The following is a 72,089-nucleotide window of genomic DNA, read 5'->3' as shown; positions in this document are numbered from 1 at the left end:
GGTAGATAAGAAGGCTGGCAACTTCAACAAAGTATATACGTGTTATTAATGTGTACTTCACTAGTACTCCTGGTAGCACTGGGGTATTGGATACCGGTTCAGTTGCTATTATTGGTGACTTGAAGCAAAAGCTACGGACTAAACGGAGAATGGCTAAGGGCGAGGTGACGATGTGTGTTGGAAGTGTTTCCAAAGTTGATGAGATCACCATCGCACGCTCCATCTGCCTTCCGGATTAGTATTCAACCTAGATAAATGTTATCAGGTGTATACGTTGAGCATGAATATGATTAGATCATGTTCATTGCAATGCGGTTATTCATTTAAGTTAGAGAATACTGGTTATTCTGTTTACATGAATAATACCTTTCATGGTCATGCACCCTATGTGAATGGTTCATTGAATCTCGGTCGTGGTAATACACATGTTCATGCCAAAAGATGTAGAGTTAATAATGATAGTACCACTTTCTCGTGGCACTGCCGCTTAGGTCATATTGGCGTAAGATGCATGAAGAAACTCCATGTCGATGGATGTTTGGAGTCATTTGATTTTGAATCACTTGACACATGCGAGCCATGCCTCATGGGCAGGATGACTAAGACCCCGTTTTCAGGTACAATGAAACGGGCAAGTGACTTGTTGGAAATCATACATGCTGATGCGTGTGATCCAAAGAGAATTGAAGCGCGCGGTGGATATCACTATTTTCTCATCTTCACAAACGATTTGAGTAGATATAGGTATATTTACTTAAACACAAGTCTGAAACATTTGAAAAGTTCAAGCGATTTCAGAGTGAAGTTAAGAATCATCATAACAAGAAGATCAAATTCCTACGATCTGATCAATGAGAATTTCTGAGTTATGAGTTTGGCAAACACTTAAGACATTGTGGAATTGTTTCACAGTTGAAGCCACCTGGAACACCACAAGGTAATGGTGTGTCCGGACGTCGTAATCGAACCCTATGAGATATGGTGCGATCTATGATGTCTCTTACCAATCTACCGTTTTCATTTTGAGGTTATGCGTTAGAGACAGCTGCATTCACTTTAGATAGGACACCATCTAAGTCCGTTGAGACGACGTCATATGAACATTGGTTTGGCAACAAACCAAAGTTGTCATTTCTTAATGTTTGGGGATGCGATGCTTAGGGCTTCAGCTGGAGAAGCTCGAACCCAAAGAGGACAAACACATCTTCATAGGATACCCAAAGGTGACAGTTGGGTACACCTTCTATCTCAGATCCGAGGGCAAATTGTTTGTCGCTAAGAACGGGTCCTTTCTCGAGAAGGAGTTTCTCTCGAAAGAATTGAGTGGGAGGAAGATAGAACTTGATGAGGTTGTCGAACCTTTACTTCAACCAAAGAGTGATGCAACACAGAAATATGTTTTCTGTGGAGCCTACGTCTATTGAATAGGAAGTTAATGATAGTGATCATGAAGCTTCGGATCAAGTTGCTATCGAACCTCGTAGGTCGACAAGGATATGTACTACTCCTGAGTGGTACGGTAATCCTGTCTTAGATATCATGTTGTTAGACAACAATGAACCTATGAGCTATGGAGAAGCGATGGTGGTCCCATATTCCGACAAATGGTTAGAAGCCATGAAATCCGAGATAGGATCCATGTATCAGAACAAAGTATGGACTTTGGTGGACTTGCCTGATGATCAGTGGGCCATTGAGATAAATGGATCTTTAAGAAGAAGACGGACGTGGGCGGTAATGTTACCGTCTATGAAGCTCGACTTGTGGGAAAGAGTCTTTTCACAAGTTCAAGAAGTTGACTACGATGAGAATTTCTCACCCGTAGCGATGCTTAAGTCCGTCGGAATCATGTTAGCATTAGCTGTATTTTTCGATTATGAAATCTGACAGATGGATGTCAAAACAAGTTTTCTTACCAGTTTTCGTAAGAAAAGGTTGTATGTGATACAATAAAAGGTTTTGTCGATCCTAAGGATGCTAAAAGGTATGCTGGCTCCAGCAATCCTTCTATGGACTAGAGCAAGCATCTCGGAGTCGGAATATATGCTTTGATGGAGTGGTCAAAGCTTTTAGGTTTATACAATGTTTGCTAGAAACTTGTATTTACAAGAAAGTGAGTGGGAGCACTACAACATTTCTGATAAGTATATGTGGATGACATATTGTTGATCCGAAATAATGTAGAATTTCTGGAAAGCATAAACGGGTGTTTGAAGAGTGTTTTTTCAAAGGAAGACCTGGATAAAGCTGCTTACATATTGGGCATCAAGATCTATAGAGATAGATCAAGACGCCTGATGGTACTTTCAAAGAACGCACACCTTGACATGTTTTTGAAGGAGTTCAAAATAGATCAGTCAAAGAAGGGGTTCTTACCTGAGTTGTAAGCTGTGAAGTTGAGTAAGACTCAAAGCTTGACCACGGCAGAAGAAAGAGGAAGGACGAAGGTCGTCCCCTATGCTTTTGTCATAGGCTCTATACGGTATGCCATGCTAAAGTACCGCACCTGATGTGTGTCTTGCCACATGTCTGGCAAGAGGGTACAAAGGTGATCTAGGAGTAGATCACCAGATAGCGGTCAAAATTATCCTTAGAGGAATAAGGAAATGTTTCTCGGATATGGAGGTGATGAAGAGTTCGACGTAAAGAGTTACGTCGATGCAAGCTTAACACCTATCCGGATAGCTCTGAGTAGAGATACCGGATACGTGTAATGGAGCAACAATTTGGAATAGCTCCAAGTGGAACGTGGTAGCAGCATCTACGATATAACATAAAGTTTTGCGAAATACATAGGGATCTGAATATGGCAAGACCCGTTGACTACAACCTCTCTCACAAGCATAACATGATCAAACCCAGAACTCATTGAGTGTTAATCAGATAGTGATGTGAACTAGATTATTGAGTCTAGTAAACTCTTTGGATGTTGGTCACATGGCGATGTGACCTGTGAGTGTTAATCACATGGCGACGTGAACTAGATTATTGACTCTAGTGCAAGTGGGAGACTGTTGGAAATATGCCCTAGAGGCAATAATAAATTAGTTATTATTATATCATATTTCATTGTTCATGATAATCGTTTATTATCCATGCTAGAATTGTATTGATAGGAAACTCAGATACATGTGTGGATACATAAACAACACCATGTCCCTAGTAAGCCTCTAGTTGACTAGCTGGTTGATCAATAGATGGTTACGGTTTCCTGACCATGGACATTGGATGTCGTTGATAACGGGATCACATCATTAGGAGAATGATGTGATGGACAAGACCCAATCCTAAGCCTAGCACAAGATCGTGTAGTTCGTATGCTAAAGCTTTTCTAATGTCAAGTATCATTTCCTTAGACCATGAGATTGTGCAACTCCCGGATACCGTAGGAGTGATTTGGGTGTGCCAAACGTCACAACCCGCTATAAAGGTTCACTACAGGTATCTCTGAAAGTGTCTGTTGGGTTGGCATGAATCGAGACTGAGATTTGTCACTCCGTGTAAACGGAGAGGTATCTCTGGGCCCACTCGGTAGGACATCATCATAATGTGCACAATGTGACCAAGGAGTTGATCACGGGATGATGTGTTACGGAACGAGTAAAGAGACTTGCCGGTAACGAGATTGAACAAGGTATCGGGATACCGACGATCGAATCTCGGGCAAGTATCATACCGATGGACAAAGGGAATTGTATACGGGATTGATTTAATCCTTGACATCGTGGTTCATCCGATGATATCATCGTGGAGCATGCACTACTAGGAAAAGGGCTATAGATAGAATTGACACTAATGGCGCACCAGGGAAGTAGTGCGCCACTACTATATACTAATGGCGCACCAGTTGGTGATGCGCCATTAGTGTGGAAGACACTAATGGCGCACCAGAAAATAGGTGAGCCACTAATGATAATTTTTTTACTTTTACATACATACTAATGGCGCATCCTACTGAAGTGCGCCATTACTAGTTCTAACTAGTAATGGCGCACCAGACATGGAGTGCGTCAGTACTGAATTTTTTTTATTCTTTTTTGCAAAACTACTAATGGCGCACCGCCTCACAGTGCGCCATTACTAGTTTAAACTACTAATGGCGCACCCTGTAAAAGTGCGCCATTAGTATATTTTTTTTTACTTTTCTGCAAAACTACTAATGGCGCACCACCTGCAGGTGCGCCATTAGTAACCAGGGTTACTAATGGCGCATTTGCAGGTGGTGCGCCATTAGTAACCTGGGACCCCAACAAGATATTTTGGACAGCCCCACACCTACCCACTCACTTTCCCCACTTCATTCCCTCCACCTCCTTCTACAAGCTTTCGGCTGCCTCCTCCTCCTCACCTCATTTCCACCATAGATTCATCAAAATTAAGTGGTGAAATTACCTTTTTTTGATAGGTAAGTAAGGGGAAATCTATCTTCATGACGTAGATCTACTTTTTTTCTCCCTAGCTCGCTCCAACAACGTGCACATGCACTTTTTGTGGCCTAGCTAGATCTATTTATGTTTGTGGTGTTGCATGTGTTTGTGGTGTTGCATATATGTTTGTGTTTGCAGGTACCGGTATTTGAAATGCGATAGTTGCCAATATTTTGTCGGAATGTTGATTCATTTCCATTTCGGCGAGAATTTTGGCACTATGCATTCTTTTTGGTCCTATTTTTAGGGAAGGTCATGCCAATTTTTTTCTTAGTTCTAAAATATCGTTTTGCTCTACCCCGCAGGCGACCATGGTCCGCACGATGACCGAAGGCATCGTGAATAGGTTTTTGAGCTCCGCGAAGGCCGAGATGCTTCAAAAGAACGAGACGGAGATAAGATGTCCGTGTCGAAGATGCAAGCTGAAGAGCCTTATTGCGGACCCGGATTCCGGGCAGGTGTGGGACCACCTGTTCTTGTGTGGTTTCATGGATGGCTATCGGTGGCAAGGTGATGAAGATGACTATGAAGTCGTCCATGGGGGCCGGGCAAGAAATGAGGAAGGGCAACAAGACAAGTACCACCGCGGCGAGGCCGGGTGAGAAGACGAAGAATCTCCAGGACATTATCACGACGGTGATGCTGTACACAGTCATCATGTAGAAGATGTCATACATGATGACGAGGAAGATCAAGACAAAGGGCATGATCATGAATGTGAAGATGCCGGAGCAGACGGCGATGGAGGCTGGGTGCAGGACCCTCATATTCAAGAGCTGCTTCTCAAGCAGACGGATAACGCAAGAGCTGCCGCCTGAGAGAAAGCCAAGCTGGATCAACTGGAGATAGACGCGGTTACTCCATTGTATGAAGGATGCAGGCCCGAGGATACCCGCCTGAAAGTAATGCTCATGGCTCTGGAGATGAAGGTAAAACACAAAATGACCGACGCATGCTTCGACGAGAACATGTCATTCTGGCACGAACGTCTTCCCAAGGGGAACAAGTGCCCGACCAGTTTCGAGGAGGCAAAGAAAATCATGTGTCCTCTGGATTTACCGCACATGAAATACCATGTGTGCATGAACAATTGCATCATTTATCGGGACGAGCACGCGGAGTCTACCATATGTCCGGTGTGCGGCGTCACTCGATACAAGAAGAGGAAGAAAGCTCCTCGAAAATCGGTGTGGTACTTTCCGATCACTCCTCGTCTGCAGCGGTATTTCGCGGACCCTAAGGTAGCAAAGCTCCTGCGTTGGCATGCGGATAGGGAGGAGAAGAAGCGGGAAGATGACGGAAATGATCCGGAGATAAATAAAAAAGCCAAGATGCTGAGTCACCCTAAGGATGCGAGCCAGTGGCAAGCGTTGAACTTCGAATACCCAGAATTTAGGAAGGATCCAAGGAACATCGTGCTGGGCGCAAGCACCGATGGAGTCAATCCGTTTGGCAGCCAGAGAAGCACACATAGCACGTGGCCTGTGTTTGTGTGGATGTACAACCTTCCCCCTGGTTGTGCATGAAGAGGAAGTACATTCACATGAGTATGCTAATTGAAGGGCCGAAACAACTAGGGAACGACATCAATCTGTATCTGGGGCTGCTGAAAGAGGAGCTAGACATGCTGTGGAAAACGCCAGCCAATACGTGGGACACCGCAGAGAAAGAATATTTCCCTATGAGAGCCGCACTGCTCACGACGGTGCACAACTATCTCGGTTACGGATATCTCGCGAGGCAGGTAGTCCACAGATTTTCTGGATGCGTAAGTGTTGGAAATATGCCCTAGAGGCAATAATAAATTGGTTATTATTATATTTCCTTGTTCATGATAATCGTTTATTATCCATGCTAGAATTGTATTGATAGGAAACTCAGATACATGTGTGGATACATAGACAACACCATCTCCCTACTAAGCCTCTAGTTGACTAGCTCGTTGATCAATAGATGGTTAAGGTTTCCTGACCATGGACATTGGATGTCGTTGATAGCAGGATCACATCATTAGGAGAATGATGTGATGGACAAGACCCAATCCTAAGCCTAGCACAAGATCGTGTAGTTCGTTTGCTGAAGCTTTTCTAATGTCAAGTATCATTTCCTTAGACCATGAGATTGTGCAACTCCCGGATACCATAGGAGTGCTTTGGGTGTGCCAAACATCACAACGTAACTGGGTGGCTATAAAGGTACACTACAGGTATCTCCGAAAGTGTCTGTTGGGTTGGCACGAATTGAGACTGGGATTTGTCACTCCGTGTGACGGAGAGGTATCTCTGGGCCCATTCGGTAGGACATCATCATAATGTGCACAATGTGATCAAGGAGTTGATCACGAGATGATGTGTTACGGAACGAGTAACGAGACTTGCCGGTAACGAGATTGAACAAGGTATCGGGATACCGACGATCGAATCTCGGGCAAGTATCGTACTGCTAGACAAAGGGAATTGTATACGAGATTGATTAAGTCCTTAACATCGTGGTTCATCCAATGAGATCATCGTGGAACATGTGGGAGCCAACATGGGTATCCAGATCCCGCTGTTGGTTATTGACCGGAGAGTTATCTCGGTCATGTCTGCATGGTTCCCGAACCCGTAGGGTCTACACACTTAAGGTTCGATGACGCTAGGGTTATAAAGGAAGTCTGTATGTGGTTACCGAATGTTGTTCGGAGTCCCGGATGATATCCCAGACGTCACAAGGAGTTCCGGAATGGTCCGGAGGTAAAGATTTATATATGGGAAGTCCTGTTTTGGTCACCAGAAAGGTTTCGGGTTTTATCGGTAACGTACCGGGACCACCGGGAGGGTCCCGGGGGTCCACCAAGTGGGGCCACAAGCCCCGGAGGGCTGCATGGGCCAAGTGTGGGAGGGGACCAGCCCCGGGTGGGCCGGTGCACCCCTCCACAAGGGCCCAAGGCGCCTAAGGGGAGGAGGGGGGCAAACCCTAAGGGCAGATGGGCCTTAGGGCCCATGCCTGGTGCGCCTTCCTCTCCCCCTCCCCTAGCCGCCCCACCAGATGGGATCTGGGCTGGCCGCCGCCCCTAGGGTGGAACCCTAGGTGGGGGCGCAGCCCCCTCCCTCTCCCCTATATATAGTTGAGGTCTTTGGGGCTGCCAACACATGAGTTCCTGACCTCTCCCTGGAGCAGACCTACCTCTCTTTCTCCTCATATCTCGCGGTGCTTGGCGAAGCCCTGCTGGATCACCATGCTCCTCCACCACCACCACGCCGTTGTGCTGCTGCTGGATGGAGTCTTCCTCAACCTCTCCCTCTCTCCTTGCTGGATCAAGGCATGGGAGACGTCACCGGGCTGTACGTGTGTTGAACGCGGAGGTGCCGTCCGTTCGGCACTAGGATCTCCGGTGATTTGGATCACGACGAGTATGACTCCTTCAACCCCGTTATCTTGAACGCTTCCGCTTAGCGATCTACAAGGGTATGTAGATGCACTCTCCTTCCCCTCGTTGCTGGTTTCTCCATAGATAGATCTTGGTGACACGTAGGAAAATTTTGAATTTCTGCTACGTTCCCCAACAGTGGCATCATGAGCTAGGTCTATGCGTAGTTTCTATGCACGAGTAGAACACAAAGTAGTTGTGGGCGTTGATTTTGTTCAATATGCTTACCGTTACTAGTCCAATCTTGATTCGGCGGCATCGTGGGATGAAGCGGCCCGGACCGACCTTACACGTACTCTTACGTGAGACTGGTTCCACCGACTGACATGCACTAGTTGCATAAGGTGGCTAGGGGGTGTCTGTCTCTCCCACTTTAGTCGGACCAGATTCGATGAAAAGGGTCCTTATGAAGGGTAAATAGCAATTGGCATATCACGTTGTGGTTTTTGCGTAGGTAAGAAACGTTCTTGCTAGAAACCCATAGCAGCCACGTAAAACATGCAAACAACAATTAGAGGACGTCTAACTTGTTTTTGCAGGGTATGCTATGTGATGTGATATGGCCAAGAAGAATGTGATGAATGATATGTGATGTATGAGATTGATCATGTTCTTGTAATAGGAATCACAACTTGCATGTCGATGAGTATGACAACCGGCAGGAGCCATAGGAGTTGTCTTTATTTATTGTATGACCTGCGTGTCATTGAACAACGCCATGTAATTACTTTACTTTATTGCTAACCGGTAGCCATAGTAGTAGAAGTAATAGTTGGCGAGCAACTTCATGGAGACACGATGATGGAGATCATGGTGTCATGCCGGTGACAAGATGATCATGGAGCCCCAAGATGGAGATCGAAGGAGCTATATGATATTGGCCATATCATGTCACTATTATTTGATTGCATGTGATGTTTATCATGTTTTTGCATCTTATTTGCTTAGAACGACGGTAGTAAATAAGATGATCCCTCATTAAAATTTCAAGAAAGTGTTCCCCCTAACTGTGCACCGTTGCGAAGGTTCGTTGTTTCAAAGCACCACGTGATGATCGGGTGTGATCGATTCTAACGTTCGAATACAACGGGTGTTGACGAGCCTAGCATGTACAGACATGGCCTCGGGACACATGCGAAACACTTAGGTTGACTTGACGAGCCTAGCATGTACAGACATGGCCTCGGAACACGGAGGACCGAAAGGTCGAGCATGAGTCGTATGGTAGATACGATCAACATGAAGATGTTCACCAATGATGACTAGTCCGTCTCACGTGATGATCGGACACGGCCTAGTTGACTCGGATCATGTAATCACTTAGATGAGTAGAGGGAGGTCTATCTGAGTGGGAGTTCATAAGATGAACTTAATTATCCTGAACATAGTCAAAAGGTCTTCGCAAATTATGTCGTAGCTCGCGCTTCAGTTCTACTGTTTAGATATGTTCCTAGAGAAAATATAGTTGAAAGTTGACAGTAGAGATTATGCGGACAGTAGAAAGCTTATGTCCTTAATGCACCGCTCAGTGTGCTGAACCCCAAACGTCGTTTGTGGATGTTGCGAACATCGGACATACACGTTTAGATAACTACGTGATAGTTCAGTTAAACGGTTTAGAGTTGAGGCACCAAAGACGTTTTCGAAACGTCGCGGAACATATGAGATGTTTCGAGGGCTGAAATTGGGATTTCAGGCTCGTGCCCACGTCAGGAAGTATGAGACCTCCGACGATTTTCTTAGCCTGCAAACTAAGGGAGAAAAGCTCAATCGTTGAGCTTGTGCTCAGATTGCCTGAGTGCGACAATCACTCGAATCGAGTGGGAGTTGATCTTCCAGAGATAGTGATGTTTCTCCAAAGACATTGCCACCAAGCTGCTAGAGCTTCGTGATGAACTATAACATATTAGGGATAGATATGATGATCCTTGAGGTACTCGTGATAGTAGAAATCAAGAAGGAGCATCAATTGTTGATGGTTGGTGAAACCACTAGTTTCAAGAAGGGCAAGGGCAAGAAGGGATACTTCATGAAACGGCAAATCAGCTGCTGCTCTAGTGAAGAAACCCAAGGTTGAACCCAAACCCGAGAGTAAGTGCTTCTGTAATAAGGGGAACAGCCACTGGAGCAGAATTACCCTAGATACTTGGTAGATGAGAAGGCTGGCAAGGTCGATAGAAGTATATTGGATATACATTATGTTAATGTGTACTTTACTAGTACCCCTAGCAGCACCAGGGTATTAGATACCGGTTCGGTTGCTAAGTGTTAGTAACTCAAAATAAAAGGCTACGGAATAAACGGAGACTAGCTAAAGGTGAGCTGACGATATGTGTTGGAAGTGTTTCCAATTTGATGCGATCAAACATTGCACGCTCCCTATACCATCAAGATTAGTATTAAACCTGAATAATTGTCTTTTGGTGTTTGCGTTGAGCATAGACATGATTGGATTATGTCTATCGCAATGCGGTTATTCATTTAAGGAGAATAATGGTTACTCTGTTTATTTGAATAATACCTTTAATGGTCTTGCACCTAAAGGAATGGTTTATTGAATCTCGATCGTAGTGATACACATGTTCATGCCAAAAGATATAAGATAGTAATGATAGTACCACCTACTTGTGGCACTGCCACGTAATTCATATCGGTATAAAACGCATGAAGAAGCTCCATGTTGATGGATCTTTGGGCTCACTCGTTTTTGAAAAGTTTGAGACATGTGAACCATGTCTATTGGTGTATATGCATGAAGAAACTCCATGTAAATGGACCGTTTGGACTCACTTGATTTTGAATCACTTGAGACATGCAAATCATACCACATGGGCAAGATGACTGAACGCCTCGTTTTCAGTAAAATGGAACTAGAAAGCAACTTGTTGGAAGTAATACATTTTGATGTGTGCAGTCCAATGAGTGCTGAGGCGGTTAGTGGATATCGTTATGTTCTTACTTCACAAATGATTTGAGTAGATGTTGAGTATATTTACTTGATGAATCACGAGTCTGAATTATTGAAAGGTTCAAGTAATTTCAAGGTGAAGTTGAAAGATTGTCGTGACAAGAGGATAAAATATCTATGATATGATCATAGTGATGAATATCTGAATTACGAGTTTGGCACAAAATTAAGATATTGTGGAAATTGTTTCACAACTAATACAGCCTGGAACACCATAGTGTGATGGTGTGTCCGAACATCATAACTGCACCCTATTGGATATGATGCATACCATGATGTCTCTTATCGAATTACCACGATAGTTTATGGGTTAGGCATTAGAGACAACCACATTCACTTTAAATAGGGCACCACGTAATTCCGATGAGATGACACCATATGAACTATGGTTTAGAGAAACCTAAGCTGTCATTTCTTAAAAATTTGGGGCTGCGACGCTTATGTGAAAAAGTTTCAGGCTGATAAGCTCGAACCCAAAGCGGATAAATGCATCTTCATAGGACACCCAAAACAGTTGGGTATACCTCCTGTCTCAGATCCGAAAGCAATAAGGGATTGTTTCTAGAATCGGGTCCTTTCTCGAGGAAAAGTTTCTCTCGAAGGAATTGAGTGGGAGGATGGTGGAGACTTGATGAGGTTATTGAACCGTCACTTCAACTAGTGTATAGCAGGGCACAAAGAGTTGTTCCTGTGGCACCTACACCAATTGAAGTGGAAGCTTATGATATTGATCATGAGACTTCGGATCAAGTCACTCCCAAACCTCGTAGGATGACAAGGATGCGTACTACTTCAGAGTGGTACGTAATCCTGTCTTGGAAGTCGTGTTGCTAGACAACAATGAACCTACGAGCTATGGAGAAGCGATGGTGGGCCCGGATTCCGATAAATGGCTCGAGGCCATAAAATCCGAGAGAGGATCCATGTATGAAAACAAAGTGTAGACTTTGGCAGAACGGCTCGATGGTTGTAAGGCTGTTGAGTACAGATGGATTTTAAAAGGAAGACGGACAATGATGGTAAATGTCACCATTAAGAAAGCTCGACTTGTCGTTAAGATGTTTCCCGACAAGTTCAAGGAGTTGACTACGGTGAGACTTTCTCACTCGTAGCGATGCTAAGAGTCCGTTGGAATTATATTAGCAGTCACTGCATTATTTATGAAATCTTGCGGATAGGATGTCAAAAACATTGTTTCCTCACGATTTCTTGAGGAAAGGTTGTATGTGATACAACCGGAAGGTTTTGTCAATCCTGAAAGATGCTAATAAGTATGCAAAGCTCCAGCAATCCTTCTAAGGACTGGAGTAAGCATCTCAGAGTTGGAATGTATGCTTTGATGAGATGATCAAAGATTTTGGGTGTATACAAAGTTTATGAGAAACTTGTAATTCCAAAGAAGTGAGTGGGAGCACTATAGAATTTCTGATGAGTATATGTTGTTGACATATTGTGGATCAGAAATGATGTAGAATTTCTGGAAAGCATATAGGGTTATTTGAAAAGTGTTTTTCAATAGAAAACCTGGATTAGGCTACTTGAACATTGAGCATCAAGATCTATGAGGATAGATCAAAAATGCTAAATGGTACTTTCAAATGAGCACATACCTTGACATGATCTTGAAGGTGTTCAAGATGGATCAGTCAAGGAAGGAGTTCTTGCCTGAGTTGTAAGGTATGAAGTTAAGACTTAAAGCTCGACCACGGCAGAAGAAAGAGGAAGGACGAAGGTCGTCCCCTATGCTTTTGTCATAGGCTCTATACGGTATGCCATGCTGAGTACCGCACCTGATGTGTGCCTTGCCACATATCTGGCAAGAGGGTACAAAGGTAATCTAGGAGTAGATCACCAGATAGCGGTCTAAATTATCCTTAGAGGAATAAGGATATGTTTCTCGGTTATGGAGGTGATAAAGAGTTCGACGTAAAGAGTTACGTCGATGCAAGCTTAACACCTATCCGAATAGCTCTGAGTAGAGATACCGGATACGTATAATGGAGCAACAATTTAGAATAGCTCCAAGTAGAACAGTTATTTGAAATGGCTCCAAATGTAGCATAGTAGTTGCATCTACAAGATGACATAGAAATTTGCGAAGTACATACGGATCTGAATGTTGCAGACCCGTTGACTGAAACCTCTCTCACAAGCATAACATGATCAAACCTAGAACTCTTTGGGAGTTATTCACATGGGGATGTGACCTTGAGTGTTAATCACATATCGATGTGAACTGGATTATTGACTCTAGTGCAAGTGGGAGACTGTTGGAAATATGCCCTAGAGGCAATAATAAATTGGTTATTATTATATTTCCTTGTTCATGATAATCGTTTATTATCCATGCTAGAATTGTATTGATAGGAAACTCGGATACATGTGTGGATACATAGACAACACCATGTCCCTAGTAAGCCTCTAGTTAACTAGCTCGTTGATCAATAGATGGTTAAGGTTTCCTGACCATGGACATTGGATGTCGTTGATAACGGGATCACATCATTAGGAGAATGATGTGATGAACAAGACCCAATCCTAAGCCTAGCACAAGATCGTGTAATTCGTTTGCTAAAGCTTTTCTAATGTCAAGTATCATTTCCTTAGACCATGAGATTGTGCAACTCCCGGATACCATAGGAGTGCTTTGGGTGTGCCAAACGTCACAACGTAACTGGGTGGCTATAAAGGTACACTACAGGTATCTCCGAAAGTGTCTGTTGGGTTGGCACGAATCCAGACTGGGATTTGTCACTCCGTGTGACGGAGAGGTATCTCTGGGCCCACTCGGTAGGACATCATCATAATGTGCACAATGTGATCAAGGAGTTGATCACGGGATGATGTGTTACGGAACGAGTAAAGAGACTTGCCAGTAACGAGATTGAACAAGGTATCGGGATACCGACGATCGAATCTCGGGCAAGTATCGTACCGCTAGACAAAGAGAATTGTATACGGGATTGATTAAGTCCTTGACATCGTGGTTCATCCGATGAGATCATCGTGGAACATGTGGGAGCCAACATGGGTATCCAGATCCCGTTGTTGGTTATTGACCGGAGAATTATCTCGGTCATGTCTGCATGGTTCCCGAACCCGTAGGGTCTACACACTTAAGGCTCGACATTCTATGTGCCGCACACCAAGTTTCGCAAAAATTTGACATTTCGTGTCGCCCATGCAAAAAAAAGTCTCATAAAAAAACAATTTTAAGCACCAATTTTTCTCTTTTTATACAAGATACAAAAAATGTGAACACATAGAATGCTAAGATGTGCACATAAAAAAAATATCCGAATTTTGTGACGTTTCAAAATATGTTCAAATCAGATTTTAAAAACCAGGAGCAGCAAAGCGCCACCCTGCTTTAATTTTGAGCACAAACCATATGTTATAGATGCCACAAATTCTAGTGCATCCCTTGGTGGCAGCTCAAGTTATCTGCCTCAACATCACACCAGATATGCTGGAGTTCTGCCTCAAGGAGAAACTAGGGCCTCCTATTTGTCATTCCTCAGAGGAAATGATCCTGTTAGTTTAGTTCCAAAAACAGGCCAAAAACTACCTCATCACCTATCCAGTGTAAGAATGCTTCAGGAAAAAAATTTCCTGAACAGCTAAACTTACTTGGGATGACCTTGATATAAGCGTTTTTCTTTCTTTCTTTTCTGATCCATTTGCACATAGTTGTTTCAGTTTCCCCCTGTTTTTCCTCGGAACAATGGTAACAGCAGGGGTTACTACCATCACCAGCGACCTGCCCAGTACTATTGTGACCAACTTGGAAGAAATGGGCAGCTGCCATTGCCATCCTCCTGCTGGAGCTCCCAGAACAACAGCATGCGGCCGACCTCTTCCTCCGTCCTCTGCAAGCGACCCGCCAACCCAGGCAACCCTGCTTGGACCTCCTTCCAGTTGCCGCCACCACCGCCTCCCTACACGGATGACATGACCCTAGTGTGCAGACCACAGTGCAAGCTCCAGACGGATGACCTGCTTGGCCTTGTTCGGTCTAGGGACGCCTCATTTTCTGGCCACCTCGGAGAAGGTGTTGAGCTCAGGCAGATTGCCGCACAAGGCACAGACCACCCTATTCTTGTTGTGCGGCCAATGAGTCGGACAGCTTCAACACCACGTCTGCATCAAGCTTGCACCTTCTTGGGTTAGGTGCCGTCAATGGCGATGGCAGAGGGAAAGGCAATGAGGCACAGTCATACCAGGACTTAGCTGCAGCGGCCAAGGCGAAGGGGTCCATGAGGAAGCAGAGGCCGGAGACAGCCCAGTTTTGGCTGTGAAAGCGCGGGGCTTTGAAAGGCAAAGAGCTGAAGTCGTGCAGCGAACATGTTAGTCCATGAAACAGATTTGCCCTTTGGGCCGATGAACATCAGCAGATCAAGGAGACAATAATAAACTCCAGATACAGGAGTATTTCATATATTGCCTGTTTTAATTTTCAGAATTGGACAATTGTACTGCCATGGCCGGTTTATGTTACCTCTGGAATAGAGTATGAACTACCTGTAAACAGACATGAACTACATGTAAGCCATTCTGCCCACCTCCAGAGGCAGTCATGAACCAACTCGTAATATCCAACTACTTGTACCAGCACGGGCACAGGGCAAGCAGAATCAATAAAGCATTTCATCATTCAATGAGAATGAAAATCTGGCTGACTTCAGCTTTAAAATTGGTCAGAGGAGATCAAGATAATGTCAATTCTGTTCAATACAAAACTGGGGTGCCAACGCTAAAATATTAAGTACGCCCTCTGTCCCAAAATTCTTAGTCTTTGATTTGTCTAGATACGGATGTATCTAGTCACGTTTTAGTGTTAGATATATCCATATCTAGACCCAAAAAAAATGGAACGGAGGTAATATGAGTTATCTGCCTCAGCCATGATAAGAAGTTGTCACATGTTCGGCTCTAATGATTGGGTACAATAATCAGCGATTAATGACCAATGCGAGCTAGACATCATGCAAATTGCTCTACGGGAGTTGGGGGGATGTCCTCCATGATCCCTTTACCATCAGCTGCGTCGTAATAAAAGAAATTCTTGATCGGATCGCCCTTACAAGATATTGACTTAATCACCTCCTGTTAGATCCAAAAAACAAGTGCAAAGCTGTCATCATTATGCCACAGAAAATATCCAAATATAAGAAGGCTTGAAATGAAAATAGATTCACACTCCTGCAGTTTTTTTTTGCAGCAAAACATAAATGGAAGGTTTGTCTACCTGTTTCAGCAAACATCACAAGTTCTAATGCATCCTTCTTAGATCAATTACGTTTGTGTGCTTGATTTTTTTCTCTTTGAACAATTCATGTGGAAAATTTCAAACCACAGCTAGCTTCCACCAAGTGGTTTGTTAATGCAATTTCTAAACTTACCAAGAGCTATCCATAAACCATAGTTTTGAAAACCAAACCAGTGAGTACCTTGATCGGAACTGCCTTACATATGATTTTTTTCTCATCCGATTCTGTACGAATAGATCGGAACTGGCTTGATTCAATCTGATGTGGCCCACAAGCCCAGATTAGCCTTATCGTACACAACTTCGGATGAATTTTCATCGTACGTGTAGGAACACTCTACCTTGATTCACTGGTTCAGCGCTTGGAATGCCGGTTCATTCGTTTGATCGCTGGCCTAGCAAGTATAAAATTAGTAGTACTACTGTTCTTTGGTTATGGAGCAAGTAACTTTATTTCTGCATCACAATCACCAAAACAGCACAGCCAAGTTCACTAGGTAGGGGGCGCTAGCTCTGCACTGAAGCATTAGGTCATGAGTTTGAGTACTTGAGCCTGCAACTTTTTTCTAGTGCGAGTGATGTGCAGCAGGTTGAACTGCTCTCCGGTGTGCAAACAGGCCTGGTTTGACCATGGTTTTGTTGAAGTGTATATGTGGGTTGCCTAGCCCTTTTCATCGGTTCGGACTTTTGGTTGCGTTGGCTAGTGCATGAAGCTTGACATGATATCAGGGCCTAAGGTCTTGAGTTCAAGTCCACGTATAGGCCTCATGTAAATTTTAAATTGATTTAGGAAACAAACATATCGAACTATGTAACCAGACAAGTAATCATTCTTTAATTATATTTTCAGTTTCTTGTTACAGAGATAGATACATTCACAGCGCAAGAACATTTTACAACGAAAAAAGAAGAGCAAAAGAAGTTAATTTGGAATAGAACTCAAATCCTTTCAACTCTCCTAAGAATCTAATCCCCTCTAACCAATTCAACTGAACCCGTAACTGATGCAATTTTTTATTAAACAAACAGTAGCATTATAAAGGCTGAAACAAATCCTACAACTGGTAAACAGAAAAGCTAGTAACCTTTGCATCCGATCCAACAATCTATGCAGTACTTGTCGCAAAAACATAATTATATATAGACATGGACTCTTTAGGCTTGCACTATGACTATCTCACCCACTATTTGAGGGCTCACAGTCACATGTGGGAAATCACAAGAGAGATGTATTTTATATTATCATATTTCATATTGATACATATTTTGGTTGCCTTCCTTTCCCTGCTAGCACAAGTACAAATGCCCTAGACTGCGAATTAAAACGGAAATAGTCCATATATAAGAATTCAAAGTATCATCTCCGTATGTCGCCTACTTTTTCCTAGTAATAACTTAAATACCATACGTTGCTTGAGATAACTACATTTTCTATTGAGCTACTATGTTCCGCATTTGAAGAAAAAAAAAGACACTGATCTATACCTAAATTATATAGATTACTTTCTTATTTTCCGGCTATCACAAGAATTAAACAATAGAAGAAACAGAAAATAGCGGATGGAAGATTGGACCTACCTGACCAAGAATGCCACCAAGGATTGCACATACAGGAGGATGTTCCTTCTTTCCAGCTGCTAAAAGCCGTTCCAGGAGAGCCGTAGGAATTTGAGACTCACTTAAAGACTGCAGTTTACAGCAACAGGAAAAATATCTTAAGAAACGTGACTCAATTACTCAAAGTACGACAAACAACAAAAGCTGTACCATTCTATCACACATATCCTTCCTCCAAGCCAAAACTGCAGGTAGATCAGAAAGTCCTGTCTCACCAGGATCGCGCCCTTCAGATAATTCATAACTTTCCAAGACTGCAAAACGACATATTTATGCTAGTTACAAAACCAAGACAGCGAAAAATACACAGGTAACAGTCAAAAGGGTTCTGTATGGCAGATCAAGTGAACATACAGACCAGTAATTTTTTTGTTGAAAAATAAATATAGGAGTCCTACAGAAAATCTCAAAAAACTAACTGAATATAAGATGTTATGTTCTCTTTCTGTGAAATATCAGGAGCAAGCTCATTTGCTTTGAGGTACGAAAAAGAAAATAGTTAGTGAAACAACGATTCAATTTGATCTGTTCCACTACTGTACATCACAAATGAATCACATCGATCTTAAATCTTGCAAGGATATGGAACATGCACCCACCCCCTACATCTGATAATGTTTATTTATTCTGAAATTTCAACACCTGAATTTCACGAGTTCTCACCATAATCACATTTTTGCCTGATATTTACCCAGGAAAAAAGAAGGCCAAGAAAGCAAACAAACACCCATTTTCAGTTGTCACTATTAGACAAGATAAACCTTAGGAACAGTAACTTAAGTTATCATATCATCACCTCTCGTGGCGTAGTACAATTTAGTTGTTTTCTTGGGCAGATTCTTCCAGGGCACAGAAATAGCTTCCTGTATAAAAACAAACAAAATGTAAATGCAGCCATTGTACTTCAATTTGCAATACTTGACGCCTGAAGCATGCAGAAGGATAGTGATACAATTGCAATCATCGGAATTGATTGTTATATTTGGCAATTGAAGCATCCTAAAGGGTTTGGTAACATCTCCTGCAATCAAATCATATACAGGTATTCCAGTAATATTTTATAACTGGACTACATGACAGGAGTAATATAGCATCATGAGTACAATAACAGATTGAACCAGTATTTAAGTGGTGACAAACAAAGAAAAAACAAGATAACATTAGCAATCATGCATAAGTATCTAAGAAAGCACAGAGGCAGTGTAAAAAGAACAAAGACCAGACACCAGAGCTACCTCCAAGAAATGTTTTACACAAAAAAGAAAATGCAGGCCTTTCCAAATAAGGGTAGGTGGCATCGTAGAGCCACATCAGAACTAAAGGAAGAAACGAAAGGCAATAAAAGCATTTGCTTTCATCTTTTTCCCTGCTGTCACGAAAAATAAAATGTTTATCGTAGGAGGTATCAGCATGTTTTTCATATTATAATATAAACACATAACTTGAATTGCTTCTGTGCATCATGTAATCATGTAATATGTATAAGTTGCAAATAAAATACTCCTGAGAACAGCACATGGCAGCAAAACAAGGATCACCAACTTGAGGAATACAAAACATGAGCATGCATACTGAAAGAGTTTGTCTCAACGAAGACCAAACTACCAAAAAATCAAATCAAACTTCCATACCTGCAGGCTAGCATATGTCAACTCCTGCTGTTCAGGTTCTCCTCCAGGCTTCTTCTGAAAAAATAAACACAATTTCAGAAATACATTTTAAGAATGAACTGAAGATAGAAAATGTGTTCCACTAACTAACGACCTAACGTTAATTTGCAAAGCATAAGAAACTGAATCACCATGGTAATTGAACCAGAAGCGGTTTTTATAGAACTGAATCCCTGGTACCAGATTCGATATGTAAACTGTGCCCTGTTTAAGCACCATAAGGTGCCCACTTTTGTTTATCATCCATTTAAGAATTGACAGACCAAAATATAGACAGCCAGTGAGATCACCACAGGAATATTGGGTTTTTATATGCTGACAAGTTGAATAGCCCGCCATAATGCGACAATCAATCCAAAATCAAACATGCCAATGCAGAAGGTGCCACCATTATGTATCTTGAAAATAAAGTAGGCACGACCCAAGATTACTTCGCTGGTAGCCTAGAGTCGAACTTCAAAATAATCAGAAAGGCCATTTACTTTTAGTGGAGGGGAGGTAGATGGCAGTCGAACCATCATTGCCAACTCAAGTATTTATAGGAGTATAGGAGTAAAGATAAAGATATGGAAAAGATAACGAGATATTTATGAATTACAAGAGAATAGCACAAACAACAAGAAAGCTTTTCAGTCCCAAACAAGTTGGGGTAGGCTAGAGTTGAAACCCATAAGATACCGAAACCAAGTCATGGTTCTGGCACGTGGATAGCTAATTTTCATGCACTCCTGTCCATGGCTAAATCTTTGGTGATATTCGAGTCCTTCAAATCTCTCTTTACAGACTCTTCCAATGTCAAGTTTGGTCTACCCCGACCTCTCTTGACATTATCAACATGCCTTAACCTCCCACTATGCACTCCTTAACGGATGCACTCCATAACGGCCCACTATTCACTGGCCTTCTGGATGCCCAAACCATCTCAGACGATGTTGGACAAGCTTCTCTTCAAACGGTGCCACCCCAACTCTTATCCCGACACGATCATTCCATCTCAACATGCGCGGCTCTGCAACACCTAGCTGTTGGACATGTCGCCTTTTAGTAGGCCAACATCTAGCGCCATACTCAATGACCCTCTCCCATTGCTTCATTGCATGGCTCATCAGCTTAATTGCATGGTAATTAGTACAACTTTGAACATGCATGCACACAAGCAGGTATATCTTATTAGAGGTGACAACTGAACATAGAACAATCGCAGGCACACTTAGAAGGCATACATGTCCTTCAACTTCTAGTTGTGAAAAACAACGGAAGTAATACAAAGTTAACTGATGTATCAATAGACTAGATGTCACATGTCCTTGAGTAATACATACCTGAAGATAACTATGGTTCTGCAAATCAACAAATATTTCACCACAAGAATCCTTGCACTCTACAGAGTAGAAGGCAATATGCTTGCTTCTCTTCCGACAGTTGTCATTAAGGAACAACTAAAAACATAATACAGATGCAAAAACAGTGAGGATAAGAAACAGAACACGTGACAAAAGAAACTTTAGCTAGTGAAAATATTACTTTAGATAAGGATCTGCACCTTTGTTTTAAGAGATGCACAGCTAACTACAATGATGTCGAACCTGTCAACGAATCCTTCATCAATTAGTGATGGATCACCTGGAGGAAACAACATGATAGTCATAACTTTTCCAATCAATACTGTAAAAAAGAATTATCAGATTTTATGGCCACCAAAGAATGGTTGAAAATTTCTCTTACAGAACTAATATTAGTAAAACAGACATAACAACTGCTTGTTCCTATCACAAAATGATCTTTCTTGTAAGAACTTTTTCAACTATAGCAGCATTATCAGTAGACACAATAAACTGAACGCCAATTCAAGAATACAAGACATGATCACTTTGTATAATATATTTTTCTTAAATCTAATAACCAAACTAATTAAAAAGAAGTGCATCAAACTATACACCACACCTATTGCGACAGCAACTCGGACCATTGGATTGAAATCTTTCAAGGACTCGCAGCAAGCCTCAGCTCGTGAGCTAACACCTTGCATACATACGTCATGAGGAATTAGGAAGTTTGCACTGAGATCATCCTCAGTGACTATGTGATCATCCATCAAGGATAAGCTGCCAACTCCTGCTAGAACAATATTCTTGCAGAACTGCGGAGCAGGAGAGAAATCAACTTAGTGTATGTGGGTACTTTCAGTAAATTAACTAAATTGTAAATGACATATGAGAAGTTAAATTATTGAAATTCGACTAAAGTTCAGAAGAATTGGGGACCTCTGTTTGAAAAATAAGTGCGCATTGGCAAGATGGAACATGAGATGACAGAGGGCGAAAAGCTAAGTTAAGAATATGCCATCAGAAATGAAAGGAACGATGAGTTCAAATTTAATTCCCTTTATCTAGCAAAGAAAAAGATTAAGCGCTTACAAAGAAAAGTAGCAGTCTAGCACACAGACAGTTTAAAGAAACTAAAAATGGCTGAATTGTAACTTATTCATTTGAGCGATGCAAACACAGAACATTACCGCAAATACTAGTTATAACACCTTGAACCCTAATTTTTCAATGCTATCTTTCCATAAACAATATGAGACCATCAAAGCTCCTTTTAAAGGCAAATTAACTGCGAAGCATAATAATAGAAGACAATTTTAGTTACACACCTCAATAGTAGTACCGTTCACGCCGCACACAAGCACGTGCGCTTTACTTAGCCTGTTCCAAGCAACACATATATAACAGTCAGTTAAAACGATGAATGCACCCAAACAGTGTTACAGAAGGTAGCAAAAACCAGTAAAAGACAGATGTTATAAATAAACGAAATAGAGCACAGAACATTGGCAGAAAAAAAAACAAGTCTGAGAGTTTCTACCGAAAGGATAAAACCAGGTCCACATAATCAGGGGAAAAACACTAGTCGTAGCAGAAGGTTAAGTTTCATATGATCCAAAAAGTTGAATCTTGGTTTGAAAAATCGCATAAGACCAAACAAGGTTTTCTCGACACAAAAACCTAACATAAGTGCAAAAATGATGCAGTAAAAGAAAGAAAAGAAAAAGGAAATAGCAGCAACAGAGCTGGGTTCTTGGGAGGGGAGGGACACACCTCTTCTGAGCATCAACGCCCCAGACGCGGATCTGGCGGTCATAGAGCGCTGTCTCCTGTGCCGTCAGCTCCTCCTCCGTGCCGCCGTCTCCTCCCATCGCACGGAACGCCCGGATCCTGAGCCTGAGACGCAAATCCAGTTAGCAGCCAAGGAAGGGAGAAAGACGCAACGGCTTTGGAGTTGTCAGAGAAAATGAGTTTCTTTTCTGTCTTCCCCAGAAGGATATCCTACAGGTTCAAGGACATCCGTCCATCCGTCCTGGATGAAGGGTCAAAATTTCAACTCATGCAATTTAGTAGCCAAACTACTAGCAGAAGATGATCCAAGCCATGCTTTGGTCTGGGACCATCAAATCAAACTAATAGTAGGTTCGTCATCATCATCATCATCATCATCTAAAAAGGGAATCGGGCATATACTTGGACAGTACATAGGAGATTACTGTTTAATTGTTTGGCACGAAGACTTAATTCGTCCACATACCTACGGAAGAAGGATATCAGATAGGTCACATACTTGGACAGATCCATCATGCAACAACAAGCGAAACGAGAGAGAGAGAACGGTGCCTCCGGCCTCTATCTATATATGCTGCTCCCGTTGGTGTGAACAAATATGCGTGTGTACCGGTATATCACACCAAGAGACATACTAGCAGCTAGTAATCAAAGTGCGCCCCTTGATGTTCCACTGGGAGATTTGTGAGCAGTTAATTTTGTTGCGAGTGCTCGCGGAAATCAAAAGACAGACGGACATCAGGCTTCTCAGATTTCCCTCTGCACTAAAGCCTAGAGGCGGGCTTGGCAACCCAAGCAGCAGCCGGCATTAGTATTGCAAAAAATGGTAGTACTACTCCCCTCTGCCCTCCGGGAGCAGAGTAGAGGAGGGCCCCTCCCCGTCGGCCCTCTGTAAGCCGGCCGCAGCAGCCATGGCCTGCCTATCTATGCTGGTGACAGGACGCTAGCTAGCGTGCGGGCCGCGGTGCCAGCGCCGGACGGAATCAGGGAGGAGATGCAGAACCGAACCTGTTCGCCGGCTCCGCTGCTTGGCGCTGCCCCGCCTCTTGCCTGCCGCCGGTTCGCCGCCGCGCTAGGCAGGAAGGAGGAGATTGGGGAACCAAACGAGGAGCGAGGTTTGGTCGGGGTACTCCGGGGGGACGGAAAGGAACGAAACGAGTGTGCCTGTGGGCTTTGGGCTCAGTTGTGGCCTTGTGGTCCGCTGAATTAATCAAAGGCCTGTATATATCTGCCATAGAACAGGAAGCATCTTCCTCCTTGAAAGTTGAAACACCCCTCAAAAAAAATAAAAATTCTTCCTTCTTCAACTGATTCGGCAGATGAACAGCAGCAGATCAAGGGGGCAAAAGGGAGCTCCAGATACATTTCACGTATTGCTTATTTCAAATTTCAGATTTGGGCGATTTTTTTTAGCATCAGTACAGACACAAGCGCTCATATACACGCGTATACACTCACCCCTATGAACGCACGCACGCACACCCTACCCCTATAAGCACATCCGAGAGACTGAGCCGGCATATCATCTTGAGATTTACGAAGTCACCGTAGGCGCCTCGTCGTCGACGGGAACGTCTCCTCCCACTGAAAGCGCATCGTCGGAAATCCTGAAATAAATCCAGGAATACTGCGAGCACCGGGATTTGAACCCTGGTGGGTTGGGATACCACTGTCCACCTAACCAACTCAACCACAGGTTGATTCACAGATTTGGGCGATTTTAGTGCCATGGCAGATTTATTTAGGTTACTTTTTTCTCAAAATGGCAGTTATCCTGCATTCATTAAGAAGAAAAGAGTTGCTCGGTTAATTAAGAAAAACCGAGCGAAAACCAGATTGCCCAGTTAATTATGGAGAACCGGGAAAAAACCATCACAACCGATGAGCGGCACACATAAAAAACCCCACACACGCCACTCCAAAGAGGGCCTGGCGAGACAGCACGCAGGGGTCATCGTCATCACTCCTTCCCTAGAGGCGTGAAGATGTTGGGTCAACTGACAAACTGCTTTTGCCTGGAAAAAATCATTATGATTATTTTGTCCGGTAATAAACTTGCTGGTATATATTTCCAGAAGATCTTTCAAGTCAAGGAGAAATGTATAACCGCAGTGGCTACACACAAGGAAGATAATACAACGCCATATTTGGTAAAACTGTTTTCATCTATGCTGACAGGTTACAAATGTTGCATCTTTGGTATGGCAAGATGTCCCTCTAAGAAACTTGGACTCACATCAAGAGTGTAACCATACTAAAAGACTAAAAGTACAGTGTGTCAAAGTACATAGTTTCAGATTTAGAGAAGACCTCTCTGATGTCTGTATCAGGGTTCTTGTAATACTGCTACATCAGAAGATCGCAATATCCTGCAGGGAAGCTTCACATTGCCTTGCCCGATTCTTTACTGTCCGCCTTTTCCTTTTTATCGACATGGGGGTACTCGGCAGGCGAACTCCATAGGCCGAACAAGATGAAGAGGTGCGCGAACAACAGAAGTAGTGACGAATAGGCGGTAGAAGGATAAACGTTCCAGCAGAGCTCGACGGCAACAAATAAAATTATCCTGAAATGATGAAGGATATGACATAACAGAGGAAACCAAGGATGAATACTAGAAAACAAAGGAAGCACCTCTGAAGAAACACATAAACTTTAAAAATTGCAAACAAAAGAACTTCTATTAGAATTTACCCTAAACCCATAACTATGAGTAATTTGTTCAAACAGCTACTGCTCATGATTATTATAAAAATTAAGGTGGAAAAAGGATGTAAACATGCTGGTGCCTCACGGAACAGAAGCACTCAACATGTTTGTTCAAGCAGTTACTAAGCGCTGATTTGAGGTGGAAAAACGATTAAGACGAGTGTGTTGCCTTACCTTACTACTGTTGGAAACTTTGTTCTCCACAACAGAAAAGGCAATGAATAGAAGTACCTGCAAACAAAAGAATAAACTTTAGTTCCAGCATCTGTAGGTACCGGGGTACATTTGGGCGGTGGCAGTGGTGGTGGTGATGGGATACTTACCAAGAATAAAACTGGTAATGTAATGAACGGGCACACACAATGCCAATGAAGTTTCCAACAAACATCACAGTCACAATATCTGGATTGAAGTTTATTATCTCATTAGTCTGGTAAAAGAACAGTTCCAAATGCTGTGAATACAAGTAATTCAAGCTTTAGAGTCAACATACGCTCTTTACTGAGAATGGACTGTCTGGGCTTGCACGAAATGAGCTGTTGAATTGATGTAGCATCTCTAAATCTGGAATGCACAAAATGGAACAAACCACCTTCATGCCTGTCAACAAGTGCAAGAAGAGTAAGTATCGGGAAGAACCATAGAGTTTAGAGAACAACTGTGGTGAAACTTTTACATGCATATCTTCACCACAATTCTAGCATGTAACAACTGATTAGACCCAATATAAGTATACTCACTTAAACCAATTGTAGTGTGCAAACACCATAAGAGTAGTGAGGTGAAAAATCAATAACCCAATAGCTAGCTCTTTTGATACAAAATACTTCTCAGGAACAAACTTAAAGTTGACAGACCTGAAAAGCATAAAACAGGTAAGATTGTATCAGTGGCGTGTACGCAATAATAAATATAATAAATCTATGAAGCCACAGCTAGGAATGTGATATACTGGTATAGTTATAGTGCTGCAATGGTTTGAAATTCAAGAAGTATTGCATAAGCACCAGAAATGGATGAAGACACGCCCAAGATTGAAAGCTCTTGAGATGTACTCAACAGGATGCGACAATAAGAATGGGATACCCAACAAAACCTAGAGAAGAGAAATGCAAAGCGTTAGAGACAAAATGAGATACTTCTTATCCACTGGCAATCTAGCCACTTCACAAGCAACATAGAGCATGGTACTACAAAAAGTTCATGGTTTCCTGAGGACATTGTTTTATCAACAATCGCTAGCTTTTCCATGTAGAATCGCAATATCTTAAGACAGTCTCATATACTAGAACTGAAATTTGCATTTAGCAGAAAATTATAATAATCAAACTGTTCAAATGAGGGTGAATTTGATCCCTTACGATGCACTACTGGAAGATGTCACTACAACTAAAAATAAAAAACGCAAGACCTAGAAACATTCAGTTTTACCGTACATGGCATTTGTGAAATATAAACAACTCATGTTGGCATGCTAGAAGGAACTATCAAGCATAGGCGCATAGCACAGCCTAAATGTGGTTAACACATGGTGATCAGAAAACCATTCAAGAACTTGTAACAATGAAACTAAGATGACAAGTATGAATAAAGTAAAGCACGACACACCTGTACTCCTGCAGCTCCCAACAAAGCAAGAAAAACTCCTTTGATACTCATGGCCTTTATCGAGAACTTAGTAAGATAAAAGTTTATAGCATAAGTTGTAAGGAACAGAGGATGGTCATATAACATTATACCTTCAACATTAGTAGAAACAAAGATGGAGCAAAAAGGAGCACGTTCATCTTAACTGAGACAGCTCCACTGCAGCAAAAGTAGTTGCAATAGAAAGTGAGCAAAAGGCGTGTACTAACGGTATGGTATGTTAGTACTCCCTCCGTAAAGAAATATAAGAGCGTTTAGATCACTACTTTAGTGATTTAAACGCTCTTATATTTCTTTACAGAGGGAGTACTTTGTAAGAAACAAGCATGGATGAAATGATAAATCAATGCCATACTCACGCAGTTTGTAATCACCTGAAAATAATTAGGCCGAGGTACCACTTGTGATAGACAATCAAGACCATAGCAGCATGGAGCAACGTCATGGCAACGCAATCGTTGAAAAGACGGAGCACAAAGATGGAGTGAACTCGCTTTGATAAGCAAAGCAAACCTAAAGCCCACCAAGGAAGCTGGTCGTCATGATCAAGAAACAGGGAGGCATCAGAAACAAATCTAGGTAAACAGCTCTGCAGAAGTGCTGCCAATGGAAGCCTGGGCGTACAGATTTGCTACTCCCTCCGATCCATATTAATTGACGCAGCCTCTATACAACATTGTATAGAGGTTGTATAGAGGCTGCGTCAATTAATTCGGATTGGAGGAAGTACAATATTTCTTACTGTTAAAAGAACGCTTAAACGGTTTTGGAGTCCCTTGCAAAATTATAATTGGAGTTATCCCCCATTGAACTAAACAAACTAGTGTTTTAAGTTTGGAATTGTGAAACTGACGCAGAATTAGGTGAAACGCATCATGAATTTCGCACTCATACCACTTCAGTCTTGACGTAGAGCAGCAGAACAAGGCTCATGTTGACAAGGTACAAGACGCCGAACAGAATCTGCAGACACAAACACAAAAGCGCATTGAATCAGCACAGCTACCGGCATGACTGATGCTGGCAAAACAAGCAAAACAAGACGATGCTGGCAAACAAATTTAGCACTGAAAAGGTGACCTGAGCAGGGAACACTTGGCCTGCAGTGAGGAACTTGATGGCGGAGTAGACGTAGAGGAAGCCGGCCGGGTAGACCAGCGGCCCGGTGTCGCCCTCGATCTTGGTGTAGTCCCTCTCCCCCTCCCGAAAAGCGTCCACCTTCCACGCGAAATCAACACTCGGAAGTCAGAACCTCTCTGGTTTAACCCGAATTCGAGATTCTCCGCCCAAAAGAGGATAAAAAAAAACGAGCTTGGTGCTCGATTGCAGGTACCTGAGACATGTAGGCGTCCCAGTCGATCTTGGTATCTGCACACGGAAGCAACAACGAGGAGGTGAGCTGCGAGCGGGGGATGGCTGGGAGGGAAATAGGGGGAAGGGGCAGGGCGCGAACAGGGGACGAAGGCGACGATGAGGGCGACGAGCGCGGCGTCGGCGAGCAGCAGGAAGGCGGCGAAGTGGATCGGCCGCCTCCGGTCCGCCGGCGTGCTCGCGGGGCGCTCTTTCACCAGCCGCGCCCGCGCCATGCTGGCCGGCGACGAGGCGACGCGGCCGCAGATCCAGAGGCGGCTGAGACGATTTTGGCCGGCCGGTGAGCAACTCGCCGGTTGGGTTGGTGGAGCTGTTGCGCGTTGTGGGCATTGGGCTTGTACGCTCTTACGGTTACGGGTTACGGTCTGCTCGGCCCATGGAAGGAGGTGGGCTCGAACGACAACCGCCCATGGAACGTTTGGGTTTCAGGCCATTATTCTTCTCTGCGTAAACTGGAACTGGCTCGGCCCAAAACCAGCTTATTTACTTTATTATTTTATTATTCCAAAAAGTTTTTACTTGAAAGATATTTGTACTAAAGTAAGTTATTTAAAATGCACAGAAATTAAAATGTTCATGTATCTCAACAAAAAATGTCCATATGTTTGGGGAAAAATGGTACTCTCGTATTTTGAAAAGTGATCGTGTTTACAGAAGAAATATTCATGTGTTAAGGAAACTCATGTATTTTGAAGAAATGATCACTGACAACTGGGGAATAAAATATGTTTATATACTTCTGGAAGAAATGTTCGCGCGTGTGCCGAAAAGAACATAAATAAAAAATAGGATAAAACTTGTAAAATCGGAACAGGCCGCCAGGTGTTGTGCTAGGGTGCGTGTTATAGGGGCAGTTTATTCCTGTGAGTGTAGAATACGAATTTCCTTCATCGCTCGATTTATATGCATCAGGAGCTCCCTACTAAATGTAAGTACGCCTATGTATATGTCGAAAGAAAAAGAAATATATAAGCGTCTGTGTAAATGTCATCCTCAGGTATAAATTATTATATTATGTGTGTGCCAAAACTAACATTTTAGTGGTGCCTAGACAACAAAAAAGTATTAAATTTTTACTTAACCATCTGACTGGAAGTTAAACGTCAATGCCAACCTCTAGATTGGGAATAAATCCTATACAAACTACTTCCTCTATTCCAAATTACTCGTCGCAAAAATGAATGTATCTAGAACTAAAATACATCTAGATATATCCATACCTGCGACAAGTAATTCGGAACGGAGGAAGTAAATGACTAGGATTTTGACCTCAAGAATCTATTTTAAGTGTTCCACTGCGGATGACCTTAGCATGCAATAAAGGAGTTTCAACTCAAGGAGAGTAAGCCATGGTTGCCGCTCGGGCCAGCCCCATCCTGGCCTCCATCACCGCCATCCAACCATTGTCACAATCACCATTGTCATGCCCCTGCCAGCCAACACACAACGTTGTCACTCCCTCCCTCCGTTCCGAATTACTTGTTTTGGATTTGTCTAGATACGGATGTATCTAGACTCATTTTAGTGCTAGATACCTCCGTATCTAGACAAATCTAAGACAAGTAATTTGGAACGGAGGGAGTACAAAGCAGTAGCATCGTGACCTTGCCACCCATCTTGCCCTGGCCCTCACCGATACTAAGGGCATGTACAATGGTTGATAAGATAGTTTTATCTTAGGTCTTGCATGTAATTAAAAGATGACAAAAAAAGATGTCTACAATGGGTCATTTCTTAGCTTTATCTTCATAACTAGTTATTCCTAAAAACATGGTGACATATATTGTGCTAAGATATCATCTCTTGTCTTATCTTAAATAAGAGAAGACAAGCCTTTTCTTATGAGTTCTCTCTCCTCCACCTCATCATTTATCCTACATGGCACTCCTAAGATAGCACCATTGTACATGCCCTAATGCGCCATACCAAGAATCTTTATAAAACCCTAATCGCGTCGTCTCATCCATATATTATCGCCCACGGTGAACGAAAGCATTGGTGTTCTAATCAGATCATCCCTCTTTTTTTTATAAATCTCACCCACTTTATTAATGCAGAATGTTCATAGGTAGAATGTTATCATTATACGGATTATCCAACCAAATACAGTGTCCTATGTATAGATTACATGCAAACATGGCGATATTGTGTGCTACAAAATTAAAATTCCTACGCTTGAAGATAAATTTACAAGATTGAAACCCAGTCTTGTGCTCCAATATTTCTTGTATAATTGAACCTTGACTTCCTCCGGAGCTACTGAATGTCCTACACCACTAAGCAAAGTTTGTGTACGCCTAGATCCTCCACAAGTGACATAATGCCGTCTCGACAAGCCAAAGCTTCAAGTGTTTGTTGGGTCAGTGATGCCACTGAATACTGTCGCCGAAACTCCTTGGTAAACACCATTGGCATCTCTACAGATAGCCGCCGCTATTTCTCTACGGCCATTGCTTTCTACAGCCCTATCCACCTTGAATTTCATATAACTCTCCGCATGTGGCAACCAGCGTTTTGAGAGATCCCCCGTTTGACGGACAGGTCTGTGCATTGTCGCTGCCGGTGGTAGTGATGCTAAGTCCATCGGGTACGTGTTGATGAAGGAGTTTGTATGTCGCATACCAAATTGTCCACAAAGTCATAGCCAGCCTTGTGAACTTCTCATGGGATAAACTCTCAGCACTTCGCATTAGGCTCAGTGTTGTCGACCATCCGCTCAACCAAATCCTTGTCAGACAAGGCCCATGTGCAACGAGCCATGGCGCAACCTATCATTGCATGGCGTCATGAGTCCAGAGTACTCCCCGCCGCAAAGAGGGCATGATTAACACATGACATGTTCCTTTTGTGAAAACGCCCGTCGTCGGGAGCGAGTGGCAGGGAAAGTCGCCACAGAAACACCTTGACCTTTGAGGGGACCGAGATGTTCCATAGAGACGTCCAAGCCTTCTCCTCCATCGCATTATGTACCCATCCGACATTTTGGAAATCATGAAATATGATAATCGCCCAGAAACCCAAACTGGCGCCCTGAGCGGAGTGCTTATTTTTATCTTTACCTATATATATACCAATAAACCAGCTGTTGCTTCTTGTCGTCCGTCGCGGTTGTTTTGCAAAAACGCCCCTCGGTTTACAGGAAATCAACCCGCGCTCCCTATTTAAGTGGATCTGAGAAAACGCTTCGTTTTTTCACAAAACACCCTGCCATTTGAAGCATTCAACCCGCGGTCCGAGCAAATTTGTGTAAAGGAAAAAAATGCGACCACAAAAGGAGCACGGGCTCGCCTCCTCTCCCTCTCGCACATTAAGTCATCGCCGCCGCCAAAGAGCAAAGGTGGGCTGGGGTTCAGGGATCTACATAGTTTCAATTTTGCCCTACTGGCCAAGCGGGTATGGAGACTGTTGGAGAACCCGGAGTCGCTGTGTGCACAAGTCTTAAGAGCGAAGTACTACCCGAACGGAAAACTATTAGAAGCGAAGATGAAGAGTGGGTGTTCTTTCACGTGGCAGAGCATTTGTGCAGGAATTAACACCTTCAAAAGAGGTGCCATTTGGAGGATCGGTGACGGTCCTCAGGTTAATATTTGGTCTGACCCGTGGATTGTTGAGAGCGCGGACGGACGTGTAGTTACCCCGAGAGGAGCTAATCTGTTGTCAAAGGTGGCCGACCTGATCGATCCGGTGACAGGTGTATGGGATCGAGATCTTGTAATGGATACGTTTTGGCAGGTTGATGCGGAGAGAATTCTGGCGATCCCGCTCGCGCCGCAGGGTATGATGGAGGATTTCGTGGCCTGGAGATTCACGAAGAACAACATGTTCACAATCCGGTCGGCGTACCATGCTGAGTGGGATCACCAGTTTGGACGATGGTTTGAGAGAACGGAAGGCCAACAATCACAGCGTTATCCAGTATGGGCGAAGCTGTGGGAGTCCTCATTGCCGGGAAAGATCAAGATTCACGCATGGAAAGTGTTGCATGGGTTCGTTCCATGCTTCGGAGTCCTGGCAAATCGACATATTGCTATGCCTAGGAACTGTCCTACGTGTGCAGGAGGATGTGAGGATGTCAAGCATGCACTATTTACTTGTCCAAGAGCGGCGGAAATATGGAGGTGTCTAAAACTAGATGGATTGGTGGAGGAGGCAAGTAATGTAGACAGAGCTGGTTCTTCAGTTTTGGACCATATTTTATGTATGCCGACGAGAGGAAGCCTGCTTCCAGAGGTGAGCGCACAAACATTAATCCTTGTTGGGATATGGTATATATGGTGGGAGAGAAGGCAACTAGTTCATGGAGAAGAGGTCCAATCGCCAGCTCGGTCGGCTTTGTCAATTTCTGCCCTAGCTGCAAATTATACGCATGCAAGGAAGAAGGAGACAGGGGTGAACAAGGAACGATGGATCAAGCCTATGGAGGGATGTGTTAAGCTCAATGTTGACGCAGCATTTCATGCAGAAACTCTCAATGGAGCAGTCGGAGCAGTACTGAGAGATGACAGAGGGGGATTCATAGCGGCGTCCAATGAAAAACTAGAGCATGTGGCGGACGTGGCAACAGCGGAAGCATTTGCTTTGAGACATGGGTTCCTACTGGCGCAACAGGTGGGCGTGAACAAACTGGTGGTGGAGGCGGATTGCCTGGAGGTGATTAACACGATAAACTTGGGTGGATTCACGGCGACAGGAGCGGCGGCAATTTATGTAGATTGCAATATACTTATAATAGGTTATACTTCGGTGTCTTTCGTCCATTGCCATAGGGAGGCAAACTGTGTCTCTCATGAGCTAGCTAGGCTGGCGGTCTCCAACTCACCCTCGCTGTGGGTTGAGGAACCACCGGCATCCATTGTAAGGTGGCTGGTGGAAGATATAATGGTTATTTGATCTAATAAAGAGGCCGGAGTTTAAAAAAAAAAGTCATCGCCGCCGCCGCCACCCACGCCGTCCGCTTCCGGCGACCTCCAGCGCCGCGCAGCACGCCCCCGAGCTCCCCACGGTCCGCGCCTCCCTTCCCTCCGGCGATATTCTCCGCTGCCGTTCTCTACCACCCGCTCGCCCGTGGCTAGGGTTTCGGGCAGGGCTTCATCGGAGCCACGAGCGCGATGACGGCGGCGGTGGCTCAGAGCCATCAGCGTGACGGAGGCTGGGGAAAGAATAGAAACACTACTGCTCGCGATGACAGGATGGTGCCGTGCGTGCGCTGCCCCAAGGCTGCAACTGCTTCCTCCAGTCGTCCCCCCTCCATGGCTACATCTTGGTGAGACCCCTTCCACCCAAGCCTCTCCCCCTTCCTTTTTTTAAACTGATTCCCAATTCCTTGATCAAACCATGCACCTCTGCTCCTGTAGATCTCGCTTAGCTACCAGTACAGTGCAGATTGCTTTCTCTATTCAATTGATTTTGTTGTCTATGTATTACCTGAACTCCAAGGGAACCAACTTACATGGCGTAATGGATGGAGGTCAGTAGATGTTTTCCTGATATGTTCACTTGTTTTTAATAGTTCCCATCAGATTATAAGCATGGGCTTTGTGCAATAGGCAGAAATCTGTTTGTAATCAATCAAAGATAATGAGAACGTTTACTGAAATCTTTGTAATAGTCGATCCTATGAATTGCTTTGATTGGAAGTCCGACGATGATCTCATATTATTAGGAACTCACTTTTCAAACATATGCATTAGTAGTTTTTATGTCTTTGCTTTTGCCTTCTGAACATACTGGATTGCACTCTGTAGGAGATGGCACAGATTTCTCCTTCTGAACATGGTATTAAACATTGCAAACAACTGATTATAGTAGTTAGCAAATGCAGATCATTGTATATCGTTAGTTATGTGTCTTTTCATATGAAATACTATTATTTTGGGAAAAGGCATCTCGCTGAGTTTTAATAAAACTCCTTAGATTTTGTATGGTGAGATTGTCTTCAGCAAACAAGATCTGTATTGTTATTGGGGTTCTTTTATTTTTGTTCTAGGTGTTATTGGGGCGTATTTTTTCATGGTTGGAAACAAGATGTTGCTGCTGTTGGAGCTCACAGAGAATGGTGTTATGATAGTCTACTTACTTCTGAAGGTGCATTAGAAGATAAGTGGGTGTCCAGATTCTTTGGCCTCAGAAAAGTGGTGATAAAAATCTTGAAGTATTGTTAGCATTTTCCTCTAAAAATGGAAAGAGAACATACAAAGAAGGTACACAGTGATGTTCATTGTCATGGAAAATTATTATCCTTTTGTTATATTGAGTAGTTGTTGTTGGATGTTATTTGTCTCTTTGAAAAACATCTGATGTAAATTTGGTGTACTTCAACTCAAATGCCTACTACTAGAACCAAAACCTACTACTAAATGGTTCCAAAAACATTGCATGTTATTGTAAAAGTCTTGGTCAATATTCTCGTGTTACTGTGATGTAGTAGACAAATTTTTATGCTTGGACATTTTTAACTTTTCTTATAGCAACTATTGCTCTAAAATTCTTTGCTGGTCTCTTACTTCTATTGATGGCAGAAAAGAACACATTTGGGTACACCTACCAGGACAGTTTGTTCTACGTTTATCTTGCTTTGAGGTTGCAGACCCTAAGATATCAAGATAGCTCTTGATGGTATAACATGACATTGGCAGGAATTATCGATGACTACTTTGATGGGTACTTTTCTGAAGAAATGATTGTCCCAGGTACTGTGATGCTCGCAGTTCTATCTTTTTCAATACTTGCATATGCCATTGTGATACAAGATACTGCTACATTTTGCAATGTCCGTGATTCAGATTGACCATGATTGCGACTGCTGTTTAAGATCATAAACTTTGTCATGGTTGATTAAATAGGCACAGCTGATTTTAGTCACAGACCCTAAGATATCAAGAAAGCACTACTACAAATTTAGAACTAGGATGTAGTTTTAAATAGTTCCTGTCAAGTATGCTTATTTGCAATCTAGGATCACAGTTCTAAGGTTAATACTTTTAGTTGTGTAGCATTGCGAATCTCGGCTCTTGAAAATTTTCCTACCATACCAACACATTTGGTAGGATTTGCCTTATTTTGTAATGAGCAAACAAAAAATGTTGTAAATATAACAAATAATTATGTGCAGTAGTACATGGTTGGAAATTCCTTTCCTGTTCAATGCATATTAGAGTGGAATTTGTACTGTTTGGTATGCATTCACAATCAACATGGGGTGCTGTAGTGTAAATTGTTTGAAGTTGCCTTTTGGCCAGTATATATAAGGATGGAGTACTGTACTGTTTGGTCTGCCTTTTTGAAAATCGGAAGCGGTTTTAACATTTCACATCATGATATTGTAGTTTACGGTACTAAGCTTGACGCTGCTCGGTGTGCTGTTGTTCTTCGTCAGCGTGGAGCTAGCCGTCGCCACATATACCCGTTGCCTCCGCTTGACGTAGTTCGCTATGGACATAGACATGGGAAAGTCGCGACGGAGATCCCCCACTTCAACCCACGGATCCAGGGTGGCTGTGGCGGTCAGCTGGTGACCGAGCTCAAAATCTGGTTCAGCGTCAATGGTTGGCTGCGCTCCAGTGCGAGGGGTGGTGGCGCTTCGAGGAGACAGCTGCGTGCCTTCGTCAGTTGCTTTGTGTACTACTTTTCACTTTCAGAATAAATTCGTGATTCCATAGTGAGTCATTACCAACGAAATTATGGGGGGTTTTGCTCTAGGCATCAGATCAGGAAGCAACAAGCCCCGTCTCTTTGGTGGTCTCTTTGGTGCTCCAGTAGTGGATATTGCTGGAATAGCTGAAGGACTTGGTTGTAACACTTGCTCTGACCTTTACTCACCAAGCAAGTTTTCCAAAAATTGAAGTCGGATTTTTTCAAGGTTCCTATACATATACACAAATAGTGGGAAATTAATCGCCCTTAGATATTGTTGTGCTCTTTTGAAAAGCAGGTCTGTGTATACAACATACAGTGGATTTCATATATATATATATATATATATTCTAGGATCTATGGTGCCCAGCAAGCATAAACAAATTTAGCTTGCAGCTTTGTTAACGCATTGCTATGCTTTGATACAAAGTTTAGGCGTAGTGCCAGTCTATTGATAAATAACCCTCCGGCAAGGTTCATATCTAAGTCTTGGTTGATCAACTGTTGCATGCCTAACTAAAATCTTTCCTTCAGGATTTCCTAAAAGATTTTTCATTAATCGCATCATTGTCCATACAAATGACGTACTGAAGTAGGCCATGGACCCTCTCGTCTAATATAAAAAATCCATGAGATCTAGCATAGCTAGCCAGCCCATGATCTACTTGGTTACACTCTCGACGCATCAGGGATGTGCATCACTACTGAAAACGAATCATCTGCTCCCTAATATCCACATACCCAACAAACAGTCTTGATCTGCAGGTCCCAGTGAATTGTAGCACCTCAAAAACTGCGAGCTGTCGATTTTCAAGATTACCGGGCCAGTTACCAACTTACCATTCATGTGGATGAGTGAGAGCAAGAAACAGCCTCAGCTTTTGCTTCCTCGGTGGTGTCCGAGCACTGTCGGAGTTCAGTTCCCAGCGAAAACTACAGCTGTCCTTTGTACTGGAATGATTATTCCTGTTGCAACGTACTCCTTAGTACTTCCCATTATCTATGGATATGTAATCTTAATGAAAATAGTATGTTTCTGAATATTGCCATGTATGCCTCGCTTGATTTTTCCACACACCAAAGTTTTTATCAATCAATGTGTGCGCTGGTGATTAGATTAGAACAAAAATACAGTTTTGAAATTTGATAAGGAGTCCTGATGGACGTGTATATATATGCATGTGTTGTTTATATTTGAATCGAGAGAAGGTACAAAAACAATATACACTTATGGCAAATGTGTTAGTTGGTCTTCTTAGATGCAGAGCCTGGGAAGATGGTGGTCTTCTCTCATTCTCTTCTAAACAATGTATACACTGCAGGTAGGGGAGAAGTAGAGAAGTATTGTACTGCTTGGAGAAAGATATGAGAAATCAGCAGGCATAAAGTTGACTAGGTATACAGGCTCATGCCGCTCTGGTGCCTGCAGTATGGCGTGGTATTCTACCCAGAACTTGCCGCGGAAAAGGACAACCGCGCCTGCTCCGTCCCCTACAACAGGGGCTCAATTCTTCAATGGGTGACTGAATGAGACCACGGCCAGTCTCACTCACAGGGTGGCCCTGCTTCACCTACATCGACGTGTACTCCACCAAGTATAGGCTCATTAGTCGGGCCAAGAAGCTCGGTAAACGTTTGATGTAACCTCACCAAAGAGAGTTAGCTACATGCTGCAATGAAGTTTGGAAGTCAATGTCGGTTGCTAGAATTTGCGGCCAGGCATCAAACTGGTAATGTTCAGTCTTCAGTCTGCAGTCTGCACTCGAAACTATTACCGTGCATCGACGGCAGTAGAGCCTCGGCAAGACATATTAACTTTCAAAGTCTGAAGGCCAAGCAAGGGACTGGCCCCACTTATTAGTATGTCGTTAATTCTCATGAATCCACTCATCTTTTTAATTAATTTTTTTCTTCCTGTATGTTTAATATGGCTTGCACTTTATATTGCTAATGTTCTGCTCAGTTTGTCTCACTTCTGCTATGTATTATATTAACAATTTTCGGATCACATTTAACAAGAACGACATTGTTAGATATTGATTTCTCATTTGCATATTGTTTAGGATTCAATGGATTTGATTTTTACAGTTACATGCCTACGCCTTGGTGGAAGTTCTATCTACTGCTACTTCGGAGAAGATTAGGTTCCGGTGCTTGACAATTAGGTTGAACACAGACACATCTGTTTCTAGAATCTTGCACTCTTGTTGTATGCAAAATAAACTATTGTACTCTACTAAACTGAATCTGTGCAATGGTTTTTTTTTTTTGAACGAGCCTGTGCAATGGTTGTTGACTAGCAAAGTTTGTTTAAAGGCTTTCCATTTTATTTCCATCCTTTGAACCATAATTAAGAGATTCTGTGGAATTATTTGAGTTGATTCATCCTAGCTTATTGTTTATTGTCATATGACGAAGTACGAAATATGATAGTTCTACATTCTCTCCATGGAGAGACATGATGCAAGAGAGGACTTTACTAGAGATGGCGAGCATTACTATTTAACCGGCTGAGAAATTAACTAATTAAATTTTCTTTTTAGTGGAACTGGCCAGTTAGTATTTGATTGGATAACTTTGAACTAGCTACTATTTTTAAAATGGAGTGTCTTGTTAAAATAGAGGGTGTGTATCTGTTTGGGCTCTTGAGTCATGTTTATTGGGCTTGGGGGTTTGATATTTTTTCTTCCATTGCAACGCACTGACATGTTTTCTATAATCTGTAATTTTCATAAAGCAAACACATGGGTTTTCTCTAGCTTGAGGTCCAATTTTCTACGAGCATAAGTTCTATAGGTGTAACAAAACATACAAGATGCTCGCGTTGCACGGCACATCCTCACGTTTTCATATGTTTTCCCAGTAATGAAGCACTACTAGGAAAAAGCCTAGTAGTAGCGCGGGTTAAAAGCTAGTAGTAGCGCGGGTGCCTGCGCTACTACTACGGTGCTATAGCTAACTAGTAGTAGTAGCGCGGTGCATCCCGCGCTACTAGTACGTGTGTTAGTAGTAGCGCGTGTCTGTGACCCGCGCTACTACTATTAATTTGGAAAACCAAAAAAAAATCTCGACCCCATGACGCGCGCACGTTGGCCGGGAGCAGGGAGATCTCGTCCATGACGCGTGCCTCGTGGAAGCTGTCGAGGGCGGCCGCGGAGGCCAGCCCGGCGTGGGCCAGGAGCTGGAGGACCTGCATCTTGGCATCGTGCGTGGGGAGCAACACACTAGTAGAAAACAGGGCTATGGTCCAGGCCGGCTCAGCCCATTAGTCCCGGTTCAGTGTACAACCGGGACTAATGTGGGCATTGGTCCCGGTTCATGAGCCCAGGGGGCCGGCCGGGCCACGTGGGCCATTGGTCCCGGTTCGTCTGGACCTTTTGGTCCCGGTTGGTGGGACGAACCGGGACCAATGGGCCTCGCTCCTGGCCCACCACCATTGGTCCCGGCCCAACCGGGACCAAAGGCTACCCTTTAGTCCTGGTTCTTGCCACAAACCGGGACCAATGAGGTGCCTATATATACCCTCGCCCGCGAGCAGAGCACTCCAGTGCTCTGTTTTTCTCTGGCCGGCGAGGGGAGGGGTTTGTGGTGCTCTAGCTCACCTCCTATGCACATGAGGTGTTCGATGGAATGCCCGAGCCACACTACTTAAAGTTTCTCCTCTCGAAGCTCGACCTCCAAACTCCATTTTCCTCGAGATTTGTCTAGATTTAGCGGTCCGTCACGCCCCGTCCCCGTCTTCACCGCCGTCGATCACCCGCGCTGATCTCATCACCGACACCACCGTGGTGAGCCTCTTGTTCTTATCTTCTTTCTGAAAGGAAAAATATTCTTACTTGTCTGTTTAGATAGATACTTGTATCATTTTCTTACATTTATTATTGCATCTTATATAGTGCGATGGTTTTGGTATCCGCCCCCGTCGGCCCTCGTCCTGTCTATGATTCGGATTTGGTATGTATATTATCTTCATAACTATTGGTTCATTTATTGTTTATGAAAATTATGCCGACCAACGTGACATAGATTTTATTTATCTAGGATGTATGTGAATCGGAAATGCCAACCGACCCTATTGCCGAGAGGTTAAATTTAGTTGAAGAAGAAAACAATTTGTTGAAGGAAAAAATAAAAAAAAATTGAGGAGGAGAAGATGATATTGGAGTTGCATGTTGCGGATGTCGTCGATGATCACAAGATCAAGATGGATGCAATGCGCTTGAAGATTAGAAAGATTAGAAAATATGCCATTCATACCGAGGTTTGGTATCATTATGCCGTTGGATCAATTGTTACCTTGGTTGTGATTATGATCGCATTTGTTTTCGCATTGAAATGTTTTACATAGTTTCAATGTATGGTTTAATTAATTAGATGCTCTGGAGAGCTATATGTTGTTAGATGAGAACTATATATGTATGCACTTTGGTTTTAATGTGATGATGAACTTCTATTAATTTGGACACTTAATTATATATAATGCACGCAGATGAACCGGCAATGGATGTACGGTGACAGACACACCCGCGAGTACATTAAGGGCGTGCATGAGTTTCTCGATGCGGCTGAGGCAAACAAGCAGAATGGTTTTATGTGTTGTCCATGCACTGAATGTGGGAATACGAGGTCTTACTCTAACCGGAAAATCCTTCACTCCCACCTGCTTTACAAGGGTTTCATGCCACACTATAATGTTTGGACGAGGCACGGAGAAATAGGGGTTATGATGGAAGACGACGAAGAAGAAGAGTACGATGACAACTATGTGCCCCCTGAATACGGTGATGCTGCAACGGGGGGAGCTGGTGAAGATCAAGAGGAACCAGATGATGTGCCCAATGATGCTGCCATGGGTGAAGCTGCTGAAGATCAAGAGGAACCAGACGATGTGCCCGATGATGATGATCTCCGCCGGGTCATTGTCGATGCAAGGACGCAATGCATTAGTCAAAAGGAGAAGCTGAAGTTCGATCGCATGTTAGAGGATCACAAAAAAAGGGTTATACCCCAATTGCGAAGATGGCAACACAAAGCTCGGTACCGTACTGGAATTGCTGCAGTGGAAGGCAGAGAATGCTGTGGCTGACAAAGGATTTGAGAAGCTACTGAAAATATTGAAGAAGAAGCTTCCAAACGATAACGAATTGCCCGACAGTACATACGCAGCAAAGAAGGTCGTATGCCCTCTAGGATTGGAGGTGGAGAAGATACATGCATGCCCTAATGACTGCATCCTCTACCGCGGTGCATACAAGGATCTGAACGCATGCCCGGTATGCGGTGCGTTGCGGTATAAGATCAGACGAGATGACCCTGGTGATGTTGACGGCGAGCCCCTCAGGAAGAGGGTTCCTGCGAAGGTGATGTGGTATGCTCCTATAATACCACGGTTGAAACGTCTGTTCAGAAACGAAGAGCATGCCAAGTTGATGCGATGGCACAGTGAGAACCAAAAGAAAGATGGGAAGTTGAGAGCACCCGCTGACGGATCGCAGTGGAGAAAAATCGAGAGAAAGTACTGGGATGAGTTTGCAAAGGACCCAAGGAATGTATGGTTTGCTTTAAGCGCGGATGGCATTAATCCTTTCGGGGAGCAGAGCAGCAATCACAACACCTGGCCTGTGACTCTATGTATGTATAACCTTCCTCCTTGGATGTGCATGAAGCGGAAGTTCATTATGATGCTAGTTCTCATCCAAGGCCCTAAGCAACCCGGCAACGAAATTGATGTGTACCTAAGGCCATTAGTTGAAGAACTTTTACAGCTGTGGAATGGAAACGGTGTATGTACGTGGGATGAGCACAGACAGGAGGAATTTAACCTTAAGGCGTTGCTGTTCGTGACCATCAACGATTGGCCCGCTCTCAGTAACCTTTCAGGACAGACAAACAAAGGATACCACGCATGCACGCACTGTTTAGATGACACTGAAAGTATATACCTGGACAAATGCAGGAAGAATGTGTACCTGGGCCATCGTCGATTTCTTCCGACCAACCATCAATGTCGAAAGAAAGGCAAGCATTTCAAAGGCGAGGCAGATCACCGGAAGAAGCCCGCCATGCGCACCGGTGTTCACGTGCTTGCTATGGTCAATGATTTACACTACGTAATCTTTGGAAAGGGTCCCGGTGGACTAGCTGTTCCGAATGACGCTGAGGGACACGCACCCATGTGGAAGAAGAAATCTATATTTTGGGACCTACCCTACTGGAAAGACCTAGAGGTCCGCTCCTCAATCGACGTGATGCACGTGACGAAGAACCTTTGCGTGAACCTGCTAGGCTTCTTGGGCGTGTATGGGAAGACAAAAGATACACCCGAGGCACGAGAGGACCTGCAACATTTGCACGAAAAAGACGGCATGCCTCCGAAGCAGTATAAAGGTCCTGCCAGCTACGCTCTTACGAAAGAAGAGAAAGAAATCTTCTTTGAATGCCTGCTCAGTATGAAGGTCACGACTGGCTTCTCGTCGAATATAAAGGAAATAATAAATATGCCAGAGAAAAAGTTTCAGAACCTAAAGTCTCATGACTGCCACGTGATTATGACACAACTGCTTCCAGTTGCATTGAGGGGGCTTCTACCGGAAAACGTCCGATTAGCCATTTGTGAAGCTATGTGCATTCCTCAATGCAATCTCTCAGAAGGTGATCGATCCAGAAATCGTACCAAGGCTAAGGAGTGATGTGGCGCAATGTCTTGTCAGTTTCGAGCTGGTGTTCCCACCATCCTTCTTCAATATCATGGCGCACGTCCTAGTTCATCTAGTCGACGAGATTGTCATCCTGGGGCCCGTATTTCTACACAATATGTTCCCTTTTGAGAGGTTCATGGGAGTCCTAAAGAAATATGTCCGTAACCGCGCTAGGCCAGAAGGAAGCATCTCCATGGGCCATCAAACAGAGGATGTTATCGGGTTTTGTGTTGACTTCATTCCTGGCCTTAACAAGATAGGTCTCCCTAAATCGCGGTATGAGGGGAGACTGACTGGAAAAGGCACTCTGGGAAGAGACTCAATAATATGCAGGGACGGATATTCTTGGTCTCAAGCACACTACACAGTTCTACAGAACTCTACCTTGGTGACCCCGTATGTCGATGAACACAAGAACAGTCTGCGCTCCAAACACCCGGAGCAGTGCGACGACTGGATTACATGTGAACACATCAGGACTTTCAGCAGTTGGTTGGAAACACGTCTCAGAGGTGACAACACTGTTTGTGATGAGTTGTACTTGTTGTCCAGGAGACCATCTTTGACTGTATTGACTTACAAAGGATACGAGATAAATGGGAATACATTTTACACGATCGCCCAAGATCAAAAGAGCACCAACCAAAACAGCGGTGTCCGCTTTGATGCAGCAACCGAGAGCGGAAAGGACACATATTATGGTTACATAGTGGACATATGGGAACTTGACTACGGACCTGATTTTAAGGTCCCTTTGTTTAAGTGCAAATGGGTCAATCTGTTAGGCGGCGGGGTACAGGTAGACCCACAGTACGGAATGACAACAGTGGATCTGAAAAATCTTGGGTACACTGACGAACCGTCCGTCCTAGCCAATGATGTGGCACAGGTTATCTATGTGAAGGACATGTCTACCAAACCGAGAAAAAGAAAAGATAAGGAAGCGAATACATCATACGATGAGCCAAAGCGCCACATAGTTCTTTCAGGAAAAAGGGACATCCTGGGAGTGGACGGCAAGACAGACATGTCTGAAGATTATGAAAAGTTTCATGAAATTCCTCCCTTCAATGTCAAGGCTGACCCAAGCATCCTGATAAACAATGAAGATTATCCATGGTTACGGCGCAATAAGCAAATAACACAAGCGAAGAAAAAGTGAAGACTTTCTCCCGTAATAAGCAAATGCTATGTGGGTGAAATTATGATACCATCCCAACTTTCAACTTTTTCAGAGTTCATTTGAAATGCTTTCATGTCTTATGGTTCAAAACTTTGATACTTCGAAAGTGATTGTCCATTTTGTACACGAAGTGCATCAAGTTTTTGTCGTAACCCTCTACTTTTTGGAACATGCTATGTGGGTGAAATGATGATACCATGCCGACTTTCAACCTTTTCAGAGTTCATTTTGAAATGCTTTCCAATTTCAGAGTCATTTAGCTCAAAGAATGAATTAATAGCAAACAGAATGAACTACAAAACTTTTATGAAAATAAAAACAATCAATTAAAATATTATGTTATGATCAACTAAAATAAAACTATAATATTCTTCAATAGCAAAAAGAATATAATTTGTGTGACCTAAAATCAAACTATAAGTATTTAATTGTAAGTATAGATAAAAAATAAATAGCAAAGAAGAAAAAAATTCTAATTTTAGGTAAAGTTATTCATAAAACTAGTGATTCACACAAATTTTAAAAAATACAAATTTAAACTATGCAAAAATTTAAAACTAATGGCACTAACAGAAAGTTTATAATTTTTGTGACCTAAAATCAAAAAGAAATCACTAAAAAACTATAAGTATTTAGTTGTAAGTATAAATAAAAAATAAATAGAAAAAAAATTCTATTTTTATAGTAAATTTATTCATAAACTAGTGATTCACACAAATTTTTGAAAAATTCAAATTTAAACTATTTAAAATTAAAACTAATGGCACTAACAGAAAGTTTATAATTTTTGTGACCTAAAAGCAAAAAGAAATCACTAAAAAACTGTAAGTATTTAGTTGTAAGTAGAAATAAAAAATAAATAGAAAAAAATTTCTAATTTTATAGTAAAGTTATTCATAAACTAGTGATTCACACAAATTTTTAAAAATTCAAATTTAAACTATTTAAAATTTAAAACTAATGGCACTAACAGAAAGTTTATAATTTTTGTGACCTAAAAGCAAAAAGAAATCACTAAAAAACTATAAGTATTTAGTTTTAAGTAGAAATAAAAAAATAAAAAACCAAAAAAATGTAGAAATAAAAAAGAAAAAACCAAAAAAAATGCCACCTACTGGGCCTCCACGGCCTGAATACGACTAGAAACCCTACATGGGTCAGGATTCAGGCCCGCAGAGGCCTGATAGGCCAACAGGCAGTAGCAGATTTAGGCCCGAAAGCCTGCATTAGAGAGGAGCTCGAATGGGGAGGCAGAGCAGGGCTTATAAACCAGTGCCGGCGCCCTTCAGCTAGCGATGTGGGACTAAACTTTTGGGCGCTGGCAGCACAAGGGCATTGGTCCTGGTTGGAGGCACCAACCGGGACTAAAGGGGGCATTGGTCACGGTTCGTGGCACCAACCGTGACCAATGCCCCCCTTTAGTCCCGGTTGGTGCCACCAACCGGGACCAAAGGCCGCCGCTTCCCGCCCTTTGGGCTACTGAAAATTGGCCTTTGGTCCCGGTTCGTGGCACCAACCGGGACCAAAGGGGGGCATTGGTCACGGTTCGTGCCACGAACCGGGACCATTGCTCTGGCTATATATACAACCCTTGCGAAATTTTCGCCAACTGCTCCATTCCCCATCGCCGACGCCGCCAGGCTGCTCGTCCTCCTCGTCGCCGTCGCCGCCGCCGAGCCCTGCCCCTCATCATCGCCTCCGCCACCGCCGAGCCCTGCCCCGACGCCGTCAGGCTGCTCCACTTCGCCGTCCTCGCCGCCGCCGTCGAGCCCTACCCCGACGCCTTCCCGGCCCGCTCCCACTATGAGCTGCCGTGCCGTTCCCCTCCTCTCCTCCTCTCCCCCCGCCGCGCCCTGCCACCGCCGCCAGCCGCGCCCCGACGCCATTGCCCGCCGTGCTCTTGCCGCGCCCCGACGCCGCTGCCCGCCGTGCTCTGCCCGTACGTGCTCCGCTTGCCGCGCCGCCGCTGGTTCGCCGCCACCGCCCGTCGTGTTCTGCCTCGACGCCGCCGCCTGGCCGCGCTCCGCTTGCCGCGCCGCCGCCCGCCTCTGTTAATTTTTTTGAGATATATGTATGCATGTGTGTAGTGTATATATATGTGTATGTATGTGTATGTGTGTGCATCCAGATATGTATATGTATGTGTATGTATGTGTATGTATGCATGTGTGTAGTGTATATGTGTATGTATGTATATGTGTGTACCAGATAACTTCGACATGAGGGGGGTCGATATACCCCCTCCCCGATAACTTCGACATCATGGGGGGAGGGGGTCGCCGAGGGTCGAGGGTCGAGGGTTGCCGAGTGTTCGAGGGATCGAGGGGGCGAGGGTCGGGAACTAGCTAGGGTAGAGGGTCGAGGGTCGCCAAGTGTTCGAGGGGGCGAGGGTCGGGAAGAAGAGGAGAAAAAAAGAAGAGGAAAAAGGAGAAGAAGAGGAGAGGAAGAAAAGAAAGAGGAGAAGAAGAAAGGAATAGAGGAGAAGAAGAAAAAATAGAAAAAAATTCTATTTTTTCTTCTTCTCCTCTATTCCTTTCTTCTTCTCCTCTTTTTTTTCTTCTTTTTTTTCTTCGATCTTCTCCTCTAGCTATTCCTTTCTTCTTCTCCTCTATTGGTCGTCTAGGGGTCGAGGGTTTCAGGGTCGTCGAGGATTCGAGGGGTCGAGGATCGCCGAGGGGTCAAGAGAGGTTTCCTAGTGTCAAAGTATTGAAGAAATCCATGCCTTCATCATTAGCCGGAAGTAACCAGGGCATGTTGGTACGAAGTTCTGCAAAGTTGTTTTGGAATGGAGTCCCGGATAGAATAATCCGCCTTTTGGTACCAATTCAGCAAAGGCCTTCCAAATAGCGATATTCGGAAGGCTCTTGCTGAACTTTGTACCAAAAGGCGGATTATCCTATCTGGGAGTCCGTTCCAGAACAACTTTGAAGAGCTTCGTACCATCATGCACATGTTACTTTCGCCTAATGATGAAGACATGGTTTTGTTGAATCCTGAGACACTACGCAACCTCCCGACCCCTCGGCGATCCTATCGAACATGAGAGGAAGAAGAGGATAAAAAAAGAAGAGGAAGAAGAAAAATAAGAGGAGAAGAAAGAATAGAGGAATTCTTTCTTCTCCTCTTATTTTTCTTCTTCTTCCTCTTTTTTTTATCGGGAACGAGGGTCGTCGAGGGACATAGATGTAGTGTCGTCGTTGTCGATATATACCCCCTCCCGATAGCTTACTATGATTAGGTAGCTAGTTCTACGTTTGGCACTAATATATCCATCTATCATGTTTGAATAATAATTGCCATGTTGTAAATATTTGTAGAAACTATGGACATCGCCCTAGACGAAGCAACAAAAGAAGCGTTGTTGAGGGACATAATCGCAGAAGGAAGTGATGCCATCTCGTTGTTTCTCAACGAAACCGATGGTCTGGAAGGAGAGGGTGAACAAGCTGGCTACGGTGACCTAATGCCGGTGCAAGAAGAAGAACATGAGGACGGCTCCGGTGACCGAACCGAGTCCGGCCAGGTATATATATTAGTTAAGCCTATGCTGACTAGCTGAAGTCTTTGTTCTTTTTTCTAGCCCTCCGGATTGAGCACAACTTCGGTAAAGAGACGAGGCCCGAAGAAAAAGTTGAGCTCAGATGAAAAGTTTGAGATCATAGCAATCGCGCCCGACGGCCAACCTATTGAACCCCTCCGGACAAAGAGCGCATTTGTTGCTCAGTGCGGGGTTTTGGTTAGGGACAAGATCCCGATAAGCATCCAGCAATGGTTTAAGCCGGCTACAGAAGACCCTGAGGTCTCTTATGTCAATGATATGCAGAAAAATGATCTTTGGACTGAGCTGAAGTCAAATTTCACCCTACCGCCTGAGGATAATCCAGAGAACCCAGTTAAAGAGAAATTAATCAAGTCTTTTGCTCTGAAGAGGATGGCAGAACTATTCAGGAGGTGGAAGAAAGAGCTGAATAAGTTTGTCGAAAATAATGAGACACCAGAATTTAAGGGCAGATATGAGAATATCAGAGATCACTGGCCCGCATTTGTGGCCCACAAGACATCGGAAAAGAGTAAGAAGATTGTCGGCGACAAACAAGCAAAATGCTGCGAAGAAGAAGCTCACCATCGCACGGGGTCAGGTGGCTACCTCGTAGCCCGGCCTAAGTGGGCCAAGACTGAGAATGATCTGGTTCATAAAGGGATCGAACCAGAGACAATTAACTGGCCAGACCGTTGCCGGACTTGGTTCTTCGGGGCTGGCGGAACTGGACCCTGTAACAGGGAAGTGCATTTGGACGAACGATCAAATGGACATACCAGTCAGTAAGCTTAAGCAGTATATCGAAGCAGCGCAGGAAGGGACGTTCTTTCCAGACAGAGAGAATGACGAGCTCACAATGGCCCTCGGGAATCCTGAGCACCCTGGACGGACACGAGGCACGCCAGGCTCCATTCCGTGGAAGGTTGGGTTTCCGGACGCAGGCGGTTACAAATCCCATGAGAGGAGGAAAAAAGTGCAGCAGACCCAAATGCAGGCGCTGCAAGCAAGGGTAGACGCGATAGAGGAACGAGAAGCAAATCGCAGCAAACGTACTGCCGAAGCCTCCCCCGAAGCTACCCCACCATCTCAGCGCAGAAGCAGCGTGGCTTCCACCGAGCTGCTTCAGCCGGAGCATGACTTGACGGCTCCTGCCAGCTATCCCGTGGATGCTATAACAGAGTCTCAAAATTGCCACCTTATGACGCAATGGATGAATTTGAAGGTCAAGGCGGCTGTTGGCTCTGTTTTTCCTACTGAACCCGGCACAACTTTTCACTGCCGGCCGATTCCAGAAGGATATGCTAGGGTGATGGTGGATGAGATAACGGAGGGATTTGAGGACCTCCACCTTGACCACCCTACCGGTGAAGGGGAGACTCGGCTGGGGTCTGCTCTGAAGACTCCATGCCTATGGCGGAAGGAGCTCATCAACCTTCCGAACTGGACGCCTCCTCCTCCTCCTCCTCCTCCTCCTCCTCTGGCGAGTCAGGGCACTCCGCCTCCACCGCCTCCTCCTCCGGCGAGTGACGATCAGGGCCCTCGGCCGGCTCCTTCTCCGGCGCGCGGTGGCACTCCGCCTCCTTCTCCGCCTGCGCCGACGCGCCCGAGCAGCCAGCCTCCTCCTTCTCCGCCTCGTCAGCAAGGGCGGAAGAGACCTGCCGCTGCTCCAGCTGCTCCGGCGCGTCGTAGTCCTTCTCCTCCGCCTCTTAAGCAAGTAAAGAAGACAACCGCTACGTCTGCTCGGTCGGCGTCTAGCAGTACAATCAGAGGCGGGAGGACATACAGATTCGGTCCTTCTCTGAAGACTCCAGAAAGTTACCATACGAGAGGACCCAGGAGGAGAACGCCGAGATCGCGCGAGAAGAAGTGAAGAAATTCTTTGAAGGGGTGAAAGCAAAGAAACATCCACCTCCGGAGGAGAAGGTAGATCGGGTGAAAGTGAAGCGCACTCTGGCTGCCCTAACAAAACCACCGAAGTCTGATTCGCCGAAAGGAAACTATGACCGCATTATTGGAAAGGAATTTGCCGAAGCGGAGCGGTCGGGAAGTACTGTCAGTGATCAAAGGCTGAAAGAACGACGAGCTGGGAAACAAATTGCCCAGCTCGGCGAACAAGCGAAGCAATCGTGCCCCCCGCTCAAGGTGCCTAGCCACAACGTCGATAATGATCCGAGGATGGTGCCCGGTTATAGCAATCTTGCAGATTACCTGCCCGACGAAGTACATTATGAACCCATGGACGTGCAGATACAAAGATACAAGTACGGGAAGCCTCTCGTCAAAGATGAAAGATCTCTATCAACGATGATGCGAAGATTGCATGATTGGTACTTGAAAATCTGCAGAGACTCTGGGGGGAGGAGTACTTTGTATGCGAGAGTTAAACCGGAGCATGACCTCGTTGGAATTGATCTGTTGCCTGTTCCATTTGAGGAGTTCTATCAGTTCTTCAATCAATTGGCCCTCGATAAAGCAACTGTCACCTGCTACTGTCTGTAAGTAGTACTACTTCTGTCATTAAGTTTCTCTATATAGCTTAGCTCTTTCATTGCATGTATTTATAATCATCCTCACTATATTATGCAGATTGAAGATCATCGAATTGAAGAAAAGACAAGTCGGTGATATTGGGTTCATTAACACATATCTCATAGATGCAACTCAGGTTAAATTTCATGCCGCAGAAACCGAGGCCAGCATGCTACATTCGTTGATAATAAATCAAAACAAAGATATAATACTCTTTCCTTACAACTTCAAGTGAGTGTTACTGTCTTGTGCGTATTCGGTTTCCCTTATATATTAGTCAAGGTTATAGTAATGTAATTGATGAGTTATGTATGCGTGTGCAGTTTCCAATATATTCTCCTACATATTAAGCTTGAGCAGGGACTAGTAACCGTCTTAGACTCAAGACGAAAAGATCCCAAGGACTATGCAGACATGACTCAAATACTCGAGAAGTAAATTAAATCGATCATTATCCACCATATCAGCAACTTTGTTCATTTCCTGATATATCAAGTAATTGTCTTCTTTGTTCGGCAGGGTTTGGAGAAAATTCACCAGAAAAGCTCCGGGACTGCCGAAGGAGCTGCAATTTAGACACCCGAAAGTAAGTACTAGCTATAGTAGCATTTTAAGCGCATCTACTAGTCATTCAAGCGCTAGTTTCATCAATACCATTTGGCATTCTTGCTTATCAGTTTGATTAACCTCTATTTCTTGTAAAGTGGTTGTGGCAGGAACAAGGGAATGATTTCTGTGGATACTATGTTTGCGAGTCCATCCGCCACACGACCTGTGAGCGGTGCTACACTGACGAACAATATGAAGTACGTAAATAACAACATTCACAATTTTATTTTATTACCAGCATTTGTGTTGAGTTTCATTCATTCATATATATATATATGTATTGACCCCCTTCTTTAAATTAGATGTTTCGGAAGCGGGATGAACTCCTAGCACCAGCTCGCAGCGTGGAATTCAAGAGGAATTGGCGGCATTCTTTCTTGACCACGTGATCCCTGAAGACAGAGAATTCTATGTTGACCCTCAGTCCGTATGATTATATTTGTAAGAGATAATTACTGTATATATGTAGCCGATAGTGTCAGATAGATATACGAGAACTTGTTGTTCGACCAATCTCTCGGAGAAGGAGAGGTGGTCGATATCACTTCTCTCTGTATGCATATATGTTCATCACGATCTTCTGTTTCCTTCGTTTGCTTACTAGCTAGCCAGCGTGTCTAGTCCTCTCTATACGTATGTATAGTACGTAGCGTCGACCAAGCACGGACATAAGAGAGGACACTTCTCTCTAGTAATTATAGCTAGCTAACACAATATATGAAACACCTAAATTAACCCCCCAAAACCCCCAACCCCCCCCCCCTTTCAAAAAAAAACCCAGCCACAGAAATGCTGACGCGTGGATGCCTATTGGTCCCGGTTGGTGCCACCAACCGGGACCAAAGGGTCTCCTGACTGGGCTCTGCGCACTGCCCACGTGGAGGGCCTTTAGTCCCGGTTCTGGATTGAACCGGGACTAAAGGGAGGAGGTATTAGTACCGACACTTTAGTCCCGGTTCAGGAACCGGGACTAAAGGCCCTTACGAACCGGGACTATAGGCCCTTTTTCTACCAGTGACACCTCACAGCGGGCGTCGCCGTTGAGGTCGGCGACGAGCGGCGGCAGAAGGCGGTCCATGTCTTCCGGAACGAGAAGTCGCCCTCGTGCTGCCGGAGGAGGAGAGGGATGGGTCAGCTAGCGTTCCGGATCGAATCGGAGAGGGGGGAGGAGGGCTGACCTAGAGCAAGAAGAAGACGGTGAAGGCGGCGAGGAGGAGGATCCCGTGGTCGCGCTTCCGCATCTTGGCGGTGGCGAGGAGCTCCGGCGACCGCCTACCGAAGGGATCTCGGAGAGGGAGGGGGCGAAGAAAGTAGAGTGTACCAGCGGCGGCCACCGCTGGAGTATGAGGGAGAGACGAGGAAAGTGAGAGAGGGGGAAAGTGAGGGAGAGAGGAGGGATTCAGCTGAGGATACGGGGATTTCACCTACCTCGTACTTAGTAGTAGCGAGGGGTGTAAAACCGCGCTACTACTATCAACTTAGTAGTAGCGCGGGTTTGTACCCCTCGCTACTACTATGGCATGTCCCGGGAGGGCACGGTAGAAACCGCTTAGTAGTAGCGAGGGTTAAAAACCCGCGCTACTAGTATCAAGTTAGTAGTAGCGAGGGTTAAAAACCCGCGCTACTAGTAAGTAGCAGTAGCGAGGGTTATAAACCCTCGCTACTAGTAAGCGTCTGTCTATAAGCTTTTCCCTAGTAGTGAAGCATGGCGTTGAGCTAAAGACATAAATGTCAAATTTATCGATTGAATAATATGTACATTTGTATACTAATGTAATTTGGAGTATGTTAGTATAATTATTGTAGGTATTATATTCTCAGTGGTTTGATTTGAAGGTGCTATTTTTTCATCCCGTTACAACGCACGGGCCTTTTTGCTAGTAGTCTATAACACATGTAAGAGCATCTCTAACACAACAACAATAGCGCGCGCGGAGCGTTTTCACACGCTCAAGCATGCACGGAAAATTTCGGCGCGATAAAAAATCGCGCGCGGGAAAACGGACCGGCGCGCGGCAGTTTTGGACGGGGCGCGCTCTATAAAACGCGCGTGCCCATGCCGTCACCGCACACTCGAGCGTAGCTGCCCCCTTCTCCTCCCTCCCCGCCGCCCTCTAGTTCCTCGCACCCGGCGCCCCACCGCGCCGCCTTCTCCGACGCTTTCTCCCCCGCCGCCGGCATGCATCCGCGCCGCCGAAGCGCCTCCGGCTACCGCGGCGTCCGCGTCCGCCCTTCCGGCGCATTCTATGCGGAGATCCGCTCCGGTGGCACGCTTCTCGTTCTCGGGACGTTCAAGACTGCGCACGAGGCTGCCCACGCGTACGACGCGGCGACGTGGCGCCTCTCAAGGCCTCGCGCACAGATGAACTTCCAGGACGTCTGGACATGCAAGCAGGTGCATGACCTCGCCCCTCCGCCGCGGCTAGTAACTGACGCCGACCTTCAGGAACACCATCGGCAGCAGCGCCGCCTCCTCATCGCCGAGGCGGACGAGCGAGCCATGGCGGAGTGGCGCCAGCGCCACCCGGAGGATGTCGCCAACGAGAGCACCTTCTGGGCGGAGAGGATGGCAAGGCGGCGCGCGGAACGGGCGGACATGCGTCGTTGAAAGGCACTGGCGATATCGCAGTGTGACAGACATCATTCTTCTCCGACAACGACGATCGGTGGGAAGACGTGTTTCTTGATATGTCAGACGACACAAGCGAGGAGGAGGAGGACGACGACTCAGAGTAGTCACCGTAGTTTCTAGTTTTATATTTGCATCGGACTAGTTTGTACTGTTTGGTTGAACTTTTCTATTTGTATCGTTGAATTTATCTATGTAGTCGAACTAGTTTGTGTTCTGCTTTCTCGCGTGCGCCCTTTTTTTGCAACGTCTGTTGGAATGGGTCGCGCACGCGCAATATTTTGCAGCCGCTGCTGAAGCCAGCGCCCTGCCGCGCGCAAAAAACAGCTATTTTTGCGCGCAAAAACTGTTTTAGCGCGCCGCTCGTTGCACGACTGTTAGAGATGCTCTAAGCATTGACGCCTGTAGAAGCCAAACAAGGTTTATACATTGCAGAATATTTAATTAACTCAACAAAGGCTAACTTAAACAATAAAGAAGCCCAAGAAAACCAAAAACAATTGCATCAGAATGGAGTTTTAAAAAAGCAAAACTATTTTTTTGAGTGGTTTTTAAACGCAAAACTAGGAGGTGCCTGTTGCCGGGAATTCAGGACGAGAAGTCCGGGCCTTCGATGGACAAAAAACAGGGCGGCTATTTCCATAGGAATGCCCTACTATATGGCCCAACCAACGCAGCCGCAAAACCCTCGCTGAGTCGTCGCCCTGATCGCTCGTCAAATCTCTTCTTCGATCGCCGGCGGGCGGCACCATAGGCGACACTGTGAGCGACATACTCTGAATCCACCGTGCTATGCACGGACTACTTCTCCTGCCTTTTGCTTTTTAATGTAATCTGCGCCGGCTGGGTGCTGTTGGGTTTGGGTGCGAGAGGCTAGGTAGATCTACAAGGGTATTGATCAGTTCATGGCCTATATCATCATAATCGGATTTAGGTCATAACTGAATGCTGATCCATGTCTTGTAAGATACTCCAGAACCTTGTGATGCCATATCATCTGAACTCTTGGTGTTTATATTTTGTCATAAATATACAATTTGGTAAGAGGGATTCGCACATTATGTGATGCCAGTTGACATCACAAAGTATGTGTAGCGCCACCACCGAGCAGAGTGGTCCGCACATACATACATACATACATACATACATATACGTTTATTGCGCTGCTAGATCTGCCATATATCATGATATTTGTATTTGTTATCCGTTTAATTTTAATTCTCTGCTACATTGACATTGCTATATCATTTGAAGGATATAAAAACTTATATCTACCCCCAAAAAAGACTTATATCTGAAATGTACACAGTGGGGAAAAAAGATGCATGGTTGGGCTTTGAGATATTTATAGGCTAACGTGAATGGAGGGTCGTTTCTAGAAGAAGAAAGCACTAACATTTGGTTTTCTGTTTGAATAAATCCTCCTAATTCCTTGGTCTTTCTACCAACAATCCTCCTCTGATCATTGGCTACTTTTTTCAGTGAATGTCCTCTGCTTCAACGACGTGTTTGCATCTCTTACTCTATTTGTGTTTGTCAGTTGTCCATAGATGGCAAAGTAATTATTGTATGTATATATATAGGGTAACGCTATTCTAAGCGTGAGTGTAGAATAGCTTATTCTACACCCTGTAGTAACGCTATGTACAAAATCTAGTAAAACGGTGTACAAAATGTAGTAATTCGGAAAATATTTTTTATCATCTATGTTTGTAATTTACTACATTTTTATGAAAATTACTATATTTTACATAGTGTGTTACCATATTTTGTATGTACCGTTACTAGGGTGTAGAATAAGCTATTCTACACTCACGCTTAGTTTAGCATTACTCTATATATTTCTATATTTACAAATGGGCTAAAACATTTCCCCTATTGATATTCAAAACCGTTGGCTGAGTTGAATATCCAAAAATATATATCAACATCCACTATAGAGAAATGCATGCACTACCCCCACATTATGCATTTGTTGTTCATTGCGGTGTATGTATCCTAGAATTGATCAAGTGCACTGGATAAAATTGGATAGTAAAGATATACCCTGCATGAAGAAAGGGAGGGAGCATATTTATCACAAATATGAGCTACTAAAAGTTTCGTGTTGATTTAGTGTTTCATAGCTTGCGTTGTTGTGCTAATTACCTTGTGGTTTACCCTTAAATTTGACTACTAATCTGAAGTTATTTTCCATATGGGGATCTCTTGGTAGTGGGTACAGTCTACAAAAAATTTGTGGTTGTTCCATCTTTTTAAAACAGCTGTTGGAAGATACTGATATGCATATTTCTGGCCAAGTGTTACCATTTCGTAAGAACTGAACTACAACAGTTGTAAAGCCTGAAAGTTTAGTTGACTTTATTTTACTCCTGGCAGGCAGCAGGAACCAGATAGTTGAGAAGAAACATAGGGAACTAATAAATAGCATGGCGACCACCAATGAGTTATCGATGAAGCTCCTGATCGACACCAAGTCTCAGAAGGTGTGCTTTGCCGAGGCCGGCAGCGACGTCGTGGAGTTCCTCTCCGGCCTCCTCTCCCTGCCGCTGGGCACCGTGACCACCCTGCTCACCAAAGAGCGCATGGTGGGCAGCATCGGCAACGTGGTCGGCAGCATGGAGAAGCTGGACGCAAACTACAAGAGCAAGGAGCTGCGCCTCAGCCCGGAAGTTGGCCCTGCCATGCTCTCCCGCCTGCAGCAGCTGCTGAGCGCGCAGCTCACCAACGGCGATGTCACACACCGTAACACTAGAAACTCGTACAATGAGCATAGCAGTGAATACGCGGCCGCGATGCTCGCCCCCGCCAGAGCCTACGGGAACGTGGCTCCCGCCGCAGCAGCCACGACCACGGTGCTACCTGCGTCCACATACACGGTCCGGGACGACCTCTCGGTGACGCCGGCGTCTTTTTTCACGACGATCCCTATGCTGGGCATCACGCGGTTTGCACAGTGCGGCGTCAAGGACTTCAGCGTGATGCAGGAGAAGACAGTGAAGATCGGCAAGGAAGAGGTACTTCTACTTGGTGTAGTGCCTTAATTTCTTCCGAGCCTTTGAACTTTAGGTGGTGATTTTTCCCTGAACTGAACCGATAATTGATTTTAATGCGTTGGATTTTGAAATGTAGGCGCTGGGAATACTCGCTACTTCCCTCAAGTCGAAGACCGTCCTGACTGACGTCTTCCTGCCGAAGAAGAATGCTCGCTGCAAGAGAGAACCTCCTGAGGAAGTCATTCAGTTATGAACGAGTCCACAAACTTATTGATAGTGTTACGAGAGAAAGGAGATAGATTTCCATATGACTTTGTATTGTTATAGTAGTACTTGCTTGTTTAGCCGTGATGCTTCTTTGGTTTCTGTTGTGATTCTGCCAAAGTGCATATGAATTAATACAGGGACATTTCAATAATCCTAGTTACTACCTTTGCTTGGTGAGGAGCATTTTGTTAGAATTGCCAATTCACTCGAGATTTGAACTATGTTCCGACCATTTTAACTTTGTTTAATAATCCTAGTTACTACCTTTGCTTAATAAAGTTAGGGCAGGTTTTTCTCCGGGATTCCATTAATCAGTACAGAGCCATGAGGAGCAGAGGGATATAACAGAAAAGCAAGCTATCCTATTGCATGACCAGTTTTGGAGCAAGACATATCAGCATATCTAGATACCACAGCCTTTTTTTTCTTGAATTATTTGGATTGCTTACCACATGTGTCACGTTGTCTCTAGATACCATAGCCTTTGCGCTTCATACCCAAGTTGACAGGAAGCACGCTCGGGATCAGGGGTTTAAAAGAAAAACCGGTTGGTGAGTAGGAGCTGCTGATGTAGTTCTCTGAGTCCATTCTCCATTCTCTATAGGGAAAATGCATATGCTACTTCCATATGATCAGTGGCAAATCCAGAAAAAAAAATGAAGGCTGGGCTCAAAGTTAAGTTAACGGCTAGAAAACTAAATCTTATTTTGAAGGTAAATAGACATTACCTCCTAATCATGTTGTCCAAATAAGCTCAAAATTTTCAGATTACTACTAAAAACATTACCTTTTTTACTTTTTTCAAAATTATCATTATCAAAATTTGAACCAAAAATCTGGATCTGTAGCAAACTAGCCAATATCACCTAATTTATTATCAAAATAAGCTCAAACTTTACTAACTAGATTACTATTTGGGAACATGCAGTATTTGCTGGATTTTTTGAAAAATATTTTTTTGAACCAAAACTTGGGTCTGTCTAGCAAAATAGCAAATATCTACCAACCTTGTTGTCCAAATAGGCTGAAATTTTCCCAGATTCCTACTGCAAACATGTACTACTACATGTTTGCAGTAGTAATCCAGTATAAGTATGACATATTGAGCCACTCCTTCTCATCCATTCATAAACGGGCCTTGACTAATTGGGCCCTCTATAGGCTTATTGGCTTGGGCTTCTTTACTTATTCCCTTCATCTTTAACTTGATATTTTATTTAGTACTATTCCTTTGACTTGTTGACCATGATGGCTTCCTTGGACTTTTTGTTAACCATGATGGCTCTCTTGGACTTCTGTTAACCGTCTTAGACTGGTGTTTATCAGCCATGTAGGACTAATGGGACCCACATATGCGATTAATTATTTCCCACAACAACTATTGTCTGTCCTCAGAATATCCAGGACCCGCCTTCAGTACTTCCCCCAATTCCCCAAGCAAGAGAATTGCAGAGTATACCTATTATCATTGAGTGCTTGTATAAGAACGTGCTAAGCTAACTTCCATGTTGACCCCATGTTCTTGATGAACTAATATTGGATGCACTCCTTGTCCATACATATGTACTCTAGCCACTGCCATCCAACAAGTAGACAATGCCGACAAGGGATCTTCCTCCTAAAAAAAATCACATGGTCCAGATCTTCCTTCCGGAGTCCTAGGCACTCCATCATGCACTCGGTGTCTTCCTTTCCCGAGGGACTAAAAGACAAACTTGTCGCGTGCCTCTGCCATAAAACCCTAATCAATCTACTATTTGGTGGAGAACATAAAACCTTACCACGACCATACCCCGGGTTTGTCAAGGTCAAGAAGCGGTTCGAGGACTACCCCTGAATCATGTTGAACGGAACCCTTGCAAGCCTAAAGGTATGTTTGGATTGTGTTCAAAAGTTACCCTACCAAAATTTTGGCCATGATGAAAACATGGTATTTCTTTCGATCATGGCCAATTTTTTGGCATCCCAGTGCTCCTTGCCCCACTCTAGTTCAATTTTCTAAATCATGGGATAGCAAAAACTTGACCAAAATATTGGCAAGCCAAGGCTAAAACCAAACACATGGGAAATTGGTAGGAAAAGAAAATACTTAACACCGGTTAGACACCAACGAGAGAGCGAAATCCTAGTGAGAGGGGAAAATTGTGAACTTATGCTAGTCGTCTCCCGTCACACATGTTGGGTAAAAAACTCCCTGACCACCCACTCCAACTGCATACACACCATCTTGAACATCGGTTAGTACTCCGGCTAGATCATGTATTAAGCCAATGCACACAACGGTATATAACATGCATAAAGAAGATATTTTGCCATTGAAATCAATATATCATCTCTACTTAGCCAAAGCGGTCATAATAAGACAAACGCTTTCACCCTTATTATAGTGCTAAACCTATTTGGTATCCCGTCAAGCCCGTGACTATATATATTAGCGTGTTAAACCTATTTTTACCATATACTTCCTGTGTCCTATAATATAAGAGTGTTTGTGACACTAGTGAGACAGAGGGAGTATCTAATTGCCAATGTGTCAGGTTTCATAAAAAAAATTAGTGGGAATACTTGGAAGCAATGCATGCCAATTGTGCATGATTGCTAATTATCGGGAGGGACCGACGGCTAGCGGCGGCCCTGAATTGATTGAAATCAACTCGATAGGTCGTGATTGGAGGTTACTCCCTCCGTTTTGAAGATTTAGGTTTGTTCTAAGTAAAACTTCTTTAAATTTAATCAAGTTTATAGAAGAATTACTAATATCTACATCATCAAATGTATATAGTATAAAATTATAATTTACGAAGAATCTAATGAAATTAGTTTGATATAGTTGTAGATCTTGTTATATATTTTTCTATAAGGCCTGGTCATACATAGAGAAGTTTTTTTTAAGGGCAAAGCAAAGCTTTATAAATTAACGGTGTACGGGCAAATCACCCGTAACACAAACAGCCACAGCGGGCGGTACATTCGAGTCCCACTCGATACAACTATTGAAGCTACACGAGCGACCGAGTTTTGCTAATTCATGAGCTATAGTATTCGCATTGCGACAACATGCGTTAATGGACTGGTTGGAGAACCACATCTTCAGCTGAAATTTGATATCCTCGATGATGGCCGCATGCGATGATGCGTCCGCCTTCGTGAAGTCTAGCGCTTCTTGGAGTAGTTTGGAGTCCGTCTCAAAGATCGCCCTTAGTGCACCCACATCAACAGCCATCGAGATTGCTTGGGACATGACAATCACTTCTGCAGCAAACGGATCGGCGGTGTGTTCTGTGCGACCAGCTCGCGCCAGTAACACTTCTCCCATGTGACCCCGGATCACCACTCCCCACGTCATAAGATTCTCTCCTGGCGTGGAGGTTGATCTTCACTCTATCATGTGGCGGGGGCTGCCATTTGCAATCTGGAACGGGTTTTGTTTTCGTTGTAAACAGCTACATATACTCCAAGGTGTTGCTCATGGCGCGCCTGATCAGATCGGCCACCTGGACAGGTAGTTCTCCCTCCCTGACTTTATTTCTATTATTCCACCAATGCCACCAGAAAGTGAGGATTTGCACTCGCGTGTTTTCATCTAGCCCCCATAGAAAGTCCTGCATTGCATGTACGGACGTAAACTGCTCTAACTCAGCTCTGAATCGTTCTAGTTGCATGGCTCTCCAAGCTTCCTTTACGGATTTGCACTTAACAAAAAAATGAGCTCCATCCTCGTCCGCTCGACCACAAAATAGGCATTTTATGGACTCCAGTTTAACTCCTCGCCGGGTCAGATTTGTGCGAAGTGCCAAGGACTCATGTTTGATTCTCCAAGTAAACATTTGGATTTTACGCGGGCATGGCAGCTTCCAGATCCTCTTCCATGACTGTTCCGGGCTTCTCTCAAGGTTGCCAGCCGTCATGTCACTGCTCCCTGGTACCCCGCCCCGCTCTTCCCTCTCGATCTGAACCTGCAACTTGTACGCGCTCCGGACCGAGTGATTGCCTTTCTTGTCAAAGTGCCAAGCCCTGAAGTCATCCACCCCCTCCTGTAACGGGATTTTGAGGATATGGCTAGCATCATCCAGCCAGAAGGTTACCTTTACCAGGTCCTCGTCCCAAAACCCTGTGAGAGGGTTGATAAGTTCATTGACCGAGGTTAACAGGTTATGTCCTCTTGCGTGATGATTCGGTGAGACCATGCCCGGGGTATCCAAGGGTCAGACCAGATGTTCACGTTGGTGCCGTCTCTGATCCTCCATATGTAGCCCTTTTTTACCAATTCCAGGCCTTGGCACTGCTTCTAGGAGCTCACAGTGAGGGAAGTATCGGGCTTTGAGGATTCTGCCACACAAGCTATCCGGGTTTTGGAGTAGGCGCCAGCCTTGTCGTGAGAGCATAGCGAGATTGAAGTTGTGCATGTCCCGAAACCCTAAACCTCCCTCCGCTTTTGGTTTCGTCAAGGTGTCCCAACTGAGCCAATGCATTGTATTCTCCTTATCCTGATGACTCTACCAAAACCTCCCAATGAGTGTGTTTAGCTCTTGGCAAAAAGTCTTTGTGAGATCAAAGCACGACATGGGGAAGGTCAGAATCGCCTGCGCCACGGATTTCACCAGGGTTTCTTTACCACTCTTCGCTAGTAGCCTTTATTGCCAACCATGAACTCGCCCACATAGGCTCCTTTTGATGTATGCAAAAGTGCGTCGACGGGACCGCCCAACATGGACAGGAAGCCCAAGATAGCGATCCTTCCACTCCTCACTGGTAATCTGAACCTCAGCCTTGACTTGATCCTTCACGGCCACGTCAGTGTTGGGCGAAAACATGATAGCCGTTTTTTCATGATTGATGCATTGACCCGAACAATTTTCATACAACTATAGTATCTCATGGAGAGCAGCGGCTTCTTCCTGCTTTGCCTTCAGAAAAATCACCGAGTCATCGGTGAACAAAAGATGTGAGACACTGGGAGCATTTTGGCAGATCTTGACGCCACTAATTCTCCCCTGCTCCTCAGCTTCATGCAATAACGCGGATAAACCTTCAGCACAAATAACAAAGAGGTAAGGGGAGAGTGGATCCCCCTGCCTCAGCCCTCGTGTTGGCACAAATTGTTCAGTTAACACTCCATTCACTTTGATTTGGTATCAGACTGTTGTGACACATTTCATGATGAGTTCTACCCACCGTCTACGAAAGCCAAGTTTGCATAGCATTGCCTCAAGGAAACTCCACTCCACACGATCATATGCCTTGCTCATATCCGCTTTGATCGCAGCCACCCCTTCCTTCCCATTTTTCTTCTGCCTAAGAAAGTGAGAAGCTTCATATGCTATTAACACGTTATCTGTAATCAGCCTTCCGGGTATGAACACACTCTGGTTCTCTAAAATGATCTCTGGGAGCACCACCTTGAGCCTATTTGCCAACACTTTGGGCCGTACTATTGAGATTTCAGAAGCATAACGTGGGTCGTGGACCAGGCCGAGGGAAGCACATCAAACCAATATACGTGAAAGTGTTCCCCAGGAAAAAACTCACCGATCGCCTTCTCCTCCACATCGTCTCGCCGCTGCAGCACCCCCACCCCACCCGTCCGACGATGCCGCCGCCTGACGCGGCCATAGGCGCCCTCAGCACACGCGTCTGCGCCTTCAGGCTGCACCCCAATGTCGTCCGCAACTTCTTCGAGCACCACAGCCGCGTCAAGGACAGTAGCTCCTTGTCGTCGGAGGATGTCCCGAGGATGTCTGGGTGCGTCATCGGGATGAAGAGCAGGCGGACGGTTGAAATCGTGGACAGCCTGGACCTCCTGCTCGACCCCGTCTCAGGAACCCTCTGCCGCGCCTTGCTGGAGAAGAAGGAGCACTGTAAGCTGATAGGCATTTTCAGGATACCCAATTACCCAGCCTCATCAGAATCCTTCCAAGGGTTTTGTTCGGTTTGATGAGGCTTGCTTGTTGGGTTGTAGTTCTGCAGACAAGAAGCGCTTTCCTGGCTCCGTCATCCTGGGGTGGTACTCTTCTGGGACTCGGAGCGCCGCCATGCAGGACACCGACATCCAAATCCACAAGGCCGTGAGTATTTACTTGAACAACCATTTATTTGTTCAAGTGCTTAATCCGTGCACTAACGCAAAGTATCTTTGTAGCTCAGGCTACATGGAACCTCTTATCCTCAACCCTACAGCCTTGCTTTGAGATCCGTACTCTTCAACTAACTAACAACAACAAGATTTCTCTTTTTTGTTTCTCTAAAATGAAACAACTTATGAACTTCAAACTTTGCAGATCGAACAAACATTAGGACATTAATGTGTGAAAAAACTTTCAGATTTTTTGGTCTGATATAAATATACAAAATGAGATTTTGTTTGAATAAAAATATTATTTTAAGTATTTAAAATGCATGAAAAAATCTGAAAGTTTTTTTCCAGATTATAGTTAGAATGTATTGTTGTTCTGCAAAAATTGAAATTTATATGTTGTGTCATTTGAGAGAAACAAAAAAGATAAATGCGCCTGCACGGATCGCGATGCATAAATGGATGGCAAAGATAAGGGATACCATGTAGCCTGAGCTACAGAAAACCACACTAATGCACACTGTGCAATACCTTTTAATCGTTGACCCCCTGCATATATAGACTTCTAATACTATTTTTATCTAGTTGATGGATGCTAAGGGAAGAGCTTTTTATCTTCTATTAGATCCTGCAATCAAGCCCCCCCAGATGGATCTCCGTGTATGTATTTATGACTCTGGTGAGTGAAGTTTCGAACCATTGAATGTATTGCAATTGACTTCTTTTGATCCTTAGTCCGATCTACCCTGAATGTGTCATCCTATTAGCTTCAAGGATTTTATATGTGCTGCATTGACTGCTAGAGGTTTGATTATGGGTATACATCAGTTATGCATGCACAATGCAAGTAACTTTTGTGAATCGTTGTCTAGCACTCGACATCTTATTTGGATTGCTACTGTTTTTTTTTATGACGAAAAACAGCGAGTGCTGATTTCATTTCATTAAGAGAAAGGCCAAGAAGGCCAGGGGTTACAAGTAAAAGTTAGAAGCTAAAATGTACAGTACGATGGGGTTAGTAGTGAGTAGTCTGTCTATGCTTCAATCAGGGGGAAACCACATTGCCCTCACCAAGCCTGCATTGGACTATTGACGTAGTTCGTCGTTGATCAGTAAGATGACGGTAGTTCATCTTATTGAATTGTTACTGTTATATTCTAAAAAAAAGAAAATTGCTAATGTTTTAGAGCAACAAATGATATTTGTTTAGTCGCCTAAAGATGTACTCTTGAAATGACGATGTTTCCTACTTCATATATAAGCTAAATCCTCTTTCCACTTACTTTGTTATGATATATACTGCCTTTTTCCTACAAATGTTCATTTATCTATTTGCTAAGTTCCTTCCCATATGCCATTATTTAGCCGCATTATGTTCTAGTCTGATACACATAGCATAGCACTAAGTTCTTACCTCACAAGTGTTTTGCATTGTGCTAATGTTCTTATCTAGTTTTCTTTCGTGTATTTATGATGCTAATACTTTTTTTATCTTCTGTAACTTTCAAGTGTTGTGCGCTACCGATGGGAGTCCTCAGCTCAACCTTGTCAAATTTAACTGTACAATTGAGGTTGGTGTTCTCCTCAAGTGTTTGTTTAGTTATAGGTATTTGCTAATACAAGCATATTTGATTAAAGATTTTAGAGCCAGAGAGGATATCTACAGACCGTGGCACTGGTTTCAAACGATGTTTCCTCTGTCCAAACTGGGCCCTTTGTGATGTGAATCTACTGCCTCTTGAAAAAAAGTAAGTGCATACTTTCTTTCCTTCCTCTGAGATATGGCTTGAACTGCATTATACATAATGTGATATTGGCAAATGGTTGCTACATCCCTAAATATGCCACCATCTTTATGCCCGAAAATGGAAGAATAGTGATGATTAACCCTCCTAATCTCATGATAGTGAGAGGGCGGCGGGAAGCTATTATGATTCTTTGGTCGTTGGCAATTTCATTGAATTGCTTTGGTCTTACTTGCACTTGCAGAGACGGTGCACCTCCTAAGCATCATTCATTTAGGATGATGCTGCTTGAAACTCCGTCAGGTTTTGCCATGTTCAGTGTTTCAGCGCGATTTCTTCAGTACCCTGAGGTACCGCACTGTCCTCCAGGCTCCGGCCTGGTGTGATTTATAATCCATTTTCCTTCCCTTAAATATGAGCCCTACACCTTATCCCTCATAGATTTTTTCTTTTGTTTTTACAGGAGATATGGGCACTAGTAAAAAAAGGGTCAAACGTGAAGCACATTAGTGTCGGGTTGAATTTGAGCCGGCACTAATGGTATCATTAGTGCCGGTTCGAACGACTATGCATTAATGCCGGTTCGTGTTGAACCTTTAGTACCGGTTCGTGCCATGAACCTGTACTAAAGGGGTGATGGCAGGCTGACGTCAGGCTGGGGCCCCACGATCACCTTTAGTACCGGTTCATGGCACAAATCGGTACTAAAGGGCTAACTTTTAGTACCTGTTTGTGCCACGAACCGGTACTAACCTTTAGTACCGGTTTGTGTCACGAACCAGCACTATAGGGCTAACCTTTAGTACCGGTTTGTGCCACGAACCAACACTATAGGGCAATTTTCAAATTCTACCCCCCCCCCCCCCCCCCCCCCCCCCCCCCCCCCCCGTGTGTCGCCATTTCAGTTCTGAAAAAATCAAAAGAAAATGATAAAAACTTCAAAAAATAAAATCCTTCGAGAGGTAGTTATATTACTACATCTACTAGTTAGGAAATTTTGAAAACTTAAATTTGGACATGTTTTGCAAAAAGTGTAGGGAAAATGTAAAACGGCTATAACTTTTGCATACGATGTCGGAAAAAAACGTATAATATATCAAAAAATTCAGCACGAAAATCCGCATCCGATGGAGACCGCCTACGGCCTGTTTGCAATTTTTCAATATCCTCAAATTTCAAAAGGAAAAAAAGATATGGTCAAATTTTAGTTTTTTTTAATTTTTTTTGTTAAATCTGGTCAAACTACTTATTCAAGAAGTATTAATGTTACTACATAATTATTCAAGAATATTAGTGTTACCAAATAATTATTTCAATTTTTTGAATTTTGGTCAAATCTGGTCAAACTATGGTCAAACTGTGGTCAAACTATGGTCAAACTGTGGTTAAACTATGGTCAAACTTATTCAAGAAATATTAGTGTTACTAAATAATTACTGTTTTTTGGAATAATAGTTTCAAACTCAAACAGTGAAATGTGTGACTTCATGCTCAAGCTAAACTCCTGAGGGTTAATAGGATTGGCATCTTACTATTGTCAGGAAAACAACAAGTGCAGACTTGGAAACGAAGGAGAATAGAACCCGAAAGTTAAGCGTGCTCGGGCTGGAGTAATGAGAGGGATGGGTGACCGGTCGGGAGGTTAGATGATTTTTGGAATGAGTAATCCACACTTGAGCAGTTAAGAGAGGTGATTAGAGACTAAATCACCAAATAATTCAGAAAAATTAAAAATCGAAAAAAAATAATCAAAATTTTTTTCCAAAATTTTCAAAAAAAAACCTTTAGTACCGGTTGATAACACCAACCGGTACTAAAGGTCCCCCATACCAGGGCGCGAGCTCACGGCACGTGGTAGCACTTTAGCGCCGGTTCGTGCCTAACCGGTACTAAAGGGGGGGGGCTTTAGTGCCCATCAATTAGTGCCGGTTATGGAACCGGCACTAAAGGCCCTTATGAACCGGTTTTAAAGCTCTGTTTTCTACTAGTGGGGCATCGTTTACTCGTCTAAGTGATGCACACGATGTACAGTATAGCTCCTGAATTTACTTCTTTCAGTGCTAAATTGTTTTTTTATGTTCTCAGTCTCTTAACTTTTAGGTTGTTTATTCTAGTTTTTGGACTGTTGTTGGGCATTTCCTGTTTTGTGCTCTTTTAGAGTACATGTTGCCGTCTGCAAGCCTTTAACATTTTGATGGGTTGACCACCTGAAATTACTTATTTCAATGCATATTTGTTCATTTATGTTCTCGGTATCATACATTTTAGTTCATCTGAAATTTAGGTAGTTTATTCTAGTTTTTGGACAGTGTTGGGCCTTTATTATTTTGTGCTCTTTTACAGTTTTATTGTACATATGTTGCGTTCCAATCCTTTAATAGATGTGTTCCACACCATCCTATTTGCAGGCTATCTCCACCCTTGGTTTCATTAAGGTTGATAACAAATCTATTGCCTGGGATAGTGTTGTTGGTCCCGGTAAGGATCTGGAAAATTTCATCCCAAAATTCAATTTTATACAACCGTTGATCGTTCCGGACGCACAACTTAAGTATGTTTTTTAGAACAAACTTGTGAGTTAATGAGTGTACACTAGTAGAAAACAGGGCTTTGGTCACGGGGCAATATTCACATTAGTCCCGGTTCAGTCACGAACCAGGACTAATGTGAGCATTGGTCCCGTTTCGTGCGGCTAAGGCTTTAGTCCCGGTTCACCTGAGCCCTTTAGTCCTGATTTGAGACACGAACCGAGACTAAAGGGTGCGATGCCCCACAAACCGGGACTAAAGAAGGGTGCGATGCCCTTTAGTCCCGGTTTGTTTTCAAACTCTACCCCCTTGTGGATCGCCTTTTTTGTTTTGAAAAAATCAAAAGAAAATGATAAAAACTTCAAAAAATAAAATCCTTCGAGAGGTAGTTATATTACTACATCTACTAGTTGGGAAAATTTAAAAACTTAAATTTGGACATGTTTTGCAAAAAATGTAGGAAAAATATAAAACGGCTATAACTTTTGCATACGATGTCGGAAAAAAACGTATAATATATCAAAATGTTCGAAACGAAAATCCGCATCCGATGGAGATTGCCTACGGCCTGTTTGCAAATTTTTAGAATCCTCAAATTCTAAAAGGAAAAAAAGTTATGCTCAAATTTCAGTTTTTTTTGAATTTTTGTTAAATCTGGTCAAACTACTTATTCAAGAAGTATTAGTGTTACTAAATAATTATTCAAGAATATTAGTGTTACTAAATAATTATTTCAGTTTTTTTGAATTTTGGTCAACTATGGTCAAACTGTGGTCAAACTACTTATTCAAGAAATATTAGTGTTACTAAATAATTATTGATTTTTAGAACAATAGTTTCAAACTCAAATAGTGAAATGTGTGACTTCATGCTCAAGCTAAATTCCTGAGGGTTAATAGGATTGACATCTTAATATTGTCAGGAAAACAATAAGTGCAGACTTGGAAACGAGGGAGAATAGAACCCGGAAGTTAAGCGTGCTCAGGCTGGTGTTACCAACCGGGACTAAAGGTGGACCTCCAGGCAGCGGCCACGTGGAGGGCCTTTAGTCCCGGTTCCAGTTAGAACCGGGACTAAAGGGGGAGGCTTTAGTACCGACCCTTTAGTCCCGGTTCCAGAACCGGGACTAAAGGCCCTTTTTCTACTAGTGGTAGTGATTAATATTTACCTTATTATATTATATTGTTATATTTGTTTCTTCTTCAGAAACTCATTTGTTGGCTTGATGCACGCATTGTTCGTGAGATGACGTGGAGACTAAAGTATGTCCTGGGTGAATTTGTACCTGAAGAAAAGGACAATCTAACTAATGAATATCATCTTCTGCTGAGCAAGGAATTGGAGAAGAAGGTAAAAGCATGTGGATTCAGTGTCTCACCACGAACGGTAAGTTTTCTCCCCTTGCTACTATACATACTGCTATGGGAAAGTAGTGGCTACACCCAAGTCCGGTGCACCTCATGATGAACTGTAAAAAAAACTGAAACTTTGTGGCATTGATTATGAGCAAATGTTTTAGGTGCTTGCAAAGCTTGATGGCCAAATAACATCAAATGCTCTCCATACAAACAAAATACAAAATATGGTCAAACAATGCACATATGTTTGAGCACATTTTGTTTTGTTTTGTATAGATCTCTTCGGATGTCACTTGGCCACCAAATTTTGCAAGCACCTAAAACATTTGGTCATAATCGAAGTTGCAATTTTTTAGAGTGATTTTTCAATACGTCAGGTAGATGCACCTCCGATACACCTACAATCGGAAACATAGCAAAACAAATCAAAAAATAAATCTGAAAATTTGTAGTTTCGATTTTGGCCAAATGTTTTAGGTGCTTGCAAAATATGGCGGCCAAATGACATCCGAGGAACTCTGTACAAAAGAAAAATATGCTCAAACATATGTGCACTGTTTGAAAAGAATTTCTATTTCATTTGTACAGAGATCATTTGATGTTATTTGAGCACCAAACATTGCAAGCACCTAAAACATTTGTTCATAGTCAATGCTATGAAGATTCAGATTTTTGTTTAATATTTGTTTTGATTTTATTACTATTCATCACGTGGGTCCATCGAACTTGGGTGTAGCCACTACTTACTGTCGATCGTGGGTGTAGCGGGGGTGCATCTACCTGGGGTATAGAAAAACCACTCTCGACTGCTATTGTGTGTTGCATTGCCGTATCTATAACTATAATTAAAGGTTTAGATAAGCAAACACAAAGTTAGAGACTGTAGATTACACCTATAGATAGTGAATGAACTAAACTAAGAAATAAACATGAGGGTAATAAAATACTAGTCCTTTTAAAGTGACAACGATCCACAGTTATTACCTTCCTTAAGCGAATCAACTCCTGAAAACTTTAGTAGGGTTTTCATGTACCCCTGTAACAACTTCACACACAAGATCCATTAAAAATAGAACTTCACAGACAAGATCACGAGTTCACCACGTAACATAAGCCCCTTGCCTTCGAAGGAACAAATTATCCATAAGACTGACGTTCTTTTCTACCCCCACACACATACTGCATGCAGTAAAGTTAATCTATGTGTTGTTCTCGTGTTTCATTGTTACTGAGCCCACTTACAAACTGCAGTGATTTAGGGGTGTTTCACTGTTATGCATCACTTTGGTTATTGAAAGCATGATAATAACCGACACGCGCCTAAAAGAAATTAACCATTATTTGTGACGTTCCTTTCAATTCCTAGAGAGTCCGTTTCTGTGCATACATTAGTGGAGGTAATGGCATTAAGCATGAACAAAAAATCCGACTAACCTCCCAGCCTGGTAATACACGCATTTGCGAATTTTTTGGTTAATTCATTTCAAAAGCAACTAATATATCATGTTCAGATATGAATTAATTATCATGACCCTTAATATGTTTTAATTGCATTGATAATTAATGTCACTTGGGAGTTCATGGCGATGTTGTCAACCTCCTTAATTCATTTTGATTGCATTGATATTAATGTAACTTGGGAGTTTATTATTTAAAAAAAAGTTGTCGTTGCACAAGATATATGAGAACCAAGCTGAAATGTGCAAAGAAGGTTGATCATTGGTTTCTGCACTATGTCTACTACTCTACGTTGATGTTAATTTGTATCGGTGCATATAGCTTGCTCATAAATTTTCTAGATTTGTTACATATTTTTTTGTTGACCTTGCAAAAGCATATTTACTGATTGATGATTATTTGTAACATATATGTAGGAAGGATGTCAATACTCTTTTTTAGTCTCGGAAGGTTTCCTAGAAAAACAATCCACATTTTTTATTACAAATTGTCTAATCAAGCTATCTATGTGAAATTTAAGGGTTGATGTTTTTAATAGGTTAGCATCACATGTCTTAACCTGCGGTGCTTATATCTCCTTTTATCTTATCGATTTCAGATTGACAGAGAGTTTATAACCACCATTGGTTACATGTACATACTAGAATTAACTTCAGATAGTCTCTTTGTGTTCTTGCACCATAAATTTAATGACTGCTTTTATGGGCGTCGCATGTCTGACCTCGAGTTTGCAAAAGCTATTGCAGACCGTCTCCATTTCTCCGAGGTTAGTGGAGTTGCTGCAAACGATAATTCAAGTGATAATTAAGTGGTTATTGACGAACAAGACATGTTTTCTTTGTTTGGCACAGGAAATTATACCAAACTATGGCGAGTATAGCAAACAAGATATACTGAGATTCACCGAATTTATTTTGGCAGCTCCTGATTTGAAAAATGATGCTATGTCACATCTCAAGCTAATGGAGGCAGCAGCTAGTGAAGATCCTTTGGCGGTTCCTGACAAGAAAAATTCATGTCTCAGAAAAGAGGAAGATGATAGACCCAAGGTTTGTGCTTGATGTGCTTCCCCCTGTTACATTTTTTTTCTCCTAATGATACCTGACACAAACACCATCTATGCAGAAGCCAGGGACAAGGAAGAGGAGAGCAGCTGAAAGTGCGTTCAAGATGCATGCTTCCAATAAGAAGGCAAAGGTCGCAACACCGCCGAGCCAGAAGACAGGTGTGAAATGCCAAGTTTGTGGCGTCTCCATTGTAATCTACGCGGCTTTGGTGTTTGATTATATGCGTTTCTTGCAGGTGACAACAAGGGGGCTGTCCATGTGGCGACCTTGCACCCGGCAAAGAAGATGGGCAAGACCCTTGCAAGTAGGGCTGGACAGAAAGCTTGGGGCTCAAGGCTTTCGAGGCACAGCTGGGTTTGGCTCGGGCTCGGCCCGGCTCGAAGGTCCAACAAGCCAAGCGCAAGCCTCCGACCAAGCTCGTGAGGCTTGACAAGCTGGCTAGTTGAAGCTCACAAGCTGGATTGAGGGTCGACGCACACAAAAAATGGCACAAACTTTGCTAAAAACTAGCAATACACGCCCATATATAGGACAATACAGGAATTTATTGATCAACAATTCACATATTTAAAAGAAAAATTAGTTCAATATGGTAACGTTCATACATGCGCTTGTCCATCAAATTTTCTCAAGTCTCTCTCAACAAGGACAATTCAAGAAAAAGATCATCACTATATTATCTTGTTCTCATTGTCGTTCATATTATATTTTTCACCCATTTCTTGTATTGGGTCAGTAGATCACACAACACCTGGTGGTTTGCCCCATCTCTGTTTTTGCAGATTAGAATCAAATATGTTTGCTAGCCTATAATCAATTCTTTAGTCAAATGACCCGCAATGAAAGAAGCGTCTCATACAAAAATCCAACGGAGTGAAATCAGTGAATACCGACTATTCTTTGGTGTCATGGAGACACTAGCCGTTTTCCACGCCTCCCATAGTAGAGGTGTCGCTTAACTTTCCTTCATCCCATTGTTTTACTACTGTCGCGTTTCAGCTTATTCATTGTGACCTTTGGACTTCACCCGTTGTAAGTTTTTCAGCTACCACTACTATTTAATAATTCTTGATGATTACACACATTTTTCATGGTCGTTTCCCCTACGCTCCAATTGGACGCCTCTCTCACCCTACGTCGCTTTTTTCGCTTGTCCAAAACCAGTTTCATGTTCTTATTAAAAGCATGCAATATGAAAATGGTGGTGAGTTTATTAATGGCTCCTTACGTGACTTTTTCTCTACTCATGGCATCACTTATGGCTTCTCTTGTCCACATACCTCACCACAAAATGGGAGGGGCGAAAGCATGATTCACACCACAAATGATATCGCTCGTACTCTTCTTCTTCAAGCCAACCTAACACCTCCCCTTCGATGTTTTGAAAAACACACCTCCTTTTGGGTTAAGGCCCTTCACACCGCCACACACCGCTTCCGCCTCTGTTCGTCACACGGCACCATACTTTCTTGTATATGGCCAGCATCCACACTATGATCACCTACGTCTTTGGGTGTCTATACTTCCCTAACTTGTATGCCACATCACCACATAAGCTCACTCATCCACA

General features: G+C 43.5%; 2 protein-coding genes across 2 annotated transcripts; one reads left to right on the top strand and one right to left on the bottom strand.

The window, feature by feature from the left end:
* Window positions 1-15,465: 15,465 nt before the first annotated feature.
* On the bottom strand, window positions 15,466-28,533 carry LOC125546644 (dol-P-Man:Man(5)GlcNAc(2)-PP-Dol alpha-1,3-mannosyltransferase). The gene is made up of 24 exons (XM_048710821.1): window positions 28,289-28,533; window positions 28,169-28,203; window positions 27,916-28,053; window positions 27,730-27,798; window positions 27,210-27,367; window positions 26,928-26,994; window positions 26,797-26,850; window positions 26,196-26,284; window positions 25,929-26,045; window positions 25,682-25,788; window positions 25,512-25,590; window positions 25,363-25,419; window positions 24,866-25,045; window positions 23,488-23,697; window positions 22,462-22,584; window positions 22,017-22,068; window positions 21,308-21,503; window positions 20,907-20,986; window positions 20,686-20,802; window positions 19,325-19,378; window positions 18,490-18,556; window positions 17,844-17,947; window positions 17,655-17,762; window positions 15,466-15,913 (listed from the first exon to the last, which is right to left on the bottom strand). The coding sequence occupies exons 1-24, from the start codon at window positions 28,419-28,421 to the stop codon at window positions 15,791-15,793; spliced, it is 2,517 nt and encodes an 838-aa protein (XP_048566778.1). The 5' UTR covers window positions 28,422-28,533; the 3' UTR covers window positions 15,466-15,790.
* Window positions 28,534-55,456: 26,923 nt separating this feature from the next.
* On the top strand, window positions 55,457-56,276 carry LOC125546643. Its single transcript, XM_048710820.1, has 2 exons — window positions 55,457-56,044; window positions 56,160-56,276. Exons 1-2 carry the CDS (start codon window positions 55,457-55,459, stop codon window positions 56,274-56,276), a joined length of 705 nt encoding a protein of 234 aa, XP_048566777.1.
* Window positions 56,277-72,089: the final 15,813 nt, after the last annotated feature.

The sequence above is a fragment of the Triticum urartu genome, chromosome 3 (assembly GCF_003073215.2).
Source record: "Triticum urartu cultivar G1812 chromosome 3, Tu2.1, whole genome shotgun sequence".
NCBI lineage: Eukaryota > Viridiplantae > Streptophyta > Magnoliopsida > Poales > Poaceae > Triticum > Triticum urartu.
Note: the sequence above shows the minus strand (reverse complement) of the source record. Positions and strands in the feature narration are given on the sequence as shown.

Excerpts from the sequence above, each read along its gene's own strand:
- LOC125546643 (XM_048710820.1), top strand. The coding sequence starts at position 55,457 with ATGGCGACCACCAATGAGTTATCGATGAAGCTCCTGATCGACACCAAG. Across the intron at positions 56,045-56,159 it reads TGAAGATCGGCAAGGAAGAG|GCGCTGGGAATACTCGCTAC; the intron begins GTACTTCTACTT and ends TTTGAAATGTAG.
- LOC125546644 (XM_048710821.1), bottom strand. The coding sequence starts at position 28,421 with ATGGCGCGGGCGCGGCTGGTGAAAGAGCGCCCCGCGAGCACGCCGGCG. Across the intron at positions 26,285-26,796 it reads TGGGAGCTGCAGGAGTACAG|GTTTTGTTGGGTATCCCATT; the intron begins GTGTGTCGTGCT and ends TCTCTTCTCTAG. Across the intron at positions 25,591-25,681 it reads GTCCATTCTCAGTAAAGAGC|ATATTGTGACTGTGATGTTT; the intron begins GTATGTTGACTC and ends ACTTCAATCCAG.